Source organism: Nothoprocta perdicaria, unplaced genomic scaffold (genome assembly GCF_003342845.1).
Source record: "Nothoprocta perdicaria isolate Ctin4 unplaced genomic scaffold, notPer1 scaffold_270, whole genome shotgun sequence".
Lineage (NCBI taxonomy): Eukaryota > Metazoa > Chordata > Aves > Tinamiformes > Tinamidae > Nothoprocta > Nothoprocta perdicaria.
The window spans coordinates 94,085-155,682 of record NW_020455500.1 but is presented as its reverse complement, the minus strand read 5'-3'; the positions used below and the strand labels follow the sequence as shown (position 1 = coordinate 155,682).

At 47.9% G+C, this 61,598-nt stretch overlaps 3 protein-coding genes across 4 annotated transcripts; 2 read left to right on the top strand and 1 right to left on the bottom strand.

Moving 5' to 3' along the window:
* Positions 1-4,815: 4,815 nt before the first annotated feature.
* Positions 4,816-39,915, top strand: PLS3 (plastin 3). Of its 2 annotated transcripts, XM_026040896.1 has the most exons (17): positions 4,816-4,960; positions 21,931-22,017; positions 28,383-28,546; positions 30,423-30,552; positions 30,640-30,772; positions 31,946-32,027; positions 32,607-32,772; positions 33,879-34,021; positions 34,533-34,559; positions 34,715-34,810; positions 35,189-35,384; positions 35,691-35,769; positions 36,369-36,483; positions 36,605-36,738; positions 37,087-37,210; positions 37,793-37,917; positions 38,744-39,915. In XM_026040896.1, the coding sequence occupies exons 2-17, from the start codon at positions 21,951-21,953 to the stop codon at positions 38,874-38,876; spliced, it is 1,914 nt and encodes a 637-aa protein (XP_025896681.1). In that variant the 5' UTR covers positions 4,816-4,960; positions 21,931-21,950; the 3' UTR covers positions 38,877-39,915. The 2 variants fall into 2 exon arrangements, with proteins under 2 accessions (XP_025896681.1, XP_025896682.1); XM_026040897.1 differs by lacking the exon at positions 34,533-34,559.
* A 2,094-nt stretch (positions 39,916-42,009) lies between these two features.
* Positions 42,010-43,263, bottom strand: LOC112948655 (nyctalopin-like). The gene has a single exon (XM_026040915.1). The coding sequence runs from the start codon at positions 43,261-43,263 to the stop codon at positions 42,010-42,012; it is 1,254 nt and encodes a 417-aa protein (XP_025896700.1).
* Positions 43,264-49,152: 5,889 nt separating this feature from the next.
* Positions 49,153-50,271, top strand: AGTR2 (angiotensin II receptor type 2). Its single transcript, XM_026040914.1, has one exon. The coding sequence runs from the start codon at positions 49,153-49,155 to the stop codon at positions 50,269-50,271; it is 1,119 nt and encodes a 372-aa protein (XP_025896699.1).
* The last annotated feature ends 11,327 nt before the right edge of the window (positions 50,272-61,598 follow it).

Genomic DNA, 61,598 nt, shown 5'->3' with positions numbered 1-61,598 from the left:
TTAGAGAATAACTTTCTAAGAGAAGTCTCAGAACGCCGCTCTTATCGCAGCCTGGTGATCTTGCCAAATGCTTAACAATTTGAGGATGTTGCCTCGCCGTGGCTGAGCTCCTCGGGAGGAATGCGCTCCCCAGGAAAGATGAATTGCTCCTTCTTTGTCTCGGTGAAAAGATCCTAACACGATTAATTAAATTTGGATATTCGGTGCTAGATAGGAAGAGCTAAACTTACCCAGGCTCTTTGTTCCCTTATCGGCGCTAAGCTCCCAAAGTTTCCCCACCTATAAAACAGACAAATATCTACACAACTGCAGAAACCCAGTCACTAGTTTCGCCTAGATTAGCTGAGCAGGGGGGAGGGCTGGGGGACCTGAGTCGTCACTAGGGATCTGGCTCATGGATGCTGGGCTCGAGGCTAAACGTGCCTYCCCCTGGGGCGCCTGGCTGCCTCCGCTGCCACGGCTTCACTTGTGCTGGGATTAAGATGCTCTGTGGAGGAATTGCAGCCAGGGGAGGGGGTTGCTGCAGCCTCTGCTGCTGCAGGATCTTCTAAGGACCCTTTTCTGTGTTTGCTTTACGCCCCAAGCCCAAGTTGTATTTTTTTTTTTCTGATTTATATAACTCTGTTAGCAGAAGAGAAATACTGTTCTCTATATGTGATTGGCTGTGAGTTAGAGGGGAGCAAGTGCCTTTGATTTTTTTTAAACTATTTAATCCATTTCTTCATCAGAGGTGCTAGTCGTTATCTAATTAGTAGAAATGCACTTAGTTGCTCACTTAGGACATCCTCGTTTTGTACTTAAGGGTGTGTTGGGTTTCAGCTGCTAATGGTTTATATGGTGAAGCTGCCCAAGTATTCCCTCTCCATGATCTGGGCAATCTCCTTTCCTCAGGAGAAGGAAATGAGAAATATGAGAAATGGGAAGGAAATAAATAGGAAAAATATAGCAGAGGCCACGTAAAAGACAAAAAGACCCCTTCTTAGTTCTGTGTTTTACTTCAGAATGGGAACAATTTGCTACCTCGTGCATCTCTGCTTCCTTTCCAAGTGCTGAGTGCCTCTCTTGAGATGTAGGACTCTGTCCTTAGAGGGAAGAAAAGGGTCTTGCGAGCAAACCGCCTGCGGCGAGGGAAGCGCYGGGCGAGCGGCGCTGGCCTGTGTGTGGTTTTGCAGCGCGGGCYGCGTTGCACGCGGCGCCCTGCGGCACGTGGCTCTGCTTCCCGCGGCGCGCCCGGCTTCGGGCATCGAAGAGCTTTTGGTTAAGAAAAACGGTTAAGAGCTTTTGGCCGACAAGTGGTGGGGTTGGCAGGGACGYGGAGGCGGGAAGGCGGCATGGGAAGCGCAGCACGCTGCGATCGCTCGCGCAGCATCGCTGTCCTGCAGCGAGGCCGAGGCGCGCGGTGAACTTTGTTTTGTTTGGCTGRCGCTCGGTTTTATCTCGGTGCAGCCCAGAGCAGCAATAAACAGCAGAAGAAACATGCTTGAATTAACGATATTCAGGCTTTGCATGTGGCTTTTGTGCTTCGGTGGGTGCTGGGTGCCAGTTTGGAAAAGGCAGCGCCGGGCTCGGGGCCGTCTGCTGGGCGCGTGACAGGTTATCAACCGGGATGGTGCAACAACGGATATTAATTTTTAACTATTCTTAACTTCTCCGTTCCAACTAATATTAGCAACAACCTCAGACTGAGGCTTTAATATCTGAACAAATTTCTGACCTTTGTGTGCTAAGCACTGCGGTGTGTGAGGCCGTGCTCTGTGGACACTGAGCTCGTGCAGCAGTCAGAGGGAGCTACTAATTGCATGGGGAAAAAACAAGCATAAATCCAGAAACTGCTTCTGCTATATCTGTGTGCAAGGTAGAGTCAAATGCAGAACTGGAAGTAAGTCCATTCAATAATCTTAATACATAAGCAGAGCAGAATATCCTGAATATGTTTATTTTGAGTTGACTGCATAAATAAGACCAAATATTTTAAGAAGGGTGACACAAGGATGTATTAAATCAGGTTTTGTTAAGCTGCTTTAATGAGTGGCACAGTATCCCCTTGCTCTCTCTGCCTTCCCTGGCTCCCCAAGTACTCCGAGAGGCATCTGTTGTTGTCATCTTTGCACATATGTTGCTGTTGACACTTTGGGAATAGGATTATTGCAGAAGCAACTGTGTTTGCATTTGTTGTGACTTGCTCACGGGTGAACCCTGTGTGTGAGCATTGCGGGTGGTGCCCGGGGGGACTCTTCACCCCGTGATCATCCTAGCGACTTGCTCCAATGCAACGTGAGCTTTTTTGCTTTTGCAGCGCTAAATCCCCTTGCAGCCCCAAGGTACCTGGTGTTGCCCGGCACCTGGGTGCTTAGCTCTGACACCCGCTTGCTGCGGTTGGGTGATGCTGCCAGCCCGTCCTGGAGGTGGCTTGAGCAGGAGCAGCTCAGCTGACGGTTACTAATGGAGCTGTGGTCATCGTTCTCCGGCATGTGACCGTTCCCCATGAATGCGCCTCTGTTAGAGGCTCTGCTCCGCAGGCTTGGGTTGCGGGATGCATCGGCGCGTGCTGCCGTTGTTGACTGTATTGGATGGCAGGGGATTAGCAGAGAGTGCCTTGAATCAAGGAGAGATGCAGGTGCCCTTCAGGGGATCCCGTGTCCTACTGCAAGGTGGTGCATTGATGGTGCTTGTGTCATGTAGCTCGGGGTCTAGTTGAGTGGGTTCCCCAAGCCTAAGATGTTTGGGAGAGACCTTTGATGTCATGGAGCTGGCCWATGCACAGAAGACTTGAATTCCTAGGTGCAATTTAATCAGTGATGGCTCCTTTCATGGGCTGGACTAGGATTTGCCTCGACAAGGAATGCATTTGTGCCGTGCTTGTGTGTGCTGTGTTCCTGCCAGGTGTGTGTCCACACCAGGAGGACTAAGCTGCATGGTATGCATGGTGTGTACGCAGTGAATAGAGGGTGCTTTGTAAAGAAACACCAACATTTAGCACAGCTGCTGTCTTGGTTTCTTGCTCCTTGGTCTGTAAGAGTAAAGCACAACTGTACTCTGCTCTAGAAAGGCGAGAGATGGATCCTGCCAGCTTGTGCATAATGCTGAAGTTGTAGGTGATGGTCAGGCTTGTTCTGTCGGTGCTCACYGGTGTTTCTTGTCCTGGATGTTCTTCCTTTACATAAGGTTTTGCCTGTGGTGGAGACCTGGATAATTCCAAAGAGTCCTGCTTATACCAGCCCTCCTGCACCAGTGTGCGTGCTCCTGTTGTCCCATATGAACTCGCCCAGGAAGCTCTTTTTGGGCAGGTTTAATTTTCCTCCGTTTGAGCAGCAACTGGCTTTGTGGTACTGCCACGTTGTCCCATTTGTTAGGGGATCCCAGCTGCTAGCAAAGCCCCTCTTGGTTGTCCCCCCACCTGCCACCTCAGCTGCCTTGGTGCCATGTGGTGCTCTATTCTTAGCCTCCTCTAGCTTGTCACACCAACAGGCTCATCAGGAGGTGTGAATGATGTCCACCCTTGGGAGGGATGCTCAGAGGGGTGGTTTGACTCCAGCTGAAGGATGGGGCTCCTGAGCTGGCTGGAGATCCCAGGTGTGGCACTTTGTGCAGTCAGGAGCTCTCCTGGTGTTGAGYGAGTCTCCTTGTAACAGGGTGTAGTGTCCTCTGTGAGATCCTTCAGCTGTGTAAAGAGCAAACTGCCCTCTCGTACTGGCTAATCATGAAACCCAATGAACCAATGGAGCAGGGAAATGGAAGTCTCCACCCTAAAGGCTGGGAGATTGGGACAGGAGGAGAGGATCTGTCCTCTGTTAATACTCTGCTGCTCAATCCAGAGGAGTTATTGGTTGTGGGGTTGATGTCTCTGAGCCCTTTCTTGTAGCAGGCACGGACAATATCACAGCCATTAATAGTGGATATTATGAATGCAGAGCTACCTGCTTTGCCTCCATCTTCTCATGGGTCTGTTGCCATTAGAGGGGTGGGGACCTCTTTGGTCCCCTCCAGGCCAGGATGCTGGTGGTTAGTGCCCAGTATGGTGCATGACCTCTTTGCTTGGTCTCTGTGGAATYAGACACTATCTTGGGACTCTGTAATTGTGTGGCATTTTGGTAATATGTTTTAAATGAGATGAATGACAAGTCCATCCTGTCTGGCCTGCTTTGATGTCATAGCAGAGCTGTACTGCATRTGCTTGCCTGCCAATTAGTGCTTCAATTAGTGTTTTGCTGTTGAACTCTTGGCCTACTCAAAATAAGCTTTGTCGTTGGGTTTGTGGGTGACATAACGATGAAAAATTAAGCCTCCATGTCACCAGGAGAGTGCTTATCGGTGGGAAGTGCTCATGCAGAGCTTCTCTTTCTATTTTGCTTGTTTTGCTCGTTAGCTCCTGTTAGTCTATCTTGGTGTAATCAGACCTCCGCCTTTCAGCAGCTCTGAGTCATGAGGGTGGCTGCTGCCTTGGGTGTCTCTGGCTGGGGGGCTGTCCTGGGTCTCCTACCGTGTGTGTCGGTTGGGATCTGGGGTGTTGTGGGATGCTTTGGATGCTCCCTGCAGAGGAAGTCGGCTCCTCCTGTGAAGCTCGTGTTGTCCCAGTGTGGTACTGCGGTCCACGTGCCACAGGCGCTTGGGAATTGATAGGGAAGATGTGATTATCAGTTTGGCACACGGTGGAGGATGTGGGAAGCAGGACAACTGTCTGAAATGAGAACTTTTGGTTAGGTCTGCTGACGACTGCTCACGTCAATCCATATGGACCATATGCTTCTAAGCAGTCTCCTCGTCTCATTTCCTCCTCAAATACTCACAGCTGTTTTTCCTGCCTCTTCAGTAGGTTTTTGTTCCTGTAAAGAGACTGACAGCTCACAGATGCTCCTGAGAGCCCCTGCTGCATCCTCCTGAAGACAGACTCTTACTGTGATCTTCAAGAGAAGATAAGGTGTAGTGTCTCTGCAGGACGCCTAATTGCTGATGTTTTGAAGTAAGCCTTTTATTTTTTGCTTTATTCTTTTTAAAGCTGAGAACAGTTTGCTGTTCACTTGGGTTGGGAAGTGAGTGCGTGTATAGGAGGTGGGAAGGTATCGGTTATGGCTGGAGAGGAGGGGAAGGAGAGATGGAAGACATGAACGTGTGACTAGTGTACTAGTGCTGTTCAGCACCTCGTTTTGCTGTTATGCTCCTGAAATCTGCGTTGAAGTTTATTGTGCTGCTTAGTTTAGACTTAGACTTTTTTTTCCAGCCCAGGTGACCCTTGACTGAAATGATATGGTGCTTGTGGTACATCATTGCTGGCCCTCAGCTTTGTTCCTCYTCTTGGGAATCTGACTGCTCATAAGTAATCCCTTTTCCACTAAATATTCAGTTTTCCAGGGGAGCTGAATCACGAGTGTGGCTAAGCAAGTCAAGTAAGCTCAGGGTAGGGAAAAATTAGCAGCAGGGCACTTACCTCCATGTACTGTCCCTTCCATTCTGCTCTTTTTACTTCTGCCGGTGGAATAAATTATTGCAGCCGTCTGTAATGTAGTTAAAAATCTGGCTGGGGTCAAGCAGAGAAGGGCTGCTAGAGATGCTGATTCCTCTTGAATGCAGAGGACTATGCACGTGCTTTTCAGTTCATGAGCGGATGCTAAAGGAGCATCCAAAGATGCMGAGAGAAACGGTGTCCTCCTCTAGACAATCCCTCTGTGTCCTGCTAGGAAAGTGAGGATAACGGGGTGAAGTAAGACTGCGTTGGGTTAAATGTCCTTAGCCTAATGAGTTGTTGGGCTGTGTCTGTAACGAATAAAACCTGCAGGTCTGTTTGTGTAGGACGTCTGTGTGATCAAGGCCATTTAAATACTGAGAGCACACCACACATCTCTGCTCCTTAAGGGGAGCTCATTTGTCGTAAACCATAACAATGAATTTTCCTTATCACCTAGTCCTTRGGTCGCTCTGGCTTTGCTTTGAATACTACCCAGCTCATCTTTTGCAGCTGTGTCAAAGAGAAAGGTGTCCCAGCAGCAGCTGTATCGGTCAGACACATAGGAAACCTTCTCGTTGGGCATCCTGGTGCACATCTGTGGTTGGTTTCTATTTCTCTGCCTTGTCTTCGGGTGTCCGTGCCCTGCTGATGGAGAAGCTCTTCTCTGCAGCATGGGTGTGCTGGGGCTGTGCCGTTCCCTTCTGAGCCCAGGTGGTAAATGATACCTTAGAAACCACTCTAGGAAGTAGAAAATAAAGTATTCTGATCTTCATTCTTTTAGAGCACTTTTCTTTAGAAGAAAACCCACAGGATAAGTGTGGCCCTTCCCTCTATTCACTTTTCATAGCCTCCTTTGTTTTTTAATTTGTGTTTTTCCCCCTTTAAACCCCTCCCATCCCCTAAATAGAACAGACATCAGCCTGCAAGCAAAGGTTGCCAGACGTTGGTCTTGTGGATTATAGTGGCTTTTTAGCCTGGTTGGAGCCTGAACTCCACCCTATGTAGGCTTGGATTAAAAATAGCCTTTTTTCTCAGCAGGCTGTGTGCAACGTGTTCATGGCTTGGATGGCTTCTGGGGCACTGGCAGCCCTAGGAAGCCCTTCAGCTGTAAAATGCCTCAAAAAAATACATTTATTGCAGATTCAGCAGAAAGGTCTAAGTTGACCCGTGTCAGGATGGTGTCTAGCCAAGTGTCTGGCTGCCAGCCATGTACTTCTCATAGAGACTTGGTTCAAATTTTAGCTCTGCTTCTTGCAGGGCCTAGCGGAGTTTAAAACTGGAGGCTGGTGACCACAGACCCTGAGATGCTTGAGCAGAGCTGGTGGTCTGTCTTCTGCTAGCAGGGAGAGTTGGCTGGACAAGGATGGAGAGGTGAATGGATKTGGATTGCTGAGCCTCTGGGAGCAGGATGCAGTTGAGTCCCTTTTTCTTCTGTGAATTTTTGCTTCAACCGAAGCTGCTATTACGGAAACGTTGGCACAAGCTGTTAAACTTCATTAGCTCTGTACTTTTCAAGCAGAGGTTTTTATTTTGCTTCCTTTAGGGTAACGTCTTGGGGCAAAGGGAGGGTTTCCTGTGGGTTTCAGGAGGCCCCTGAGGCTCTGTTCTCCTAAGGGGCAGAGGAGGGAGTCTGGGGGACTTTGGGATCAGAACGGGCTCCTGGATGGGGAGCTGCTGCTGCCAGCTGAAGTATGTCCCAAATCAGGCAGAGTCACAAGGGTTGGGAGACTTGTCCTTCCCCAGAGCCCTCCCCTCGGCCTCATCTGTCCACATTTGAGGCACATACTTCTTCCCCTTTCTTTTAAAGGGAAAAAACAAATCAAGGAAGGGGTTGGCCACTGTCTGCTGTGGTGATCTCATCTCCCCACTGCCTGTTAGAAAAGGCAAGCCTCAAAGCCAAGACTCTGTGGGCGAGTCAGTGGTTGGCCCTGCGTAGGGTAGGGGAGAGATGAGCTGCTCCTTGCCTTGGGCATCTGTTCTGTCTTGCAAATCCCACTTGTGGATTTATTTTTCTCCTTTTATTTTGCTTTCTCTTGTCTTTGGCCATGTTTGTGTGAGGCAATGACTTGTTTTATAGAGGAATGRAGAATGCTGGCGGCTCACCAGCTCCTATCTTCTGCTCAAGGGGAAGGTGATGGCCTGCAAGCCATCTGCGATGGGCAAGTGYGGCCCCATTGCCTTGGAAAAAGGGCCTTGAAGTTTGCTGGAGTCCTCTAAGGCTGTTTGGGATTGGGGATCAGATCTAAATAAATGACTGTGAGGGCAGAGCAGACAGGCTTGGCCCGTATCATGACTAGTTCTGATCTGGGCTTCATGTGCTGGSAGTGGTTCTCTTGGCCTTGTTGGCCAAATGTCTTTCTGAAATGCCTTTTTTGTCCTCAAATTTTGTGGATGCTGTTGTGGACCTATTATGGGTCTTCTAGACTACAGGACAAAAAGTTTCAAAATAGGAAATTTGTTCTTTTTTTAACAGCTTTGGAAGACAATCCTAAAACTGGCTTTAGAAGGGAGCTAGAAAGGAATTCTTTTACTTCCCTCCCAAAATCTAGGTGCAGAGCCTTCGACGTTTCTCTAACTCTCAATTTTCCAGCTTTAGGTACCGATGGAGGCTGTGGTTCAAGGTGATGTTAGTGGGTGCTGGCACAGGAGCAGAGGGTGTTTTGCTCTACAATGCAGTAGGTAGTGCTGCCCGGGACCTGGTTCCCATCAGTGCAGCTCATGTCTGAGTTTGGTTTGATAAAACTGCTTCTGTTGCCTGGCTCCAGATGATGGGGGGACGGGACTGTCTTGCTTTGAGAAGAAAATAATTAATTACACGCTTCTAGGGACATTCCAACTGAATTATAGCCTCTTTTTTGAGGCAGGGGGAAATGAAGGTTAAAAGAAATTCCTTTTGTCTTCCATCTCTCTCTCTTTTTAATCCTCTGTGAAGACAAACATATGAAAAGTATTTTGATACTAGAAGGAAAATAGGAAAGCAGATGATGCTGTAGCAAACTTACATGTATGGTACTGTTTCTTTGCCAATATGTTAGGTATTAAATAAGAGCTCTTCAAAGCTGAGTGCCCTAGGTCTTTAAAATGCAGATTGGAAACAGTGGATAACAAACTTGCATCCTTTCTGGATAGACAAAAGGTGATATGCAGGGAGTTCTTAGCAATACAGGATTTTGCCGTCAGTGTGACCCATTTCCATGTTCTTCCCTGCATGTTGCATTGGAAAATTGCAGTTACAGCCCTGTGATGTGTGCCTTATTTTTTCTTTTTCTTTTTTTTCTTTTTTTCCACCTCCCTATGCCCATTTTTTTATACTATCTTGACTATATGTTATCTTGACTTTGCATGCTCAAAGTGCCACGGAACAATGCGAATTGTCAGTGGCAGAAATAATGGCTACAAGCAATGCAGGGTGTGTGGAAACTGAGCGGAGAACTGAGACTTCCTGCTTTGCAACAGCGTCCTACTGCTGGTATACCTGCTAGCTCCTAAAGGGAAATTAGGGGTTGGAGTTCCTGTATTTGTTGCAATATGTCTTGTTTTTCATAAATTTGATTGGGTGATAGTGTTTTTTGTGGGTTTTTTTTTCCCCTCCTATTTGTGTTGGTCTTTGCCCAGTGGTGCTGCAGGTTTAAATGCATTTTCCTGGTGCAAAGGGTTTGCAGCTTGACTCCTGCTTATGAAGAATTTATRACTGGGTCTCGATGTCAGCTGCTGAAAGCACTATAACAACATAAGTGAGGCTTCTGCTAGAAGAAAAGCAGGCTCCTTCTGCTGAAAACTTCCGTGGGGGGTATGGAGAAGGCCAGCGAAGCTGCCAGCTGGGTGGCATCAGTGGCTGGGTGGCATTCAGTGACTTGGTGTTAAGGACCCCATCTAAGGAACATCTGAAGGAATATAAATCCTGGGTCCTTGTTTAYGCTGCCGTCATAATCTCGTGCTAACTCCTGCTAATGTGCCGGGAAGGGAGTGGGGAKGTTGTTTGGGTTTGGAGCAGGGCTGCGGTTTCGAGATTCCAGGATGCCGAGTGTTGTTCCAGGGACAGGCTTGGATGCTCTCCCTGCCGGAGGCTCTGCTGCAGGATGCTGATGGGCAGGCTGATATTCAAACTGCGCTGCTGTTTTTTCTGGGGTTAAAGCTGTGTTTGTCTTCTGCTACAAATGTTGGGAAGCTGGAGCGCTGCAGCAGAGGGCAAGTGTGTGTGTATATATTTAAAGTGTGTAATAACAGAGTGTGTGTGTGTGTGTATATATACACACACATATGTGTTCCACCATAAATCCTGCAGTTAAATGTTTCCTTAACCCAGCACAGAATAAGGTGTTGGCCTTCAGCTGTTGGGAAGCAATATTGCAGTTTTCTTCCTGCATCCCGAACAAAACATTTTGCCTCCAAAAACAGATTGCAAGGATTTTGTAAGTTGCCTTATTAGGTTTGGTTCTGTGCAGACAGTTAGGGAGAAGGGGGTTAATCCTTGTTTTTAAGAACTTATTCCCTGGTAGCAATGCTTTGATGGAAGGGGATGAAGAAGAAAGAGCAGCACAGCTGCAAATGCATGTGCATTTCTCTGTGTTCCTGGGAGCAATAAGCAAATTTCTGAGTCTTGACTTCAGTTGAATTCAGTTTTCTGCACAGAGGAGATGGGGAACTGGCCCTTCTGAAAACTGAAAATATTTTGAGTTAAGCAGCCCAAATGTCTGACCTAAACTTTAGCCTGCTCCTTTCTGCACTGTCTGGCCAAAGCTGGGACTGAGCTTTCCTCGGGGACGCGGATGGGAGGTTCCAGTGCAATCCTGCCTCTGCCCTGTTCTTGCCCACCCCTTAGCATTCTTGTTGATCTAATTTCAAGCTGGGCTCTTGCCACTGTTTAATACAAACCAAATGCTGTAGCAAAGGCAGTGTGTTCAGACTTCTTGTTGAAAAACTTGCATTTTGCATGGCTCTGAATCTCTTGGAAATTCCTCCTGGGTGGATGGTTATTGTACTTCCCAGCCTATGGCAATGATGGGAGGGTCTCCCAGCCTTCCTTCCCCATTGCTGTCTTCTCAGAGAGGCATATAGCCCTTCTTTCTAGGTTGTATAAGGCTGTTTGGGGCTGTCKTCTTGCTCTCTTTCCTTTAAATGTCTCTATAAAAAGTCTTGTAAACCCATGAAATGGGGTAAGGCTCAACCCTGCAATGAGGTACAAACAGCCTTGAAACCAGGGGCTGTGCCAGAGCTTTTATGACTGGCATCAGTCAATAATTCACCTCAGGGCTTTGATCATTGGGTTGCAAACAGCTCGGCAGATAGCAGCGCGCTGCCCTTTCACATGCACTGCTCGTGCTGACCATCGGTGCTTGGAGCTTGTTGGTCTGGACAACGTTGYGCCTCGTACTGTTCCTCACAGCCAGATAGATCTTCCCTTCCCTTCTGGGGAGTAAAGATGTTCTTTGCCTTCTCGTAACTAGTATTTCCTGGGCTTTGCAGAGATGTCTATGTCTTGTTATTCAGTGAAACAAGCTTTTTATTTGCATAAATTTGTAAAGCATTGAACTTTACGGCAACACGCTTGGCACTCGCACATATCCTGCAAATACTCTCATCTTCCCAAGCATCTGTGAAGGACCCTGTGGCCACTGGAGCAGTGCAGAGTTAACCTCTCTGGCAGAAGTTTTCCTGCTGGGGTCTGGGATGAAAGGAGCAGTTCTGGGGGCAGCTAACAAATCCAGCTCCAAGCTGAATACTAGGAAAACTTCAAGGTCTCTTGAGATCTGTGGTTAGTCTAAAATAGCTGAACTAACAGACCCACTTGCACAATACCACTAGCCACGTGCCAAAGTCTTAATGTCTGCTGGCTCTTGGCTACCTCCGGCACCTGGCAGGACACTTGGCTGTGACACCATGGACTCCTTAATGACCTTCTCACTGGGCTGCACCTGGAGATGCTCCCCAGGGTGACCTTGGGACTCCACCTTTGGGGYTCACCTCAATTTCCCCAGCAGCAAACCTGCTTCCAGGAAGGGGGTACCACCCCATGGATGCCTTGCGTGCCACCCCTACCACCTCCCACATCCCTGCAGCCGGCTGGGTCATCCTGCAGGATCCTGGTCCACAGCAAGCCCGAGCCACCTGTAACTGCAGTGGCATCACCTCTASTTGCGTGGAGGTGAAGATGTTATTAAGCAGCCCTCAACCGCTGCTTTGGCGTAATTGCCAGTCCTGCTGCACTCGAGATTTATTTGGAGAGCCACATCCTTTCTGCTGCTGTAATCTTATTTTGAACAGTACAACAATTTACTTTCTGCTTAGTAATCTAATAGACTGCTCCYGTAGTCAAGTCACTGATGGAGTTTGGCATTAGAGATGACGCTTGTTTGCTGTTGACTTTCTAAATCCACGCTAGGTACGGTATTTGGCTTTGATAACTGTATCTGTCCTTTAGGGCATGAAAAGGTGGAAAAGGCTGTCTGTAAACCTTGCAAAGCCATTGCTGCTGCTGCTCAAACTGCAGCTTGTTTCTTCAGTGAAAAAGAAATTTATCTTCCAATGGAGACTTGTGTGAAAATGGTCCGTGTGCAAGTGCTTGCTCCTCTAATTTGTATGGTAGTATAGACTGCAGTAGGACTATTTCTCGGTATCTTTTAAAACCTTATTTCTTTAGCTTTGCTGAATGCCATAAGACCTTGATCTTACAGGATTTCTGAACCTTTTGTAAATAATTCTGAAGTTTATTCCCCAAAGATACGGCTGCCAGCATCTGTATCCTCAGGGAGCAACCATGTGGTTCCCGGGTCACCTTAGTCTTTCTATTTAAAAAAAAAAAGCCCTGGACATTGGATAATCTCAAGGGAAAAGCGTCTTCCTTCATTCCTCCCAAAGTCTCCCCTCCCCAGAGCCACCTTTGTGCCTCCAGAATTTAATAACGCGGGTGACTCAGTCCTAAATATAAAGGCTGCTTCCGGCCTCGTCTCCTGGTGCCTCATTTCCTGCGGCTGACATCAGCAGAGCCTCTGATTTCCTAACGAACCGAGCGGCGCGGCGGGAGATGCCCCCGCACGCAGACATGGGCATGGGTGAACTGGCAGAGCTCTGCCTGGCTCYACCACTGTTCTCCAGTTTGCAAGATTTGTCTTTAAAATGCAGACTAAATCTTGGCCCCTAATGCTTATTTCAGCTTGCTTATTAATTTATTTTTATTAAATAAGCATGAACCTGGCTAATGTCTTCCTTTCCTGCTGCTGCTGGGCTCTCTTTTAAGGTGGAAATCTAGCAAGGACAGATCACTCTCCTTGAAGACAAGGGATGAATTGAGGAGCTAAGGTCCAAACTGCTTGGTCCTGGGTTGTCCAGTCCTTCCATAGCCACTCACATTGAGGGAACACGTAATGTGGTCAGTCAGCGGCATGAGGTGAAGCCAAGAAATTCCCAAAACCTCAATTTGCTTTAAAAGGTGCAGAGGAGAGTGTGTCTGTCTACCCAGATGCAATTCCTGTTAAAACTCTTCTCTTTAAAACAAGAGATGCGAACAAAACTGGAGGCGGGGAGAGTCTGGCACGTGGTAGAATCTGTAACTGAGGGTCTCAAGGTCCTGTAGGGACAACTGACCACTCACCATTGTGCTCAAGCCGTGGCTGGCAAAGCGGTGGGGTTTCTTTTGGAAAGGATAGACCATTGAGCTTACATGATGCGACTGCAAGGGGGTTGAGAGAAGCTTGGAGACTCCAGGCTCGTAAGGGATGAAACAGGATGKGGCTCAGGCTGCAGGAGGGCCTTTAAGCTGAGCGGAACTGCTTCCTTATCTCAGCCGTGCCAGCCTTGGGTAGCRCGGCCTGGGAAGTTGCGGGCATCGTAGACACAACAGCCCTGGCTGSGTGTGCTGCTGTGGCTGGGGAGCTCTTGAAGGCCTCGCTGCCCTGAACTGCCATGAAATGGTTAAAAAAAAAAACCCCAAAAAGCAATGCTCACCAATGCCTGTGTGCAGTGCTGCAGGGCAGATGATGTACAGTGGAAAGTTTGCCTTAAAAAGCCTGGTGTTCCTGCTTCTTGATCCTCATCTTCCCCTTCTGCAGGCAGCAGTGGTGACCTGCAGCAAGGGGCCGGGGCTGGGACCTGGGTGTCACCCCTGGGGCTGCTCTCCTCTTCCTGCTCCTCCTCCTCTGGTGTCGCAGCGGGATGGCCAGGCCTGGGTTGACTTCTGGGTCCCTCGGGCTGGATGTAGCCCAGCCCTCGGCATGGGCTGGGGCACCATGCCAGGGGCTTGTTCATCGCCTTGAGTTTCATCACTTAATATTGCGCTGTGACCAGCATTGGCACAAGGTCTCTCGGCCCTGCTAGTGGGAGGAGGAAAGACTGTCCTGGAGCAGGCAGGTAAGCTGGAGTCTAGGAGGTGACAGTTGTCCTCTGCTGGGTGGTGGGACTTGGTGCTCAGCCGCAAGGCTCTCGCCCTGCGGAGGTGAAGGCTGTAGCTTTTGGGTGGCTTTTGGTGATCCTTCCTCCCTGCAAGCTGTGCTTGTTCTCCAGGGATCGCCCTCTCTGCTGCTGCAGCTGCCGTGCTCTGCATTGGGCAACGTCTGGAGGGCAGGCGATACCGCGGCCTCCCAGCGAAACCTGGCAGCGGGTGCCCAGGAGGAGCCGCCTCCTTGTGCCACGCTGGGCCGGAGGGATCCGTGCCCCAGGCTTGTCCCGYGGGGAGATTTTGCTCTTTCGGAGCTGGGTTCATTCTGGTGCATTGCAAACCGGAGTCTTGGACATGRTTAGTGCGTTGTGGTACTGCTGGCTGGGACTAGAGAATGTCTGGCTCCTTCTCTCTTGTATACATCCCATAGATCCTTATATTGCATCTTTGCCTKCTGTGCAGGCGGCTTTGGCTTTATGCAAGTGACCGGATGATTTTGCAGCCCGATGCTGGTGCAGTTCTCGCCTCACCAGAGGATCTTCCCAGCAGTGGAAATTGTTCCCTAGCAGTGGTGTGCTTCCCTAACGGGCTTCCTTCAGGAGGGAGGAAGAGGCAAATGAGCTGGCCTACCAAACCATCTCCAAAACTCCCGATTTTGGAAGCCGTATTTGCCCATGCACCTCTAGGAAGCAGGATGGGAGTGCCCACGGAGCCGCCGTGGCTTGGCCACGGCATGACGTGCTCACGAGCGCCACTGGCGCGGAGGCTGTTCTTGCTCTGGGTGTAATTGCAGGTTGCATCAACACGGCTGCATTTGGAGATGTTTGTAAAGTGAAGTGCTGCTAACGCTGCCCAAAAGCTGGCTGTGGACAGTCCTGTTTTTGCCAGGTGCTTTTCTGTGATATGCCACCCCTACGTGCTCTGCTTGGCCAGGCATCGCCTTGGGTCCGCAGTGGCTGGAGATGCCCTTTGCCTTTCCGTAATCACTGTTAGCTGTTGAAGTACAGCAATTAACCTGGGAAAAGGAAAGAGAAACAGTAGTTCTGCAGATCTGTGCGTTGATGGCTTTTAGTTGCCCAGCCCTGCTGTGGGGATCTTCTCCCCTTGGGGCTGCTGCTCTTTCCCAGCATCTGGAGGCAAGAGAAGAGAGTTATCCTTTCCCTTCCCAAAGCTGGGAAGCTTTTCTTCCCCAAAGCAGCTATCAACCCTGTAACAACTCTCCCCATGGCACTTTGGGTCTCGATAGAAGGTTTGTGAGATGTGTTTTGCCCTCTCCAGAGCCTTAGCACTTGCCCACGTGGGGCACGTGGGCTGGTGCCATGGGACGTGCTCCCGAGCACAGGGCTGAGGGCTTTCAGCAACGGGTTGCTTCCACCTCGCTGCGTCTGCTGGGAGGCTGCAGCTCCAGCGATGATGGGAGCAGCGGGGATGGGGCCCGTTACACCCAACGTGCTGCCGAAACCGGCCGCTGGTGACTCAGAGCCGTGCCCGGCCGCCTGCCCTCGCCACGGGCTTTTTGAGCCAACTTCGCTGCTTTAAAACTAGATTTGCAATTCTGGGCATAAAAAATCCAGCTTGGGGTTTTTGTTATATTTACCATCCTGAGGAAGTTGGCACACCGCACGTTTTAGTGTTTTTTTCCTCTTTTTTTCTTTAGTACCTCTTTTAAAACTTAAACAGCTGGAGCTGCATTTCCAGATGATGCCCAGGTGATGACTCACTTTCCTAGCTGAGGTAATTTAGAAAAAAAAAAAAGTGGGAGCAGTGACTCAGTTCAAGTATTTTTACTTTTTAGGATGGTCGTGGGTTTTCCAGGTTCTTCACTAATGCACATGTGTGTGCTAGTAGGTGATATCCTCTCCTGTGGGTTACAGGAGGGCTCAAATGTTGYGGACTTTGTTAAGGATAATTCCATATTTCACAGGTATTTATTGTCTGTATATTCTGCTTTGCCCTGTTTGCGATTTATCCTGAAATTATTGGAATTGTTGCTTGTTTGTGGTGTTTTGGTTGATATCAAATGCCTGTCCAGGTTTCCTCTGTTGCAGAACAGTTCAGCTTGAGCTGTGGTTTAAGTGGGAACTCAGCTGCGCACCTGGTTAAAGGAGCTGCACTCACAGAGAGCATGAGAGTGAGAGCCACCAGTGGCTCCCATCATGGGGTATTTTTGCTTTCCTGAGAAGTCTCTGGGTGGATCTTCCTGAAATCCCAGTCTGGCCCATCTTTCCCAACCTCAGTGTGCAGGGGCTTCATATAATAGCAGAACTGCTTAAGCTTGCAGGTTGCAAAGGGGAGCTGCCCAGATCTCTTGAGCACATGAGCTCCTGGAACAACATGCTGGGCTGAACAGCTTGGACTGCTGGGCTCGAAGCCCTTTTCCTGTAAAACAAACTTTGTGCAGCTTGTTCGCGTGGGGCTATTATAGAATCATAGATATTGTTTATACTGAATATATTGCATCGGGGTGATTCTGCTTGACCTCAAAATCTGCTGCTCGGGGGCGCTTTGCAGCGGTCAATGCCAGTCTAAGCACATGGAATGGCCAGGTGGAGCTTGCCTGATGCTGTCACCTCCACTCCTTTCTTCCCCATATAGGGAAAATTATAAGGGAAAAGTGCTGGCAGGGTGGACCTCATAGCAGCTTGTGACTCCTCTTCCAGGCTTCTCACCTTAATCAGGAAGATTAATGCTCTGCCTTTGGTCAGGAGAGAAAGGGGCCAAATTCACCACTTTCTCCTGAAAAAGTCAGTGTTGAAATGACAGAAGTTGTTCTACTTCCAACAACCGCTAGAACACCTATGCCACAGTTTTGATTTATTGCCATCCAGCATTGTGATCTTGCTCTGAATCAGACTATTTTGATTTCATTACTTTTAAATACCTCCTCAACAAGGAGTCTAGCAGTGAGGAAAGGGCAGAAAAATATTTTTCTCTGTGTATCAGTAGATCTCAGCAAGTGGTTTGTTAGGTGCGTTCCTGTTTTTTTAAGAAACTTTTTAAACATAATTTCCGTGTTTTAAGGTATGGTTTCTAGTTTTGAAGTGGTTTGTTTCCTATTTAAGAACATGCTCTTGCCACRATGTTCTCCGGGCCTTCAGAAGCAACAGGCTGCTGGCATTTCACTCCTGGCCGTGCAATTTCAGGAAGGCTCCATTTGCTCTCAAGCTGATGAAACAGTCTGCAAAGGTGTTCGATCATGTCTTTTTTCTTGCAAAAAGGCTGTACAAAACTTACCCAAACCCCAGGAGCAGAGGAAGCTCCCCATGGTCTGACGCTCGGCTGTCTAGCTTGTGGCAGCTTGTTTGCACTGAATAAGCTGTGACTGGAAGAATCTTTAATTTAGGAATTGGGTTGACTTCCCTGCCTGGACAAGTGGGGAACTAAGAAGAATGAGTAACACGTCTTGCTTTATCACTGAATGTTGAATATCAGTGACTTCACCTATGAAGCAATGAGAATGGAGGCTGTAGCTGCCGCTGTGGGGGCTGCAGCATCCCGTGTGGCTGAGACAGGTTTGAGCCTGGCCTTGACTTGAGCTTTTTCCAGCTGCGGGAGGCTGGGCTATAGGCCAAGGTCCTCTCACACCATCCTGAGGAGCTGGGCTTTTCTTGGGCAGAGTTTTAAGAGATGGAGGGATGTGTTTCAAGCATRCCTATGGAAAAGCCTATGGAAATGGGCATGGTGGCCCCTTTCAAGTTTCCCTTGGTAGAGAAATGGAGCAAGCAGAAGGTTAATCCTCTCCTTTGGGGGGAGCTGCAGGAGAATAAGAATTACTATGAGAATAAGAATTTCCTGAGACACGAGCATGACTTTCTTTCTGTTCCACAGCCAGGAATTTAAATAAAGCTTTATTTGGTGGACTACACAAGAATAATAAGAAGAATTACTATGAGAATAAGAATTTCCTGAGAGGCGAGCATGATTTCTTTTTTTTTTTTTCTCCCCCTTTTCTTTTCCTCTCTGTGCCAGAGCCAGGAATTTAAATCAAGCCTTTTAAGTCTTGGTCCACTAGCTTACATGAGGCCACCCCTTTTCCCCTACTTTCTTGCTCTTTGATTTGAATTCCCGTATGAATATTATTAGMTTATGCAGGTTTAGGGCAGATTGCGTTTTCAACTCTTCCTCTCCAAAAGGATATTTAAGGCATCACCTGCTTCATTATCCAGGTGTTACTTCATGGGGAATATTGCCATTCTGCAGGCACCGATGGGAGCGAACTGTTGAAATTCAGGAGCAAGTTAAACTGATCTAGCAGGTTATGGTCTTAAAYGTGTGCAAACCCTGGAGTGGTTCCTCTGCTAAAAGATGCATTTGCCCGAGTGCAGCGTTTAGGAGAAGGATTTGCCCAACATTTTGGGGATGACTTTGTTGGTGTCTCGAGTATTTTGTCTGGTCCATGCGGTGCCCTGCCACGTCCCCACACTTTGCAGGTGGTTGCAGCTTGGCTCTGGGTCCTCCAGTGAGGAGAACTGTGGTTTTCAATCCGAACCTGCTGCAGGAAGGTGGATATCCCATGGAAGCAGGTCTCCAAATCTGGAGAGAGCCTCTGGCCGGCCAAGTGCAATGACTAACACCAGGTCACATCCCTGCTGCTAATGAATTTGACAGGTTTTTTCCCCGGCYGTGGCTGGGAGCTGTGTAACTGCAGCAGCAAAAGCTCTCGGGCTGCTCCCAAGTGAGAACGTGGAGCAGGGAGCATGAGGCATTTGCATGGATACTGGGAATACTCAGTAGTGGTGCTTTTGACAGCTTAAAGAGATGCTTGATAGGTTTGCAAAAAAATTATGGCCATCAATCCCTGAACTTCCCCGTCTCCCAAAGCRGCATCTAGAGCCTATCCTGGAAAGACTCGCTCTTGGACCAAAATTGGGCTGGACCAGCACCCAGTGCTGGGTGCACACAGTAATGGGTGGTGTATCCCTCAGTCCCTGTCTCCTGTCTGCAAATGCTTCCAAGCACAGCGCTCCCTGAGCTGGGAGGAGGATGGGCTGAGCTCTTGGGTGCCTTAATTGGATCCGATTTGGGACAAATTGCAGGGATTCTCCCCCAAATTAGGTGTTGCTGAGGCACGTGCATTAGGCGAGGGGGTCCCCGCAGGCACAGGCTGAGCCCAGATTCTTGCTGCTCTGCAAGGGAGGCGGCTCTTTGCCGGATTAGCAAAGACATGCAAATTTTGAAGTGCTTTTAATTTCCTCATGTTGACTGACTTGCCCTCTCATGTCTGGAGCCCTTGTCATGAAAAGCCAACGAAACCACAAGTTCCTCCGAAAAGAGAAACACGTCCYGCGTGAGTCACAGTTTCTTGACTAGCCCTATCATCCTTTTTATTTATATTTATTTTTATATATATACGATGAGAAAAGGTATTTTAATACATTTTGTGCTAACATTTTGACATGTCTCTGTTTGCCTGTCTAATGYACGGCTGCTGTTAATCAGTCAGTTGTTGCGATATGAGACTGGGAGGAGCCCGAGAGCRATGGAGTGGCTGAACCAGCGGCACATTCCAGCCCTGTTTCTGTTGGAATTGCTCGACTCCCTGTCGGGAAATACGTGGTTGCCGTGTGTTTTCAAAATTGAATTAATCTGCCACCTTTCAGGATGACTTGCAAATGCCTCAACGCTGCACAGTTTACTTTGGGAGGGTTTTTTTGTGTGTGCGCGTGTGTTTTTTGCTCCTGTTTGAGCAGTGCTCATAGCCCCGTGGTGGCAGAGGAAAACTTGACCTGGTAGCAGAGAGCCCAGCTTTTCCAGCTAAAAAGAGCGCCGGGAAACAGGCTGGTTTTAATAAATAGCTGCAGTTCACTTGTTCCTAGACGCTCATAAAGCCYCCGAGGAGGCAGGCGCCGAGAGGGGTTTGCTGGTGCTTATTGCTCATCCCCGGCTGCTCCACAGCTGTTAAAACACAGCGACGGCGCCARCTTCGCCTGACCCGCTGCTACTGCAACAGGGAGCAAATAATCCCCCCAATCCAGCAACTGCAGCGTGTTTCGAGGATTTTTTTTACCCAAAAATGTGATGCAGACCCTATCTGGGAAGGCAGTTGATATTGGGAGACTCCTACCTGCATGGGGAAGTGAAGCTTTTGCAGCATGGACCCAAGATGTTGTCCCCAGCTGGTTCCAGAATCACCGAGGTTGCTTTTCTGGAGGATGCCCCGTCTGTTTTGTAGACTTTCTGCTCTCAGCTTGTAGTGGTCTTGGCTGTTCGTTATGGGGTTAAAGATGCTAGAGATGGGTACCAGCAAACCAAATCTCAATGAACTGGTTGGATAATTACATTCTTGGAAATTCCTCTTTAAGGAAAGTCCTAATGGTTTGAAAGTAAAATAGTAGTAGGAGTGGGGATTAGGAGTAGGAGTGGGGATTAGGAAAGAAGTATTTATGAAGCGGGGGTTGCCTGAATTTTCTTGCCTGAGAGTAGCCTGTAGAAGAAGCATTTTCTGCTCGTTAGAGCCAGATAATTTGTCCTTGTGCCAGGCAGGATCTTCCGAGCATCCCTCTTTGCTCCTTGCTGGCGGTCTCTTAGCTCTCCTGCCTGACAGGTCGTGCAGCTTTTCTGCCAGAATCGCCTCTGCCCTTGATACCTGAGTGTTTCTGCCAGTTGTGCCTGCAATGTCTTGTTGCACGAGACATCCCTACATCTTGCAGTGAGCTGCACGGTGACATTTCTTGCATTGCTCAGGAGTGAGGTCTGCTCCGCTTTCCTTCGGCGCTCTGCAGTGATGCAACCTCTTGTTGACTGTGCTCTGTCCCAGGGCACTGTGTCTGTCCATCTGTTCTCTGCTCAAAGAGCTTTGTGCTGTCCAAAAGAAATAATGTATTATAGAAAATCGGCATTTTTGGCCACAGGCAAGCTTGTTCTGATGCTAATAAGTGCTTGTGAAGACATCTCAGAGCTTTAGGTGAAGGAGGCTTGCTGAGGGGATGAGGACAGTGGGAAGGAGGAGCCCTGGTTTGTTGCTCAAGCAGCGAGTGGGCTGTTTGGGGTCGTGCCTTCTGATGGTCCCAAAACCTGAATTCAGCAGTCTGTAAAGCAGAATTCAGCCCTTTGCTTACAAAGGAGTAGATAAGCCTGTTCCCAAAAGCAGAGGGGGAAACCTTTAATTTCCCAGCTTTAGTAACTGTGACCAATTAACTGAAAGCTGGAAGATCTTGAGATGCAAATTCTCATTTGAAGTTGCCTTAAGCCTGCCCAGATCCCCGTTTGCAAAGACCTTGAGCCACAGGCTAGTGTGGGTGGAGGATGCCAGTTATACCAAGGCTGCAAGGGGTTGTACCTAGTCCTTTGAAAGCCATGATTCTGTCACTCCTGAGCTCACTTAGTGCTGTCTACAGCCTTCTCCATGGAAAGTCACTGCATAGGGAGCAGCATCCTGTCTGCATGTYGCATGGGTTGCTGATTTCTGCACTTATTGCTGCTCAAAGGGCTAATCCAGGGGGTTTCTGTGCGCTCCTGGTTCAAGCAGGAGTTTTGTGCTCGCTTGTGCCTGCTCGGGAGGGTGGGCAGGGTAAACAGCCCGTTGTTTGCGTGTCTTCCTGAGAGACCAATTCTGGGAAATAGGTGATTGTTTATTCAATGGTTTTCCAGTAGAAAAGCAAAGTGCTTTTCCACGTATTTATTTTTATTTTGCAAACAACACAGTGTTTACCACTTCATGTGGAAAGGCCTCCTTTGGGTGCTGGTGAGAATCCTTCCCTTGTGCTTGGGATACCCATGCTCTGGGGCAGTGGCACATAGGCAGAGCCTTTGGCACCTTTGGATTTCAGTTTTCTTCAAATCTGGGGGAAATCCCTAGAGACGTGAGTGTTTTTGACTTTTATTTTTGACTTTACAAAACATACTTGTCACAGGTACCTTAATGTGTGCAGAACAGTGCAGCCCGTAAAATAAACACATGGAGCTAAATATTAACGAGGCTGATGGGATTTCTGACTTCGGAAACGTGCTCCTTACGGTCTTCTGAATTTCACATCTGTTTTCTTAGTTGGAAGATAAATGTGGCTTCAAGCACTCCGGTGACGTTGGTGCTCCACGGTTGCTATATTGCTGTTGGAAATTGTGTGTGTCTGGAGTCAGCCGGGTTTCACACAATGTCCTCTTCTCTCTTTAGGTACTTTGTAAGTTCATGAGATGGCCATCACCACCCAGATCTCCAAGGACGAGCTGGAGGAGCTCAAGGAGGCCTTTGCCAAAGTTGGTAAGTTGCCTGTTGTCCCAGCCAGTGGCAGGGAACACTCCCTGTCCCTGTGTTGCTCTATGTGCTATGGGTTTCTCCTGCCCTTGTGAGCAGCAGGGTATGGACAGTCTCCTGCTGCTCTCATCTTCCTCTCCCTGTTCAGGAGCCTCTCAGAAGCCTTGGTGCTCCTGGCATGAGAAGGAGGACRTGCACAGTGGGGCTGGTGGCGTGCCTTGCTGCTCAGCAATGGGCTTTGCTCCCTCTTCATGGGAAGGATGGAAGAAATATCCCCCCAGGTGTGGCGTTGCTGGAGCCCAGGGAGCACCTCTCCGGGCTTGCACAAGGGTCTGGCGGCTTTGGAATAGAAAAGCTCGTTGCTCTCCAGGTCGCAGCAGCCCCAGGGCACTGGTGGACTGGCAGAGAGCCCTTTTCCRTGCACTCATGGAGCTTTCACACCACCTGTCAGGGGCTCTGCCATCCCAGCAGGGCCCGGGACACAGTGGCTCCTGCAGGATAAATATTCCTGCTTGGAAGCTTCCCCCGAGCGTGCATCCGCTTCGGCTCTGCTGGCATTGGCAGTTTGGCTGGGCCTGGCAGATGGTGGACGGTGCACAAACATTCCTGCTTTGTGCAGGTGCGTTTGAGGCGCCGAGCTGATGAGCTCGCAGGCGAAGCCTAATTAGCGGGCGCGGACCTGGCCGTTAAGGAGCGACTTGCAGTGACAACAGCAACGCTCCGTGGCTGTTTGTGTTCGTTTGCATTGCCCGCCGGTGGCTCCGTTGCTGTGCCGGCCGGTTCTCCCGTCCGTAACGGCCAGGCTGGCTCTACGGGCGAGAGCCCGGGTTGTGCCCTGCAGTGCTGCCGTCCCGCTCCTTCCCCATGCTGGCATTTGGTTCAGGAAGCTTAAACGGGCAGAAAACTGACATCATGGGGAAAATAATTTTCTGCTGGATTAGCTTCCTGATATGGTTTTGTTTGGAGGAACATTAAAATGCAAGGGAGGAGGTGGGATGGTGTCATTGCTGCGGCGCTGATTGAGCTCAGGGAAACCGCACCCAGGGGCTGGCGTGGACCGTAAATAAGTTGCATGAGCGATCAGATCGGCGTGGGTTGCTCTCCCTTATTGCACGTTGCGATTGCTTGAGGACTGGCATTTGGCCACTGTAGAAGGCTGACCCCAATTTCCTGCTGGTGGGGACCATCTTTATGCAGAGTCCACTAATATTTCCAAGTGGGACCTAAATCTTTAACCTCTGCTAGGATCTGCAGTCTCTACCCCATGGGCATGGTGTGGTGTCTGCTAAAGCAGGTCACAGTGCGAATCTGTAGTTGCCCCACATCTTTATTAACTGAACCACCCTCTAGGAAGGATAGGGGTCTAGCTTGCCATGAATTCATGATCTGCAGGTGGAAGAATGAATTTGACAGGCAGCCAATTTTCATCAAGAAGTGCTGCGCATCAGTACTTAAAGCAAACTGCTTTGTAGGCAGCTCCCTGTTGTGCCTCGCTTTCCCTGTGGCTTTCCCAGCAGGTGGAAGTCAGAGGAAATGGAGGGAGACTAGGGACAATCTTGGTTCTTGCTTCTTGGTGTGGTTCTGAACGTGAGCAATAATAAGGATAGAGGTATAGGTGGCCTCTTCTGCCTTTGAGTAGCTTTAAAATGATTAACTTTGATGGGCTGTAGTGGCTTTTTGTTATTTAGTGTGACCTGATTAGGCTGGCTTTGCACTGGCAACACGCTCAGTAATCCAAGGCAAATGGTGACTGTCTTGGAAGAGCAGCTTGCTCTGTTCAAGAGGCTGTCCCTGTGCAGCTATAAAAATACAAAGGAAACATCAGAGCCCTCCTCATCTTGAGACCTGTGATGAGCCCTGTGCGTCTCTATCAGGTGTGGAGGGTTTTGTGTGTTTTAGGTATGGTATGACCCACAAGCATTGCTGTGGGAGGACCTCTGTCAAGAGTGTCTTCAGCGCTCTCATTCATCTTCCTCTTCTCTAAGAAGAGGTGTCCTTGGGGGTGTATAACGGGTTGCTAATTAGGTGTCTGGCCTTCACTTGGAGCATCTGGAGGTGCATGTAGCAGATAGGAGCACCCTTGGTCCAGCATCTGAGCATTGCACGGAGGGGACTTTGTCAGTGTGTGTTTGACCAGCCTTTGTGCGTGTTGGTGACCCTGCATAGAGACATCCTCCAGCAACTGAGGTCTGTCAGGGTGTTAGCATGTGCTCTGTCACCTCTTGCTGCCTGTGCCACCTGCAGGTCCCCATGCAACTGGTGTATTGCTTTTCTGACAGCCAGCAAAAGGCACRAAGAGTCCTGTAGATGAGCTGCTGCATGTTAGAAGCTGCTTGTAGGTGGGAAACCACAGTTTAGTATTAAAGTCAGCTATAGCTCAGGTGTGCAACTCCCAGTATCCTTCAAGCAGGTTCTATTGCTGGAAGTGATCCATGGAGTAAGAACCATCCCAGCATCTCAAAAAAAGTGATTATTCAGGGAATAATAACTGCCTAGGCTTTAAATGACCTGCATAATGCTGGGGAAAGAGCATCYTGCTCCAAATCTCAGTGAGTCTCCGAATCTGGACTGTAGGACTGGRTGTATGTGCTGTATGTCCCTGCACGTACTTGGACAAGCAGTGGCACTTATACAGCAAGCAGGCAGAACAAAATCTGCAGACTTGCTCTGATTATTTGTTTTCCTTCTTCCCAGTCGTAATAGCCAAGATAAACATCTCCGAAAACACCAAGTACCTAAAATCCCAGCCTCTTCGAACACTTTGTTCGCTGCTGCGAGGTGGTAACACAATGCTCCAAAATGTTAGCTTAAGGCAAATAGGGATCTGTGCTCCTGCTAGAGTGTGTCCTGCTGAGAGCATATATCCTTAAAAGGAAACATGTGGGTTACTTTCCCCTCTTGCATCCTGTTATTTAAGCTATTTTAAGTACTTGTCTGGAGGAAGCTGAGCCAGAGCTGAGGCAGCTTTTGGGCTGTGTTTATGGTGGCTTTGCTGCGCCACCTGCATATGGGCAGGAGATGGTGCCATATATCACTGCAGTGACCTTTTTGCAGGTTTAGCGTCCTGGCGTGCATGCATCTTTCAGGAGAAATAGGAAACTTTAGATGTGCTGTAGTTTTCTTTCCATTGGGCAGCTTGTACTGTGTCCAGGCTGCCGCTTGCCTGTTAAAACAATTTTGCCGGCTTCCATGAGCAATTCTGGGCCTTGGATTTCTTTTGGGATAGCCTCTGTYTTGACAGCCTCCTCCACTGTTGAATACCACTTCAGGGTTAGCTAGTGATGGGGAAATTTAGACCATCTTCTGGCTAAAGCCTGGGCTTGATGCAGGACATCCATCAAGGTTGCCATGTGTGGACCTACAGGGATGCTGAAATCAATTATGAAATTTGCTGATATTGCAAAGGTGACCATTTTTTTCCCCCTTCCTCATGCTGCTACCTTGGATATTTCTCTGCTATTTTGGAGGAAACGGAGAGAGTTGCCAGGAAAGCAGCTGCCCTTTGGGATGGGGGTTAGGTCTGACTGTCGCTCCTCCAGGACTATCCCATGGAGGTCTCTGGACCACCATGTAGTCAATCATTGAGCTTGATGGACTTGCTGAGCTTGGTTCCCAAGCCAGTAACATGAGGCAGCCTCCTTATTAGGCTCAAATGCTTAAGTCTGCMTTTCTGTCCCCACGCTGTTTTAGTGAGGGTGTCTGTGAGACCCCATGTTATTGCAACACCAGTGACGTGGTGTGGGGTCTTGCAGCAGTGCCAGCAGATCTGTCTGGCTCGTAAATCCTGAAATCCTGCTCCCAAAGTGGCTATTCCATGGTTACCCTTTTAAGCTGAAGTAAATCAATGGTGGGGTCTTCTCAGGTGTTGCAAAAGAGCAAGTCTTCCAGCTGGGCTGCAGTTGAGATCTGGCAGTTGTGCAATAGAAGCAGAGCTAGGATAAGATGTTTAAGTGATTTGCTCCAGCAGTGCTTTCATTTCTTATCACATGCAGCCTCACAATGCTGCTTCCTATCTTGCTATCAGAGTAAAGCTTTGCTGAAGGTCATTGCAACTTTGATTCCTGAGATTGAATGAGTCAAGGTGCAATTCTCAATCATTTTCGTCCTTTAAAACTTGATTGTGGGCTGATTGTCTGAGCCCCGAGAGGTGCTGTGGGCAGCCAGGGTCAAGCCAAGGCTCTTCATGCTGCACGGCTGCTAAATCATTTTTCCTCCATGAGCAGCAGCAAAGCCTTTCTGAATTAGGCCCAACCTGAAAGCTGAGAAAATGCTATATTGTAGGGTGAGATGAACCCTCAGAATGGGCAGATATTCACCCAGAATGCAACAAAATCTGACTTTGCATGCAGGCAGATKAGCTCTGCCCAGCTGTGATGTGTATTTTTGAAGTCTTAGCATGTCCTTACGCCTCCTTTGCAAGAATCCCTACTAAGTGCATGGGTGGTGAACAGGCATGTCTGGATTTACCCGCTGTAGCTGGCAGCATGGCAAGAAGACTGTGGTTGGGTCAGCTGAGCAGAGGCCAAGGGGATGGGTGGTGGCTCTGGGCACGCTGAAGGGGGAAAACGAAGTTGTACTTCAAGTCCATAGGCCTTGTAGAGGAGCAAATGCCCTCCTTATCTTGATTTTTTTTTTTTAATTATTTTAAGTGCTCCCCTCCCCTCTCCTTTTCTTCTTCCCCCTTTGGCTTTGAGGCAGGGAAAAGATGCACATTATGGAGCTAGATTTTGTGCTAAGAAAACTGTAACGGAAGAAGTTATGATTTATCTACAGGGGAAATAGTTTGCTGATGACATCTCAGACTRGGCTGTTTAATAAAGCCTGCTTTGTAAGCTTATATTTTTTTGAACCAAAAGCCTAAAGCCGAGGGCCAGACAGCAGCCTGTTGCTATCATTACTTGTTGGGCCAAGCCATTTTTTTTCAGCAGCATCACTGTAAACACCGAYGTTTCGTAAAGGAGTTTATCGTAGTTAGTTAATCCCCAAGACTTGGTGCTCCTCCCTAGCACGAGCCCCAGGACAAGGGTGCAGGCAGGAGGGCTGGTTGATTCCGCYTTTCCTTGGATGTTGGCCACTACCTGTTTCCATCTCATGTTCTCACTAATGAAAGCAGCTTTAAAATCCCGTACGGAGCTGGAACGTAAAGGGGCTTGGAGCAGTGGCGAGAACAAGCTGTTTGCTGGAGCGTYGTTGTGAAATAAAACTTAAAACCCACTGCCGACACCTCATTAAAGGGAAGTTGGCTTCCAGACTCGCGAGYGAACTGGCTTCTGCATTGTCCTCATAGCTCCTCTATTCCAGCAGTCCTTCGTGGTCGTACCGAGCATGGGCAGCTCTGTTGGGCAATGATGCATGAGCAAAATTCATTTTTTTTACAACCTTGGAGAGAAATTGCTGATCTTTGGCCTGGGGAGACGTGTGCGTCGCCTTTGCCCAGCCTATGGTCAAGTGGCAAGCAAGGGAGGGGGAGACTTGGTGTTTGCCATCAAGTTTGTTTCCCATTAAGAGCTGTAATCCCAGCTGGGCATCTCTCCTTGCCTGGGGTGGCTGCTTGGACATCCAGCAATGTCCTCTGGGCTCTCYGTGCCCCTAGAGCAGATTGTGCCTGGAGGTGATAATGTCTTGCTAAGCAGGCAGTGCTGCTGGGCCTCAATGTCTAAGCAAATGCCATTGCAGAACGTTTTGTAGCAGTATTAAAAAAATCTGTCAGTGTTAAATGACTAACATCATGATGAACATGATTTAAGGAACGTAAATGCAGGGCTGAGTTGGCGTTTTTGATGTTTTTGTTCAGCACGCAAAAAGTGCTGTTTCATTRCGTCCTGTTTTTAACATGCACCACAGCTGTGGGGCAGTTAGATGTATAAAGTAATGCATGCATAAAAGTGTATAAATGCAGAAAGTTATAATTAAGAATACTTATGGAAATRCAGATGCTTTTTCCTGCACTAGGCTGGCTTGAATGCACTGAGAGCTATCCCCGACTCGAGGTCAAAGCCCCCATTGCAGCAAGCCAGGGAGGTTTTGCTGATCCCTCCCCAAGGAAGCGTACTGCATACTTAGTTTGTGCCCTGGTTTTTGATTCTTGGCTTATTCTGTATTATATCCTTTGGGTAGTATGCTCTAGTGGAGTTGTCTGCAGTGTGGATGTCCCACTGTAGACCTTTGAGCACGTTCTTCTTCTGACCAGATCTTGTTGCAGAGAGGACCAATGATCCATGTGATGTGGCTCCAAGTTGGGCAGCATGAGTTGCTCCATAGAGCCCATCTGAGCATAAGGGACCATGTTTTTACCTTGCTGTCCGGGGTTTGTTCTTCTKGATGATGGGACCATTGCTAAAGACYCTTCTCCTCTTCCTTTTSCTCCTCAGACCTCAACAGCAACGGGTTCATCTGTGACTATGAGTTGCATGAGCTCTTCAAGGAAGCCAACCTGCCTCTCCCCGGGTACAAAGTGAGAGAGATCATCCAGAAGCTCATGATCGATAGTGACAAGAATAAAGATGGGAAGATTAGCTTTGAAGAGTTTGTCTATGTAAGTGGTGTTTCTGAATTTCCAGCGGTCTGCTTGTGCTGTACCTCCTGGTTGGCAGATAGATGGCCCTGGGGAAAATGTTTTAAGAATATATTAGAAAAGGAACTGGTCCTTGGTCCTTGGCCACTCACCCTCATCCTGGTCATCTTTCTAGAAAACGATTGCTTTTGAAGATTTACCATCTAAAAATCAGCTCTTTGACAGACCCCTATATGTGATATATATATATGTGTGTGTGTGTGTGTGTGTGTATTTTTTTTTCCTCCCCCCACCCTTGCCCCGTGATTTTCTTCCACATATTTTTCCTATACGAAAAATCCATCGGAGGCTGAAAGTCCATTTCCATGTTAGGGAACAACTGGAAAGAGAGAAAAGAAAAAAAACTTTCAGTTCTTCTGACTTAAGCTGCTCAGTTTTTCCAGGCACTCGAATGAATGGTTGTTTTCCCGATGAGAGCAATATGAGTATAACTTCCTTTCTCAATTCTGTTGGACTACTGGAATTGGTTAGAGACCTGAGAGGTCATTTCAAGGTACACGTGGAAACTACTCCTAGCTGCTTGTTTAGGAAAACTCAAGTCCATTTGTTGCCTATAAAAGGAAGAACTGTAATAAGGAAATGGAAGAAGCTGAAAGCTGAATCTACGCTTTATTGTTTTCTTTTGGAAATAAGTCAGAAAGTCCTTTTTGGTTTGCTTGTTTCCTTTCTTTAATAAAAGCATAACATTTCTGAGGAACTCCCTCCTTTTTTACCCTCTGAATGAATGTTAGAAGAGTCGCAGCATAAACGAAAATGCAGTGCATGAAGGGAACTACTTTCATGTCAACTACTTTTCTTGATATTTCTTAATTTTTCTTCACTTTTTCCTGTTCCTTAATTGTTTTCAGACCCTCTGAACTTTTGAGTTCGGAGTCAACTAGTAAGTTGGAGTTTGTTTGCAGTTTGCGAGCACTTGCATGCTGGGTGCATGTTTCAGCTGGTGGTTGGAACTGGTCCCTGTGTCTCACTCGCACTGGAGAGGAAGGAAAAATCCCTTCCGTCATGTTTTATGGTAGGGATGGTCAATTAAACTTGAAATATCCTACAGACAACCAGATTACACAGTAGAAACCATGATTAGTTGGAAGGTTTTGCAAATAGAATTGCTTCTATTTTCTGCCTATTTTTGGTGGGCTTCGTGGTATAAAGGACGATATGAGGCTGGTCAAATGAGTTAGGAGTACCTTACCTTGAAAACTCCTATTTTCAAAGACACTGCACAGTGGTAGCCCAGCAAAGGTTAAAATAATTGAACCTTCTTCCTGCATTAAAGCATCTCCTCTGCCCTCAGACATGAGGACGGTTGGACAGTTGCCGTTGAGAACAGCCTTACCTGAAGCCTTTGCTACAGATTAGGAGATGAATTCATTACGTGCTTAAAGCGAATCATCTTTTTTTGTCTCCTGTGGTCATGGACATTCTTCTGTGTGAACTAAAGTCGCACTCACGTGAGCACCAGGCTTTCACAGAAACACTGGAGATGCACAACAGCTCTGGAAGCTGCTGCACGCTCCCTGCTCTCCTCCTGCAAAGTTCTCAYGGTTTTCTGGGTGGTACTTGAAGGATCACGGTGTGCAAATGACTTTGCACCCAATGCTTTTGTTTCAGGAGCAATATTTGCAATATTTAGCTTCTTAAAGAGAGTGGGACAGCTCTTTACACCTCACCCCTATTAAATTTAACACCACTATAATGTTGCCAGGCCACTCACCTTTGCTGCTCTTCATGCAAAGTTTGCTTTGAAGCTGAGAAGAGATAGCAAGCTTCATGGTTTTGCATTCCTTCTATTTTTTTGTGAGGAGAATCTTTATGTCTGACAAAGCACTTTGATTTCTAGATTTTCCAAGAGGTGAAAAGCAGTGATATTGCTAAAACTTTCAGAAAAGCCATTAATCGTAAGGAAGGCATCTGTGCRATCGGTGGCACGTCAGAGCTCTCCAGCGAAGGGACGCAGCACTCATATTCAGGTATTACTCTGGTGTTTGGGTGTGTTTTTTGGGGAATTTATGGTGTTATGAGGAAGCGTATATTAAATTTACGCTTGGTTATCCTAGAGGAAGAAAAATACGCCTTTGTAAACTGGATAAACAAAGCCCTGGAAAGTGATCCTGACTGCAGACACGTTATTCCGATGAACCCCAACACAGATGACCTGTTCAAAGCCGTGGGAGACGGGATTGTGCTGTGGTAAGTCCTGATGGCTCCTGAATTAAACAACAACAAAAAACCAACTCCCCTAAGACTCCTCAATTAAGGGTATTTTCTTTCTATGTGTGCAGAATGTTTTTGCATRCATAAAGCAGGGCTTAATTGCAGGGGCTTTTGGTGCCTTTTGTGATGCTTCTGCTTTGATGCCACCTTCACCGGCAGACGCTTTGTCCAAGGCTTTTGTTCACGTTTGAGACAGTTTGCTGAAGGGGCGAAGGAAACTGTTCAAAATCTCCCATCCGTTGGGCTTGCAAGCAGTTATCACAGTAATCTGCGTGGAAATGTTAGCACCTACACGAGTTAAGCCAGAAACGGGGKCTCTGGGAATCCTCGTGTTGCTCCGGCTGGTGGCTGTGCTCGGCTGGTGATCTCATCTGTTTTGCTGCATGCTGAAAATTGGGAGGAATCCAGGGCTGCTTCACAGCCAGTTTTCTGCTTAAGGGAGGTTTTGTTTTCTTTTGGTGCAACTGAATGACTATTGGGGCAAACTGGATCTGCTCGGAATTTCTGTATTGCTCTATGAGTAGGCAAGGGATTGCTAGGGGACTAAATATTAATTTTTGTTTAACCCATGGATTTTTGTCTTTTGTAATTCCCACAACTTCAAGCAATTTGATTGCTCAGCTGAAGACTAAACCAAATAGGAAGCAGCTCCTAGAATAAAGGAAAAACTTGCAATGATTTCCATTGGCTAAAAAATTATATCCTAATGGTGCTTCCCTCCAAGCTATTAGTGTTTGCACTTAATTYTAAAATGCTTCTAAGCATTTTACTAAATTTATTTTTCCTTTCTACTGAAGGAAAAATAACTTTCCCGCTGGCATAGGGACACCTTTTCCATAGGAGCGGCTGCGCTGGTTCATTGACTGTGTCGTGAATAATTCACGTGCTGCTCTTGCTCCGGCCGCCGAGATCACTGGTGGCCAGAGACATGCTTAAGGTTTCAGGCTTAGCTATTAATTACATATACGTTCTCGATAACATAAATATTAACTTCCGATTTATACAACCTTGATTTAAAAGCCCCCACACAAAATGAATGGACCAAAAAAAAAAAAAAAAAGCAATAGTGGATGTTGTGACAGTAGGATGGCTTTTGTTGGAATGAGATACTAAAGGCTGTTTAAATGTTGTTGGTTTTCCTCCTGCCAGCAAAATGATCAATCTTTCTGTTCCGGACACAATCGATGAAAGAGCAATTAACAAGAAGAAGCTCACACCGTTCATAATTCAGGTAGGATGCCCTTTTGTGCCTTTATTGCCATTCTTGTTGGCAATAGCAGCAGAATTAGCACGGTGGCTTCCAGAATTGCCACAGGGCCCTGGAAAGAAGCGAGCTTTGTATCTTGCAATTGGTCACCAAAGGCAGTTTTGCCCTGCACCTTTTTGGCAATCCTGGTGCTGTGGCTACAGCTCCAAGAGCTAGTGTTGGTGACGTGCATAAAATAGCCGAGGGACCGAGCACAGCTGATGTAGCTGCAATATCACCTGCAACACCGTGGTTTTTTCCAAGCACCGCAGTTATTGCATTGGGCTCCCTGGGAATAGCTTCCCGCTATGGTGGGTTGCTTTTGCACWGTTGCCCTCACGTGTGTGCATGCGTATAACTTAACACCCCTCCAGCCTTGTCGGTGCTGCTGGCCGTGACTTGGAGGCTGAAACCAGACACTGGAGGCTGAAATTAAACCTGCAGCCTCGCTCGGCTCTTATCGGCTCAGCCCGCCGCGCCGGCAGCACCATTAAAACGCCGGCGTGGGACGGCGCCGAYGGATGCGAGTCCCGGGGGCCCCTCACGCGTCCGTGTCTCCCACAGGAGAACCTGAACCTGGCGCTGAATTCGGCCTCGGCCATCGGCTGCCATGTTGTCAACATCGGCGCCGAGGACCTGCGGGAAGGGAAGCCCCACCTGGTGCTAGGGCTGCTCTGGCAGATCATTAAGATTGGCCTGTTTGCTGACATCGAGCTCAGCAGGAATGAAGGTAGGTGGATTTTATTTATTTATTAAATCCTAGTTGGGCATGCACATAACCCAGCTCCCTTGCTTCAGCTGTAAGCTGGTTTGGATGGCTGGGCTGTAGCAATATCTGCATTGTAGAACTGCAGAATGTAGAACGTAGCCCAAAACAAGGTGGTAAGTCAAGGTGCATCCAGGGTCAAGCTTTATGGCACAAATGAGTGTGTTTTTTGCAATACATCTGCTTGGGAAGAGGAAGGACACTCCTAGGTGTCCTTCAGCTCTGGATGTATAATGATGTTGACGGTAGTTGTGTTTGGCCGATGAATTTTTTTTTTTTTTTTTTTTTTTTTTTAAGCATCTGGTCAAAAGGCATGTTATTGCTTTTTACTCTTTGTTTTCATCAGAATTTCTTCAGTTAGTGTGGCTTGACGAGGGTGCTACGACTTGATTTCATCAGCCCCTTTCTTCTCCTTCCTGACCCTGTGCAGGCCTAGCCCTTGAGTAGGGACCATGACTGTGCTGTTGCCCCCAGGGCTTGGGCTCAGTTCACATGGTTTCGTTGAGATATGGGTGTCATTTCCAGAGCTGCTTGCATCATTTTCAGATCATAGGGAAGTGGACACCGCTCTCAACAGAGGAGGGCTCCATCTCTAGGAGTGCGGTTGCACTGATTTCTTTTTYCTTGCGACTGTTGGTGGAGCAGTGGAGTTCTAGCTTCACTGGGCAATGCAGCTCTTCCCCACCATGTATGCTTGGACCTGGGCAACGGCCTCCAAATTTGAAGCTTTTTGAACCGTTCAGAGTTCTGCTGTTCTTCACTGAGCTAACAAGAGCATGCAGTTGGATGGAGGATCTTCAGGGTCTTTTATTTTAACTTCCCTGTCATGACCATTTAATACTGGTCATGCTCAGACCTTCAAAGTCCATGGCAAGCGAAGTGCTCTGTAGCCCGAAAGGCACTTACCTTGGCTTAAACCCACCCAGATTATTTTGATTTAAAGTGGAGGCAAATGTGGTTGGTCCTGTCCCTTTTTCTCAATGAGATGTTAGTGCAGCTCTAGTCCTGTTGTGGAGGTTTGTGTCTTTTGAAAACTCCTTCCTTGTACTGATGGGTGACTTTTCTTCTAGCACTGGCTGCCTTACTTCGTGATGGTGAAAATCTGGAGGACCTTATGAAGCTGTCCCCAGAAGAGCTGCTCCTAAGATGGGCAAACTTCCACTTGGAAAACGCAGGCTGGCACAAAATCAATAACTTCAGTTCGGATATCAAGGTAGTGGGAGCTCTCCTGATCTTTTGTGGTCTATGGGGAAAGGCTGGCTTTTTCTGAGGAGGTCTTTGGGATTAATATCTGGAGGGGAGGGATGTACTGACCACAGCAGGTTACTCAGTCTCTCTGTGTGACCAGCGGTCAGAGGCGTGAGAAACAAGGGTTTTAGACTCCATTCAGGGTAAAGGACTGTTGGGGAAAAAAAAAATGATATTTGAGATGTGTGGGAAGCCCAGGGCTGTGTGCAACACACACCCAACCTGCTTCCAGCTTCACSAGCTACTTGCAGTGCTGCGGATAGCTGCTGGCTTGCCCGTGGGCTGCCAGTGTTCCCTGGGGTGCTGTGCAATGTTGGGAAGCAAAAGGATTTATAGCTGAAAATTTAATATATATCTATATGTATAGATTTATATATATCTTTGGCTTAACTATTTCTAACATCTTCTCTTTCTGTTTCCTTTGCTGCTGCCTGGATTTCTGCCATCGTGCTCTTTTCTTTCCATTGTCTCTCAAGCTTACTGATTTTGGTAATTCAGTGAAGGTACATAAGCCAATTGTGCACAGTGTCTTGCTTAAGAGGAGAGTGAATAGGATTGCTCTGGTGCTATTCAGTGCTGTTAGCAAGACCTGAGGGTTTTTTATATGTGTGTGTGTGTGTGTGTGTGTGTATATATATATATATTTTTCTTCTTTTAGGACTCTAGAGCTTATTTCCACCTTCTCAATCAAATTGCACCCAAGGGGCAGAAGGAAGGAGAGCCTCAGATTGACATTAACATGTCGGGTTTCAATGTGAGTATTTGGGCTGTCTTATCCCCATGCGATGCCGCTGCAAGCTGTGTGACCCTATAGGTGCCCCGTGGCCTCTAGATAACCTGGTATCCTGATTTCAAGGCCATACACAGTGTCAGTGGGTATGTGCACACCTTGGTATGCGCTGAACGAGTTTGTTGCAATTAACAACACGCAATTAACAACGTGGTTGGGAAATCTTTTGCATTTTGCTCTGTTTGGGAGCGTGTAGSACCTGTCCTTGGGGAACCATCCTATACACTTTGAAAGCACAATGTTAAGAAAACAAACAAACAAGCGCTTTTTTGGCAGAKGTAATGTTGCTGCAGGCCAGGAGCTTCCTTGCTCTCTGTCCTGATGGCTCTGTGTGCCCTGCAGGAGAAGGACGACTTGCGGAGGGCAGAGTACATGCTGCAGCAGGCCGACCGGCTGGGCTGCCGGCAGTTCGTCACGCCGGCCGACGTGGTCAGCGGCAACCCCAAGCTGAACCTGGCCTTCGTCGCCAACCTGTTCAACAAGTACCCAGCACTGACCAAGCCGGAAAACCAGGACATCGACTGGACTCTGCTGGAAGGTGATGGTTGGAGAACTAGCAAACGAGGGTATTGCAAGAGGTCCCGCTGGAGAGATGGCTGGTGTAGGAGGCTTTGGGGCTGATGTGGCTGTTCACCCACTGTCTGCAGTTGAGAAACGTGTCTGAGGGTCTGTTCAGCTTTCCCAACGCTTCTGTGGGCTGTGAGCTTGCAGGAGGTCCTTTTTCCTCTTGCAAACGTAAATGAGGGTCCCTGCGGCTCAGAGCAACCCGTCTCGCAAGGCGGAGAGCCCCGTGCAGCCCTCGGAGCTTTCGGGAAGTTCACGTTACCCGTTTTCTGCCCCTTAGGAGAGACGCGGGAAGAACGAACCTTCCGCAACTGGATGAACTCCCTTGGTGTGAATCCCCACGTAAATCACCTCTACGGGTAAGTGCTTCTCCCTGCRGAGACCAAGTGGCCTCTGACCGAGTGTCTCCTGCAGTGGCCGAGGGAAGAACTTGGGAAGTTTTTAGTAGGGAGAGAGCCAAAYTCATTGCACCTTCCCTGCAGCCCTTAGCTTAGGGGTTTGTGAGCCAGTGCAGGCACTGCAGCCTTGCAGCAATTGGCATTTAGCAATTGAAGGATGCGTTTGCATGACTTGGAGCAACTGAGCCTAGATTTCGTGTTGCCTAATTTTAGTGCCTAATGTTCAGCTGAGCCCTGCTATGTAGGAGGCAAAGCTCCCTGGATATGAAGTGACCCCCATGGTCAGTGGAGARGTGGCTACGTTTAGGATTTTGGGTGGCAGCCTTGTTCTTTGGCTCTGTTGTTGACTGCTGTGCTAAAATCTATGCTAGTTTAGCAGCCACCTATGTTAAACATGGAGCCCTTCTGCTCCAGAAGGTCCAAAGCCTTTTCAAAAAAGTTCTTTTTAAGGTCGTTGAAGTTGCAAAAGCAATAAAGAGTGGTAATTATCCATACAGCAGCAAAGTCAAAGTGCATGGACGTTTTGAAACGTTAAGGTTAATTGATGTTTTCCTTTTTAGTGATCTGCAAGATGCACTTGTAATACTGCAATTATATGAAAAGATTAAAGTTCCTGTTGATTGGAATAAGGTTAACAAGCCTCCRTACCCTAAGCTTGGTGCAAATATGAAAAAGGTAAGCACTTCAAGAGGCTTTAGAAGCCCTAAGTATGTGATATCTAGAAATTTCTAATTGAGACTTGCAGCTGAATATATCTGGGTGACTTTTTGTTTGTTCGAACTCTTTTCCTGTGCAGCTAGAAAACTGCAACTATGCTGTAGATTTGGGGAGACATCCAGCTAAATTCTCCCTGGTTGGCATTGGAGGACAGGATCTGAATGATGGAAACCCAACGCTGACGTTAGCCTTAGTCTGGCAATTGATGAGAAGGTGAGATCCATCTCCAACACGCAGCACTTGGGAAGGGAGTATGATGGTTGGGAAGATTTGCCCTGCTGCAATGGAACAGCGTTCTCAGGCTGCAAAACCTCCATCCTTGGGGTGGCTTTCTAATACCATTCCCATTGGAATGAGAGAGGAGAGAATGACTGAATGACAGATCATAATTGATACCCCTTTCTTTTATGTTGTTCTGAAAAATTATAATAGGCTGCATTTAAATATGTGCACACGTGTATGTTTATTATATACATACATACATATGGTGGTTCATTATTGCATGCTAGATAGGACTTTTTAAAGCTCTACCTAGTCTTGTTTCTCTCTTCTGCTTCTCAGGTACACGCTGAATGTGCTTGAGGACCTTGGTGATGGTCAAAAAGCAAACGATGACATTATAGTCAACTGGGTAAACAGGACCCTGAAAGAAGCTGGCAAGTCCACCTCCATCCAGAACTTCAAGGTGCAGGTTCCCCTCTTGCATTTGCAAGGAATGGGCCCCACACACGTCTGCTGCAGTTGCAGGACAGCAGGAGCACATGAGAAATGAGTGAAAACAGGACTGAATTCAGCCTGTGCTGGCAACAAAGTGGCTTCAAGCTACTACAGAAGAGATGTTTGGGACTCCCTGTGTTGGGGAATAGCAGTAGGGCTGGCCCAGCTGATGGGGAGAGCAGAGGGTGGATGACGAGGGTGGGTGACGGGGCTGTGCTGCCTGCAGGTGCAGGGGCTCGAGCTGGTGAGCCCTGGTGGGTGGGAAGTCCCTAGGGGTCTGGTCAGTGGGACAAACCTGCCAATTTGCTTTGCCTTTTCACAGTCCTTATTTCAAACTGCAGTAATGAGCTGGTAGTGCTGCTGAAGGAGAAGCAGCAGTTTAGTTTGCCTGTGGTCCAGCTGGGAATAATCCCTGGCAGCACTGCTTTGAAACAGGTCACTTAAGTCTTTATTGCACATTCCAGAGCAGGCAGATGAAGGTGAGAAGTGTGCTAAGGATTAGACATATCTTTACTTGTCTCCTCAAATATTTATGTATCTTTTCTTCTAGGACAAGACTATYAGCACGAGCTTGGCAGTTGTGGATTTAATTGATGCTATACAGCCTGGTTGTATCAACTATGACCTTGTAAAGACTGGTCATCTATCAGAAGATGACAAACAAAATAATGCTAAGTAAGTCTGCTAGCTTGAAAGCTGCGTTGCATCAAGAGCTTAACTTCTGTGCCCTGACTTTAAGCTGCAGGTGTTTTTATTGCATTACTGTGGCTTTCGATCTCTGTTAAGCCAATGCCTTTCAGACAGGCAGCACTTCTTGATATCCAATTCCTCTCCTTGTTGCGCTCTTCAGGCTGCAGAGAGCAATGCAGAAGAGCCCAAGAGGTTCTTAGGGATGATATTCTGCTTTTTGTCCTTCTGGCATATGAAGTGCTCAGCCATAGCTCAGGGTTTTGGAATCGAACCCTGGGCTGGGTTTGTCCATCTCTTGTCTCGCTGAATCATCACAGGCTTTTAAGTCTCAAGTCTGACTATTTAAACAGACCTTTGATATGTGTTTTCTGTGGTTGCACTCCAGTAGCAGAATAACAGCATTTTTTTGTTGCAGATAGCAGTATGTCTTGATTATTCCAAAAAAAGCAAACAGTGAAAAATGTAAATATTAGCTGACTAATCCCTGGTTACCCATGCTAACTATTAGCCCTAGCAAACATTAATTACAGTTATTAAGTGCTGATAAAATGAACTTGACATTCAAAGGTGAATTTGTGCTATTAAAGACACTTCCCTGTACTTGGGGAGAGAACATGGCAAAGGGTCAAAATACATTTTATAAAACAAATAGATTTGGTGTGATTGGACTATTGCACATACAGAATCCTTCTCTGAGCCTCAATAGAGAGTAGTGGGAATGGAAATTCTGTAGGAGAGAGGAGGAGCTGGTTTTTTATTTAGAAGTAGCATTCTACCAGTGCTGACACACTCATCTTTTCMTGGCAAACAGGTATGCTGTGTCCATGGCGAGGAGAATTGGTGCCAGAGTTTATGCCCTTCCAGAAGATCTCGTGGAAGTGAAACCCAAGATGGTCATGACYGTGTTTGCCTGCTTGATGGGCAGAGGAATGAAGCGAGTATAAAAGGGCTGATCCATGTACAAATAAAATAACAAAAAGCAACAAAAAAAACCCAACCTGCCACCCTGGGTGCATGAGTAGCAGATCAGCTGTGTCCACGTTGAAATGCTGTTGGCCTAGGAACTGCTGAAGTTCAAGGGACTTTGTTTTGCTTTGCGAAACAAACTCTTATCAAATTCTCAGGGAGAGGAGTTTTAACCAACTGACGTGCTCTTTTCCCAAAGGAACGTTTAACTTATCAAGAGCTCACAGAAATGCATTCATAACAGACCAGCATCTTGCAGTACTGCTCTGGAGCTGTTTTCACCTTGTTATTTCTCAGATGCTTGGTGCGTGATTTTTGTTTGTTTGTTTTCCCCTGAGGGGCCATAAGGTGGTTGGTATGAGTTGTAATGGAAACATCATCTTATTTCTGTCTGCAATCCAGTTTAATTTGTATCACATGGCTCAAGCATAGTCTAGGTTTGACCACTTCCTTACTTTTGCAAGCAAAGCTACAGTACACGTTGGGACCTGCAGGCCAGCTCATGATGTTAAATGAGAAGTGTGTATAATTTTGAAGATGGATCTTCTTATGGTATTCTCTGTACATGGTGCTTTTTTTTATAAACCTAACTATTTTGATTACAGATAAAGCATGGCATTTTTTTTCTCTTACTGCTTATATAAAGTATTTTTTTTAAGTTAGACTATATACAAGAATACCACCATCCTTGGACCTCTTGCAGTAACTCATGATATCATGTTGCTGATGGCACRGTTGCACCTGAGGGTGAAAGTGAATGCATTTTTGTATGCATCTTGGTTCAGTTGAGTGCACCTAGAAAATAATTTTTACAAAAAACTGCATGAAAACTATAACTTTTTTTATTTAAAATGCTGTTGGATATAAAACCATAATTCATTATGGGGAGGTTTTGTGTGGGGAAGAGACAAATGTTATAAGCAGCAGGGTTCAATAAACTGAACAGCAAATGTGGAGGAACATAAAAATATTTTTACAGATAAAAGGAAGCGTTGTCACCAAAGAAGGAAGATGCTGTATCCTTAGGAGTTAATATTATCTTGCTTTGGCAAGCTGTTTGCTATATTTTGAGATCATATTGCTATTCTGAGCTATTCAAAGTGATGTAATATGGTGGCAAAGCATTAGTTGAAATAAAAAGAACATTTAAATACAAGTTTTCCTCCTTATTTACATTGACTTAGCAATTACTGTCAGGTCGAAGCTCATTTGCTTTTGGCTGGACTTGGTTTGATCTTGATTTCTTTGCGCTAGGTGTGCTGAGCTGTGCAATCGCCTCGAGTTGTGGCGTGCTCGAGCAGTTGCACAAGCAGTCTGCAAAGGTGGCTATTAAAACGGGTGCTGCGGTGCAGTTATTCTCAGCTTATATTTCTGGCAGACTGGCTTTTATAAGCTCTTCCTGAAATCATTGCTGCTTATGCTGGTGTCTTCAAGTGTCTYGTGGGGTTGTGCACGGAGGGTGTCCCAGTTGCAGCAAAGGCTGGGAGCACAGGAGGGAAAAACTGCTGCTTGCACCGTGGGGCTGCAGTTCAGCCTCGTGCCTGGAAACCACAGGACCGTTGGGACAACTTACATGGGTTTGGTGTCATGCAAACAAACCTCAGCGAACTTCACTGCGTGGMTGGCCCTCTGTTCCTGCCCTGTCTGCAGCTACAGTCTACAGTGGTGATGATTTTGGCAGTGAAAACAAGTAGGTGTGTGTTGCCCAAGAGACAGGCTGCAGCTTGTCTGCTGCCAGGACTGGGATGAGCTTGCCGATGAACACATTGTGTGTTGCCCAACATGGTGCCAATAGTGAAGGAGGTGGAGCACTGCCTTCAGGTTCAATCACTTGAAACTTCTCACCCATTCTGAGTGAAATGCTTGGTGGAGATTGCAGGAACCAAGTGACCATATTCTCCATCCCATGCTCCAAATCATCCTACGGTGTTGCTGCTGTGAAGGAGCTCTGTTCTGATATTGAAGCTCTCGGTGTCCCTGAGCRTGTTGCATGGTTATATGGCTTAATAACCAAAGTAATTCATGTGGCMAGAAGTGGGAGGCACCTCTTTCCATGATCTTTTCCTCCAGGAGAAGCTGCAGTTGGGAACAGGAGCAGAAAACAGTTTCTGTTGAAGCAGGCCTTAGCTGGAAACGCTGGAGCTGCTGGCAAGTGTCACACATCTTCTCTTCCTTTCCTCTTGTTGGATATTTTGGGTAATTAAATGCAGTCACATTGGCACAGTCGTTGATGCTCTGGCTCAAGGGTGGTGTGGCAGGGAGGTATGCAGGCATCTTGTGACTGCTAGTGCAGTTATCTGTGGTGCAGGCATGAGGCTTGCTGCTGCTTGATGTGCTGCTACCGCGAGTGTGCTGTGGTGCAGCTCGTAAAGTGGAAACTGCTGTTGCATGAGAGCCATAGTTTGGCTATCTGAGGCCAGAGAGCCTCTTGACCCAGGATCTGGTGAGAAACATAGCTTGACCCCAATATGTGTAGAGTTTCTCCAAAGCCTCGAGGTACTGGTGGCCTGCCTGCTACAGGGGAATGAGAATTGCTCTTGCTGCTTGCAATTTTCCTCATGTTCCATGCATAGGGATGCTCTCCAGCCCATGGCGAATTTCAAAGCTCTGCTAGGGCTGGTCTTTTCCGYGCAATCCTAGCGGTTAGTCTGGAATTTGGTGCCATCCAGGGGCAAATGCTGGGTATTGCAAKGAGCAGTGCCCAGGACCGAGCATGGATCATAGGCCATGGGATTTGTGTGATCTGCTCAACATCTGGAAGGGCTGGGAGGAGATTGTGTTATGGAGATGTGGGAATTGCAAATACTGGAGGGCCTCAGTGCTCTGGGAACTACAACACTGGGACGAGGCAGTAAGGAGGTACAACTGCTTARAAAAACTTTACCTTTGCCCTCTAAATAGGTGGAAGTTGTTACCCTTGACAATTGCTGAATAAGAAAAGCAGTGTAATTCTTGTGAATTTAAGTGAGTGTATTTAAGAAATACACTCCACTGTTGTCCAGCCAGGTCCTGTGGGATTGTCCCAGTGCTTCCTGAGACCCCCACCTCAGCAGAAAATGTATTTTGGGACAGGGCAGATGTTCATTAACATCTTTTGATACCCTGGTGCTGTCATAGCGTGGCCATCCYGGTGCCACTCCTGCCCACCAAGCCCCATGCCAGAGCAGCCAGCGCTGCAGGTAGCAGCCCAACTGGGTGCCCGCATGGCCCTGGGGCCCCACCGACCACCCCACACTCGTCCTCGGTGGCCGCTTTCGGTGGCAGGGGGCAGTTGGCGAAGTCGTCTGCATGGAGGAGGSCGGCTGGTGGGAAGGTGCAGGGCAGGCCCTCCACGGAGCCCGCGGGGCGCCGCAAGGCCCAGAAGAGGCGGCAGTCGCAGCGCCAGGGGTTGTGGGACAAGAAGAGGTGCTTCAAGCGCGGCAGCTTGGCCAAGAGGCCGGCGGGGAGGGAGCTGAGSTGGTTCTTGCTGAGGTGGAGCAAGTGCAGCTTGGTGGAGCGGGTGAAGGCCGAGCGGGCCAGGGAGGAGAGCTGGTTGTTGTTGAGGTAGAGGCTCCTCAGGTTGGGCAGCTGTCCCAAGGTGCAGCCGATGCCCGTGAGCCTGTTGGCTTCCAGGTGCAGGGTTCTGAGCTGGATCAAGCTGTCAAAAAGCCGATTAGGCAAATGGGCGATGTGGTTGTGGCCTAAATTTAACACTCCTAGCCGGAGGAGCTTGGCAAAGGCGCCCGCCTGGATGGTCCAGATGCGATTCCTCCTCAGGTTGAGCTCCTGCAGGGCACCCAGGTCCCGCAGGGACTCTCGTCCCACCGCTTCGATGTGGTTTCCCTCCAGCGACAGCGTGGCGAGGTTGGAGAGGTTCCCGAAGGCCTGCGGGACATAGCGCATGTTGTTGGAGGCCAAGTTGAGCTTTTCCAGGGAGGGCAGGTGGGAGAAGAGCAGCGGGTGGATTTCAAAGATGTTGCAGCGGGACAGGTCGAGGCTGGTGAGGTTTCGCAGCCCGCGGAAGGCATTGGGGTGCAGGGAGGTGAGGCGCGTGTTGCCGCCGAGGTGCAGCTCCCGCAGCTGCCCCAGAGCCAGGAAGGTTCCCGGTGCCAGGAACGTCAGGCTGTTCCCGTCTAGCCAGAGGCGGTGGAGGGAGGTCAGGTTCCCGAAGGCGTTGGGGCTCAGCATCCGCAGGTAGTTGTGCGAGAGGTTCAGGGAGACGGTGGAGGCAGCTAGCTCTGCGGGCAGGGCGCTGAGCCCGGCTCTGCTGCAGCGCGTCACCGTCTCGGGCRCGCATTTGCACGCGCGTGGGCACGGAGTGGAGACGTTGGCGCTCGGTGCAGCCTTTGCTGCACAGAAAAACACCAACATGGCAAGGAGGAACATGACCAGCCACGAGCCAGAGCCCACATCTAATGCTTGGGAGGCACTAGAGGAGGAGGCAAAAAAACAAAACGAGCTCCTACCTTTTGGGTAGGTGAGCCGTGAGCGTAGCAAGGAGAGCTGGGCTGTTTTTGACACACGGAGGGTCGGTTTAGCTGGTTGCATCCGCCGCAGACYGAGGAGGATAAAGCCTTTAGGCGGATAAGAGCTGATTAAGCACCGCTGTGCTGTAAAGAGCATTGCTKGGAGACGGGCAGGATCTCAGCTCCATGTGCGGAGTTCCAGCCCAAAGCACAAACTTTGAGTTTGTGAGCTTTAAATGCAGGATCTGTCCGTGGGCAGCTCTCCCAGGCCAGGCTCTCTGTCTCCTTTGGAAATRTCTTAGGATGCAGGCAAAGCAGGTGCTCCCTTCCCTAGGGCAGTAATGGAGCACATGAGAGCACTGGGGCCATGCTGGCCTCAGGTTGATGGTGCCATCAAACCGCTGGACCCCTGTATGTTTTTCATCCCATATCCAGAGCATAAAGGAAATTATCCATTTTCATTTACAAGACCCTATGCATATTCACTCTTCTCATGTAGGTATTGCCTTCTGGAAAGAAGCAAGTGACTCAATCTATGAGAGAACATTGCTGAGTYCTCCTCAGATTCCCATGCTCTCCTTGCTCCTTCACTGTATTAATCCTGCAGGAGATATGATGAGCCTCTGGGCTCATTAACGTACCTGGCAACCAGGGACTGGTGGTCAGCACTCTGATTATTTGCTTATGGCTCCAAGAGAAGTAGACCTGGGCCTTGCAGACCATGTGCCATGAGAGTAACCGCTGACACAATTATGGCTCTTGCTTTCTCAATCTCTCCTTCAATGTTTTGTTTTTGCCCTTCTTTTTCATGTTGGAGATCTCTAATTTTTGATATGTCTAGAGTACCTTCTTTCAGCCCTCGCTTTCCTTCMAGGCATTTCCATGCTTTTGATTTCTTGTACCGCCTCAATATTTTTCTTTTGATGTTTTCCAAATTTGGATTTCCTCTCCCTGTTGCATCTTACCATGGTGCTACGCTGTCTGCCAGTTCTGCCAACATGCCCTGCACCCAAAGGGAAGTAAGAATTAGGTGAGTTTACTTGCAAATCCTTTTTTTTTTTCTCTGCAAAAGCAACTTAGGTTTTCCTGTGCCATTAGATCACTGCATTGGCCTCAACTAGTTCTGTTTTCCTCTTCATTTTTTTTCAAGCAATGACCCCCTGAAGAACAGCTTCTCCTTGGAAGCTTGGCTGGGACCACAGTGTTGTGTAACAAGGATCATCCTCCAGCTGTAAACAACATCATTTATTTAGCTAGACAGGCTTTGCCGCAAGCAAGCTAGGCCCCAAGCTCGGCTTTTCACCCCGAGAGCAGCAGTGTTGTGGCTTTGGCAGGAGGCAAACTGGTGACTGGTGGCTTGTGTCCTGGGGGAGGGTRCAGGTTGGGCCACTAAGAAGTCTGGTCTCTGCTCCCACCTTGAATGGGAAGGTTATCCCAGGATTGCCGTGTTGGAGCAGCCTTTTCCATGACTGGTATCTCCACAGCCTCCTGCTGTGGCTGAGCAGAGGACACCAGCTCTTCCCATCGTTGCTCCCGTGTCCCTGCGCAACAGCCTCGTCTCCAGTCCCTGCAGGGATGAGTGAGCTGCTCCGCATCCCCCATCAGCAACAGTCTGTCTCTCTTTGAGCTAAACCTCCATAGCTCAGGCTGAAGAAGATGRATTGCTTGTTCCCTTGTCATTTTTATACAAAGCACGCTTTATTTAGAGCCATAAATCCAGCAGCGTTGCCATGTTTCAGCCCAATTCTGTCACTAATTCTGCTCGGTTTGCAGCTGGTTTCACCCTAGAGACCTCCAGAGACCAAAAGCCTGCAGTTCTCAGATCTTCTTGTTGCCAGATATTGCTCAACAGCCCTAAAACGCAGCGGTGCAGCACGAACGCGCAGCTGCTCAGTGTCCCCTTGGTTCAGYATATCCAGTAGGCCCAAGAGCCTGGAAGCACCAAACTGGTTGGATTTTTACAGCTTCTTGTAGGCTTGGCAAGTCCAGCTGCTCCCTGGAGCATGGTCCCGTGGTGCGCAAGAAAGGAAACGCTTCATGAAAGCTGAATGTGATTCATGTTGTGCATCAAAAGCAGGCTTYGAGCACTGGAAATCCTGTTCATCCAGTGCAGGAAAAGCCCCGATGCCTGCTGGTTTTCCACTGGGATCAAGCCGAGTGCCACAGAGGTCAGAGGCGCTGGGTGCAGAACACTTCCCAAGTCACTTTATGCACTTGTTTCCCTTACCGCTTTTAGTAACTTGTAAAATGCTTAAGGCCAATTATTTGAACAAGCAATGTTGTGGCGGATAATCACGGTCTTGGCAGTGCTGTCAGCTTGGCAAAAACAACTCATAAAGTAAATGCCTCGGAAAAGCTCTGCTCTGCGCTCTGTGCCGATGGGACGTCCCTGTTTCCTCTGCGCTGCCTCTGCCGTGCTCTGCACCCGGGGGTGGAAAACCAGTGATCCCCCATAGCTGCTTCCAGCTGAAGTCATGGATCCAGGAAAGAAGATAAAATAGCAATCAATAGCAACAGTTCTGTTTCCTGGTTGAAGCATTTGGTTGGCAGAGAGACCCACTATCAAAACTGATGTTGCACAGAGGRCTGTGAAGACCCTAGTGCACCAAGGTAAGCATTGTAGATGCTTTGGGCACTAGCGCTCCATTGGGAGAATAAAAGACATGCATAAAATCCCTCTCCAAATTTGTGCATYCCAGAAAGCCCCACCTCCTCACAGTTTAACACCAATCAAGTCTTTTTGCAGAGAAAACTCCCCGCTTTGGTAACTCTCCAAGCAGAGCAACTGTGAGGAGCCTGAGGACTCTTCTTCTGTGTAACATCTGCCCTGTGCTGAACCCTGATGCAGCAAACGCAGGGGGGATTTATTTGGTTTAGGAGTTGGGCCCTGGAAATGGGATGAACCAGGGAAAGAGCATGGTGACAGCATCATGTGGCATGAGGAGGCTCATGCATGGACAGCTTGGGCATCCGTATTGGCTTCTCTTTCCCAGCCATTTCCCRTGCTGACAGCACACCGATGGAAGTAGGAGGGGGAAAATACCTGCACGTGGCTAACTGGAGCTTTGGAGTGTAAAGGTGGGATGATATAGGGAATTGGCTCTACAGCCTGTCAGGGAGAAGGAGAGCAGCCCAAGGTGCGACCCTGTTGTCCTACTGACCAGGGCACATCTCTTTCCTGCCAGGAGACACAGAGCCAGCACGAGGATCTGAGCAGCTCTTGAGGCGCTGCTAGAGCAGAGTAGCTACCGCAAGCATCTGTAAGGATCAGAAGTGCATCTGGAAGGGAAAACATCGAATCTAAACAACAATTTGGGTTTGTTATCATGGCAAAATAAACATTCTCATGCTCTTGACTCTTTTCCCTGCTTAGGGAGTGTCCTGGGCATTTGATGAAGGATGGAGCAGTATCCTTGCTGCAGGCATTTGTGCGCAAAGCCAGTAGCAAGAGCTCCTGTCTGAGCAGGSCTCGTTGCACCCTCTTAATACAAAGTTGGAGGTTGAGAACTACTGCCTTGGGCTGCATGGAGAGCCCAGGGGTGCTGGCTGCCACGGGATGTGTTTAAGGCTAGCTTAGGGTCACAGAGCCCAGCAGCAAGAACAGGCACAGGGTCTTATTTGCACCAGCACTTGTTCCGCAGCAGCCCCTTGGGCAGCACAGCTCAGCCCAAGGGGAGGAGGAGGAAGAGGAGGAGGAGGCAGGCTGCGGCCGGGGCAGCAGATGGGAAAGCTCAGCTGTGCAAGCGGGCTGTCAGCATGGGAGAGCATGGGCTCGCCGAGCTGCCGGCTTTAACCGTGCGCTCCCCTGGTGCAGCCCCAGAGCCCACAGATATTTGAGTGAATTTCCTCYTTCTTTCTGGTTGTCTCGTTCCTCTCTCCTGATTTACTGCATGTGCTCACGTGGCCTGGGAAAGGGGGGCTCTCAAACTGCTTGGCTTCCAACAGGAAAAGACGCTGGCAGGCGTTCACATTTCAGCCCTCGAGTTATGTAGGATAAAGTCTCTCAGCGGGAARATGGAGCGTGCGAGTGAGCTGGGGGTGATGCTCACTAGAAGGAAAGCAGAGAAAAGGCGCGTGTAATTCCAGAACTCTGGCCGGGGGCAGGTGAGGTTTTAAAGGTACGTTTCCTATCTGCTTTGCTTTGTGATAAAATGACTTGTGTGGCTGTCTGAGCATCTCTCGGAAACAGCTCCAAAGCTAACGCATTCGTTATTCCTGTGCAGAGGAAAGGAAAAGTTCTTGAGAATATAGCGATCATTAAATATGGYATGGTCCCTATATTTAAAAACAAATACCTAAGGCTTTGCAATTATTTCTAAAATTTCAGCATCTATGGTTAAAGTGAGGGGTTCAAGGCATAAGAGTTGARGCAGAAAGGAGAATTCAGACACCCCTGTGAGTCCCTTCCTATCTCCCCAAATAACCCTTCCTTTGGTTTGAGATCTGTCTAATCACAGGAGGGCTTAGGATCCAGTCTGTGGGACTTGAAACACAGGCAGGAACGTGCGTTCATATTCTCCCCTTGATTTTTCTTTGTGTTGAGACTAATTAATATTTAGTTGTTTCAGACTATTCACAGCTGTGTAGGGGGTACTTTGCATGGAGTGCATGGTAAACGATGGTACACTAAACTGTTAATACAGAAAAATACTTTCGAAATGATCAGTTGCCCTCTGTCAAATGAGGGAATGTTCCTCAACGTTTCTGTCTTTACTTGGTCAAAATTCCTGCTGTTTTACAGCTCCATGAGAATGCTTATAAGACAGACTGGTGCCATAAGGACTTGATTAAGAGGGAATTGCCTTTCTATTGTTCACAATGAAATATTTGGATATGCTGTCTCTTTTATTGGCTATAAAGTCTGCAAGTTTGAAAGAAGTCTGGAAGCTCAGCTTAGAGCGCAGACTTAAGAGAGATGGAACAAGGGCTGACCGAGGACCGTTTTATTTGTGCCATTAGGCTGCTGCATTTTCTCATATTAAAGCCCAGTCCTGATCTTTCCAAGTCGATGACAACTACTACTGGTAAAACCAGCCCTTGCAAGGCTGAGGCAGTTGGGCATTTGTTGCTTATATCTACATCGGAAAAAAAGTTTTGCTCTTATGATTAAAATACATAAAGGGGACAGGAGATGCAGGTGGCTTTGCGAAGAAATTGGTCCATGTGTTCTGCAAGGACTGTTCAGTGTCTCTGTGTCCAGCCCCGTGAATTAAAGAAGTCAAAGCTTGCCTTCCTAATAGCCGTATTAAAAGGTTATGTTGGTGCCTGTGAAGTGCCAGGAGATTCGTGGGTGTGAAGTGCTTGATCTCTGCTGGCAAGTGCTGCCTCTGCTTTATTTTGACCCCAAAGGGCGCTGGAAATAGGCTGAGAGAGCTGAGGAAAAGCATTGCACGGAGCCCAGGTGTTGCCTTTGGGTCTCAGCAGCCCCTTGAAGAATCTGCCCTTCTTGGATCGATAATCTTTCTGCTCTGCTGCCCGCAGAAATTACTGCCTAATCGCAGCTAAAACCCAGCTGCTCCCTTCCCTGCCAGGCTAATTAAAACCTGCCATGACCTCCCTCGGGCTAGAGGTGTCCTGCCAGTAGGACGGAGGGACGCGGTCCTGCGTGAGCGTCCGCTATTTGTAGCCCCCAGCTCACCGGCGTCATTTTAAGTGACTTGATTGCATTGTGCCTGTGCAAGGCCAGGCCTAAGACGCTGTCTGCGTGSATCTCTAACACGTGGGTTTGTGCTCCACAGGTGGGACACGATGGAAGAGCGCTGCTAGGACGGGAATTCCCAGYGGGACGTTTCTTGCCACCACTGCCACCATGCACAGCAACCTCTCCCTGGTCCTCAGCACTGGGGAGACCCTCCAGGTCCTCCACGCAGCGTTGACCAACACATCGGGCGCCCTACACGTGCCACCTCCCTGCCCGCTCACCTCCTCCACCTACCAATTCTCGTTAATCCCGGCGCTCTTCTCCGTCGTTTTTGTCCTGGGGTTGGTTGGCAACAGCGTGGTCGTGGTGGTCCTCTGCCGTCAGAGCGGCCCCAAAACGGTTGCAAATATCTACATTTTCAACCTGGCCCTGGCGGATTTGCTGTGCCTTGTTACCCTGCCCTTCTGGGCTACCTACTACGCACACGGATACAACTGGCTCTTCGGATCTCTCATGTGCAAGATCTCCAGCTCCATCCTGTGCCTCAACATGTTTGCGAGTATATTTTTCATCACCTGCATGAGTTTGGACCGGTACCATGCTATTGTCCACCCTATTCGCTCCCAACGGAGAACTGTGCAGCAGGCGCACGTCATAGCGCTGGCGGTGTGGAGCCTGGCCTGTTTCTCCTCCCTCCCCACTTTTTATTTCCGTGACACGCACTACATTAAAAGCTTGGGGGTAAATGCTTGCATCATGGCCTTTCCTCATGAGAGTTATGCCAAATGGTCTGTGGGAACAGCCTTCCTGAAGAACACACTGGGTTTCTTCATCCCCTTGACGGTGATCACCACGTGCTACCTCTGGATCAGGAGGCACTTGCTGAAAGCACAGGAGTTTGGGAAAAACAAGCAGAAAAGAGACAAAGTCTTGAAGCTGGTGGCTGCTGTTGTTGTGGCCTTCTTGTTTTGCTGGCTCCCCTTCCATGTTTTAACGTTTTTGGATGCGCTGGCTCATATGAGCGTCATTAGGGACTGTGCCGTGATGGGCGTCATTGACGCGGCGCTGCCCTTCGGCATCTGCCTGGCATTTGCCAACAGCTGCATCAACCCCTTGCTGTACTGCTTTATTGGGAACCAGTTCCAGGAGAAGCTCCATCACTTGTTCAAAAGCCGCGTTTATCAGTTCAACAGCCGTCAGGAGAGCTCCTCTGGGCGCAAAGGGAGCTGCTTCAGGGATGCTGAGGCCCCGGAGGGCAGCGCAGAGGGGCCGGGACCTGTGCTATAGGCACTGGACATGGCATGGGGCTTCTTCTCTTCATTTTGTACTCGCCAGATGTTTTTGTTATATGTGGGAATTTACTCTTTCCCCAACGGGCACCAAAGTTTTACATAAAGGGAGGTTTAAGGGTATCAATGGTTTTTAAATATCAGCTCCCGTGTGCCTGAGATTGTGTGACTGCTTAATGCAGCTCAAGAAGACAAAGTTTATGTACATCTATAGCTCAAGAAGACCAAGTTTATGTACATCTATACATACGTATATACATTTTTGGAATTATATGGCTATAAATAGCACACATTAATTACATCAGACCTATGTTCTGCTTGCCGGGCTCTGGGAAGATCCTGGGAAGGTCGAGACATGGGTCTGCAAGGTGTTGGAGATGAGAGAGTGCTGATGATGGAGAGTACTACTGGATACTTCCTGTGATTTTATACCTTTTCCTGAGTGTGTAGCAGGTTCCTGGCTAGTTTCCTTTGCTTTGAGCCAGTGTGGTCCCTTTTGGCAGAGATGCTCTGGGAAGGAAGCCTGCAAAGCCCCACGGCAGCCCATATACACATGGCCCAGAAGCCTTGAGTAGAAGAACTTGCTGGTTGTTAGGTTTTGGAGATCCATTACTATTGCAAAGTCCCTTGGCCTCATGGGCTAAAAGAGGGACCCTTTAACCCCTTGCTTGGCACCTCCTGGAGTGACCGAAAGGCTGTTGCCTTCAGGCTTCCTGGTGTGTTGCCCTTGAGCCTTGCCTGGAGATTCCTGGATCTGCAGGTTGGAAACGACACCCTGCTGAGGAGTATCCCATGAAAAATTGGTGCAGAACAGGGCAGAATGGGGACTTGTCCCAGAGTAAACCCTGGCTCCAACCCAGTCTGGGAGGCCTGGAAAGCCGGAGCCTAGCTGGAGCGATGCCTATCCCAGAAAGCTGCAGAGGCGCCAACACATCCCTCGTGGTATGTTTGTGTTGAAAATGCTCCGACGGGCACTAACGGTGTCTGCAGCRTCGGATTATTTCTGGAAAGGCGAATTCTTAATTGCTTAGCAATGAGCATAACAACGCAGGCAGGCTGCAGCAAAACAAATAATCTTATTAAGAAAATTGCCAGGTACTCAAAGTGGTGGGGTTAGGGGAGGGATGAGCCGAGCCCTGGTGCCTTCTGTTGCCATACAGATTAGGGCAGGAATGAGCACAATTGTGCCATTAATTKGCACATGCAAAGGCTGAAAGCAGCAGCTGAATTCCATGTGTAGCATTACCTGGCCCTTCTGCTGCCCGTGCTTCAGTGTATCTGTTCGGGGCATAAGCACAAACGGGATATTTTCCCTAGATTATGCTGGACTTGCTCAGAAAGAACCTTTTTCTTTTCTTTTTATCCCCACAAATATCATGCTTTCTTCCTGATGGACAACCTTGCATAGTAGGGAAGTATCATGGGAAAGGGAAATGCAGCTCCAATTGCATTTACATCTGTAAGCAACTAAAGGAAACAGAGGAGAAAATCTTTTGGATGGGAGGGCAGCGATGTGGGATGTCCTGCTGCGCCTGTGGGAGGGTAAAGATTCCCCAGCAGCTCTCCCTGTTATCTTCTTGGAAAGAAGGAGACAAAAAATATATACTAAAAGGGGGGCAAAACCAAGAGGGGAGGAGAATTCCTTCCTCAGAAATGCAATTTCACAAGGAATTCGTCCAGAAGATCCGTTCTGCAAGAGTGAAAAATCCATCTGCCAACAAGTGACGCACGTCATTTTTCCTCTTTTTGTCACTGTGGTTGGATGAGGTTCTCCAGCAGCAAMAGGGTTTTGGAGCCCCATACCATTTCTGGGCTTGGCAGCAAGAGGTCCTGAAAAATAAAAATATAATACTTGTATTATAATAGCAAAATTACTTTATTTAAAAATATTATATTATTTTAAAAATACTACCTGTATTTAAATAAATACCTGAGCTGCTAGCCCAGAGATTCCCACAAGAGTGTGGTGTGTCCCTGTCATCCTTTTGCTGCAAATCCTATTTGCAGCTTCCTGCCCCAGCTGTCTTTGATTCCTATCAGCTTTAATGAACTGCAGAAGCAGCCTGGATCTGAACTGAGCATCCTGTGTGTGACCCYGGGCTGGCTTTAGTATATGACCTCAGGATATGGAGCAGCGAGTTGCTGGKTTTTATTAGTACGAAGTAGTGCTGGGTGGTGAGCTCAACGCCTTGTTTATGTAAGATATACAATAAGAAATGTTTGGTACAGCGTGTTCTCCCGGAGAAGTCAACAGAGCCTGAGCCTGTCCTGGTGCCAGCTCAGGCAATGTCCCATTGCTCAGGACAGCTTCTGGGCAGAGATAGCCCCTTGCCACCCCACAGCCCATGGTCCTGGGGTTTGTGGATGTGGATAAGGAGTGGCTGGTTGCTTTGGGAGGCCTCCTGGGAAGGGTYTGTGAGGCTCCTATGGCTTTGTTTGGTGGGATGTCTTCTTTGCAAGGTCCCAAGGGTTGCTGTGTTCAGTGTCGTGTCTTTGCTCCTGGTGCAGTGGTCGCCTTGCTTTTTGGGGGTATGTCTGATGAGATACCTTTCTGACAGCCAACGCCCCATGCTAGAATATGAGAAGGAAAGAAAAAAGGAAGAGTTAAACCTGAGATTTGCTTATGGAGAAGCTGGGCTTTCTGAGGGAGGTTTAAGGTGAAAAACTGACTGACTGTTGGATGCTTGGCTTATAGGAGGAAGCTCCTGTCTTCAGTGAATTCCCTACACTGCTGTCCCTGTGTCCACGCTCTAAATATCAGTATTTACGTCTATGAAAGCATGCAGATGCTTGCAGGGCTCTTCCAGCTTCAAGAAACCTTCCTGGCTCTGCCACTGGGAGCCGAGTGGGAGCTGGGAGACCACAGGCAACATGTACCAGGGCTGCTGCAGCCCAGCCCTGCTGAAATCGAGCCACGAYGTGGCTAAAATGTTCCTGGCCTTGGAGCGGAGTGGCCTGGAATGGAGCAGGAGGCAGCCCCTCGGAGCTGCCCGTTCCCAGCGCTTGCTTTCCATTTCCCCTTCATCCGAGCACAGATYCGTGTTCAAAGCTCTGCGTAGGGCTCTGCTGATTTCCTAAACATTTCTCAGGGACAAACCAGGTTAAGATAGAAGTGGATGAAGGTCATGAGTGACTTCCGTGCTGTGGGATACATCTGAATTCACAAGGCTCACTCTCCCATGCTGACAACCAGCAGCTCTCCAGTTTATGCAAAGGAAAATTTGCAGAGCAACTCTAAGGCAAGCCAAGATCCAACGTGAGTTTGAGTTTCAAGAACTGTAAGTTCAACTACTTCATTATTTTTACAAGAATTTAGCCATTCAACAACAAGAACCAATCTGATGAGCTGCAAATGTGGCTTATCCAGCACAGATGCCAAGTCAGCTTGACAGAGAGCTGAAAGGGAGCACAGGATGTGGCTGCCTCTGGAAGTCACCTCGCTTGCCAAATGTTGAGAAGCTTTCTTGCAGCAAGGAGAAACGGGATAATCACTAAATGCATTAGACCCAGATTTATTGCGGATGTAAGCTGCAAATTGTTGAATAACGTGTGGAAGAGCTTGTGTAGACTTACAGCAATGAAATGGAAAGATGTCAAAACCGTATAATATATCCTCCAGGAAGGAAAAGCTGTCTAGTATTACTGGTGTTTGTGCTTTGACTGTTCTCTCTGCGTTCCCCAGAGATGCCTCCAAAGCTCTGCTCTGCAGCGATGTGCCCATGCAGTATGAGCTTCGTCACGTAGGAAGCTCGTGTGCGAGGTCCACAGCTGTGTCGTGATGGAGCAAAAAATATAGCGGCTACTGCCGTCTCTTGATATATTGAGGCACTTCTCTGCACTCGGAAAGCCGCTGGAATTCTGTTGCTTCCCAAAATCTTTCTTGGAGAGGATGATCGTATGGCGGGCAACTGTTCAAGGCTCTCTTTTCCACTTGCAAGGGAATGTGTGAGTTTTCTTTGCAGATACTGAGCCGCTGTCTTCTGTGCTGATGTGTTCTGATAAGTAATGTAGGAGATTTTATATGTAATGAACTAGACTTTGTGATCCTCCTGCTATTAGCATCTTACACTGCAAATAGCTTTACTGATTGCAGTGAGATTTCTTCCATAGTTAAGGACAGTGCAATTTGGCTTTCTGCAGTCAAAGCCAAATTCCTGCTGTTAAGGATTTTAGTGCCACGGATTCCCTTTTATCACGAAGTTTTGCATGTCCTGCCTTACTGTGTTAAGTCTCCTCTAAGAAGACAAAGGTGCAAAACTGATTCTTCAAAGCATGAGCTTCTTTGGAAGAGAATTCTTCCCYGTGCAATTCAGCATGCAGCAAACATGCTTGACAAGGGTCTATTTAAGAAAGTTTTTCCAAACTACTTGGAATTTGTAAGGTAGTCATCATACTTAACTTTAATAGTAAAAAGATTTATTTTTCTTTTAAATCTGTAGTAATCTGCTGTGCAGCTTGGAACCCTGTGGGCTTTTATTGCGCAAGTAAAYGACACAACCCCTGGGAGTTGTCTCAGGACAAGGCTAGGAAAAAGACTCCAGGGTGTGATATGAAATGTACTGTATTAGCTGGGGAGAGCTCCAAGGACTTCACTGGCTCTCGGCCGGGGGTTTGGCAGTCTTTCACATGATTTTATTTTGATCCTCATCCCCTGCAGGAATGCAAGGAGATCTTTCTTTYAGCCAGTGGAACACCCAAGAGAGGAATTCCCCAAAAGAGCCAGGATTTTTTTTCTTTTTCCTTCAGCTCTGAGTCCAGGATGGATCTGGACTCCAAGGCTACTTGTTTGTCAAAGATGCTGAGCTGCTGCAGCTGGRATTTGATGCAAGCAGCTCTTTCCAYGAAGATCAACRGGCATTTGATGATCATAGATGAGAGAGTATCCTGTGCTGAGCTCACTGCAGGATCYTGGAGCTAATTCAGCCGCAGGAACACTCAGAGCAGCCTTCACACTGAAGGCAGGGGCAGATTTTATCCATACCCAGGTTGGGTGGGAAATCACGTCGTTATTGATTGCTAAAGACAGTGCTTGGGTTAAGTAAGATACTTATAAGGCATTCCATTGGAAAAAAAAAATCTATCATGAGAAAAAATGTCAGAGGTTCCCRTGGAATGAACAGGGTGGATTCAGCATGAGGGCCTTTCGAAAGGCTCCAAATAATTACTCAGGAATGCTCAAGGGTCTCCTTGGGTCGCAGAGCAGGTGACAGCGCTGAGAACTTGCTCCGGTGCATCGGGACACTGGTGACACGTGGCCCAATGAGCTCAGCCAGACGCGCTTGGACACACATGGAGAATGAGAGGTTGTTGGCGGACTCCCTCCCACGGTGGCCCTTGTCATAAATCTTTGCTGTTTTCACGTTGCCACCTGCAGTTGTCTTATCATCCTGGCCGCAACATTACTGCAGGTGTACATGTCAGAGCAATTTAAAGTAYACTAAGGAAGCAATTTTAGTGATATTTAACACCTTATCTGAAGTAGTGCAGCAGTTAATATCTGCAGCCGTGGTGCACAGCATTTCCTTCATCCCCTTCGTGCCTACAAGTTCTTTTTAGACTCAGTAATTAAAGAAAGCACAGAAGGAATCAGAAGAAGTTTTCAACGTCACGGACCTCTCCCAACCTTCCTGTCACTGTTTCATGAAGAAAAATACTCAAACAAGGCAGTGGAGCTGAGCAAAAGGTCTTGCAGCAGGRCAGGGTGGAAGGAGAGCTCTATATTCCTTTCCTGTTGTGGCTTAGGGAAGCTGGGATCTCTTTTTCTCCATGCAGGTGTCCATGCAGCTCCCCAGAGAGGTAGTTTTTTGTAGCTCACCTCACTGTTCACTTAGCGTCTTTGCAAGCTCTAATCTTTGCTCCCGGCTCCGCCACCCCRGCATGGAAAATGTGCCTTTTCTATAAAAACATGCTTTATTTCCTCGTGTGAGCTCACGTAACAGCACATACTGCTCCCAAGGYAGAATGTGCTCGCAGACATTTATTTAGCACAAAGCTTATCCTGCAAAGGCTCAGTGATTTTGCAAGAGAGTAATTGTGCTCTCTCTGGTTGGGAAATACTGGAAGGCAAATTAAGAAGCCCTATCCCGAGTGGTTTTGCCAGATTGCACCCTTGCTGTTGGCAAAGCCTCGTTTCCTCGTTAGCCTCCTTGGGGAAACCTGAGTGCTTCCATTAAGCTGTTTCACTCTGCTCCCTGTGATATTCCCACCAGATTTTTGCCATTCACAAAAAATTTCCTAAGTGCTTCCAGATTCATCACCAGTCTCCCCTTTTGCAGCTCCCTTGACCCTCAAGAGGACATCGTCCTGCAGGGTGTGAGCCTGGGTCACAGGGAGAGGTGAGGCTCTCATGGCTTTTCTTTTTGTTATCAATTTTGTTATCAATTGGAATACCTCATTGAGGTAGAAGAGGGTAACTTTCCCCCTATCTTCTTTCTTTCTGTATGCTCTTATATCTATGATTTGGAACATGAGGGKTTTTTTTTCCCATATGGAAAAAAAAATCCATATTTTGAATTTTTTTTCCATGGAAAGATGCTATATCGACGAAACACCATTCAAGTGCCAGGCTGCCAGCCAAGACATGGAGCTTAAGCCCTGCATTCTGTTTTGCCATGAATGTACACCAGTGAGGACACAGTGGACTGTTTTGTAGTGTTGATGTTAAAACCCTGCTGAAACAATCTCTGTAGCTTTGCTAATGGTCACATTTTTGTTAAGTCCTCAGGCAGTATAATGAGATAGCAGAGCTTGTCTTTGGTATGTTATAATTAAGGAAGAGGAGAACACCTAGTGCATGATGCAGTAGAAAAACCTCCTTGGAAGGTATGGAAATATAACTTGAAGGCAATAGTAATGTTGTTTACAAGAAAAGCGAGTGAGTGGTGAGAGTTGGACATCAAATGTTGAACTGTAAGGGCTGTATTTCAAAAACGCAGTGTGTCTGTTTTAGGGATGGATTTACCCATCACACAGCGACAAAAAAAGTGAGATTTGGCAGAGTTTACAAGGAAAGAGGCCAGTCTATTCAGTAACTTTATTGATGCATTTGTGAGAACTCCACTATCCCCTAAAATAATACTAAATTTGAGTTAGAGGTCAAGGCTACTTGAACAAAYGTTCACTAAAGGTATAACTCTTACTGGAGCACCTGTAAGGGAGGTATGGAAGATCCCTGTGGATTTCTCCACCTGTGAGCAGAGAGACCACCAGCATTGCAGGACCAGGGCTCTTCTCATGTAGCACAAGCCCTGACCTGAGATGCTCCCTATTTCGACTCCCATCCCCTTACACTCAGTGGGGAAAAAGGTGACCAGCTAGAGGTTGTATCAAGTCTTAGATGACCAAATTGCTCTCTGGTATTGCTCTTCTCTACCTTGACTTTTAAGGGAGCATAGAGCTACTGATGTGGTTGGAAAAGACCCTGAGTTTATGGGTTTTGAGCTATTACCTCTTCATTGTCCTTTGGAGACATGGAGCTTCTCATGGATTGTCACAATTGCTCCCAGCTGGCTGCTCATAATCTCAGCTAGATGTGAATAGCTCCTCAAGGAATGTGCCAGGTATCTCTGTTAAACATTGGTCTTCATTGCTTTAGGTGTTCAACCAGGCTTCCAGAGACACTCTTGCTTTCAAAAGGAACCTGTTGTCCAGCAGGCTCGGTGCAATCTGGATACACACAACCTCCATGGGGAAATGTCTGTATTTATACAAAGCAATCCTATCAGGAAAAGAAAAAAGTTCTTTGCCCTATCCCCTTCTGAACCATGACAAACCACGACATGAAGGAGCCTATCTACAAAAAGGTGCACCAATATTTAACAGTTCATTAAGACTACTGATTTTTTTTCCTACCAAACTGTGATAAGTGTTCAAAAAAACCCCAATTATCTCTACTAATTTTAACAACTGAGATTCTGTTTCAGAGCCTAGTGCTTTCCTCAGTTATTTTAGTCTGATGAGATACTCCTGTTAAGGAGCTACTGACGATCTGATGGTTGCTTTGTTGGTTTTTCATCAACTTTGTTTGAAGGCAGCAGCAGACTCTGTTTTCACGGCCCTTTCTAGAAGCTGTCCAGGAATAGCACGCTATAATTAGAGGCTAAAAACAATGTGTCTGACTGTGCTCGTCCTAATGAGCAAGATCCCCTCTGGGGAACTTCTRGGCTGCGAGGCTGAAGAAAATAGTGGAGTCCTCTTTGTGATAAGCACGGTCACATGCAGTGAGCTTGTTGTGTCTTTCTCCTCCGGTCTGAAGCAAAGTGATTCTTTCAGCAAAGGGCTACTTGGCAGCTTTATCAGCAGCAACCTTCCCTTTCAGAGAGTGCTAACTCCTGCCTGCAGAGTCCTGCAGCATCTTCTGTCCYGTGCAGTTAAGGAAATGCTCATAAACACTTAAAAAGCGAGAACTGAAGAAATATGCTAGAGCTCTTCTAATAAGCCTTGACGTGCTCTGGTAGCGTTGATGTTGCAATTGCTTGAGCCAGAAGAAATAATGCTGATAAAAAATGTGAACAAAACGAATACACACAGGAAAAAATGCCATGCTCCAGCCAAGAAGAAACACTCTTTTGTAAGATTCTCCTTAACAAGACAGAGATTGCCATTTTCAAGAAAAACAAAGGCTAGCACTGAGATATCTGTAACTGTCCATCAACATTGTTTGCCGCAATAACTCATGTCGCAAGACAAAAGAATCCAAAAGCACCCAAACGRTCGCTCTCACTGCTGGGAGCTCGTGGTCATAGCAGTAATGACAGYGAGGCTTCTTCTAGGAGAGAGGTTGTGAACGGACTGCCAAGGGCACCTTCCAACTCCAGCTTCAAACCCTTTTTACCTTCCTCATGACCTTCTCGCCTGAACCGAAATGTCTTACAACAGAAATTCTTCAGGAAAGAGGATCTATTCCAAAATACTTGCAATGGTTATTCTTTCGCCTTATAGTAAATGTATTTCTTTAAACTATTGCCCTGAAGGCAGAAGAGAAATCCGAGGGAAACCTTCAGTGACTGGCCTCTAATTTATGGCTGCATTTAATTCTATGTCTCAGTCTGTGTACTGGAAACTTTCCCATAGGGTCATTCTTTCATTCCTCTCAATTGTCTTTCTATGCTATTTATTTTATTACTTGCTGTTCTATTGAAAACTGGTAGTGTGCATTCAAAATGTTTTGTGTGAATAACTTCCTTGGGCTCAGCTCTTTCTCGGTGCCCTTGTGAACTTCCTGTGTGAGCAACAGCAATTATCTGTGCAGCAGTGACTTCGTAAATGTTCTCCTGGGTTCCCATATGGACAGCACAGAAAAATTATACAGCAAAATACGTAATGAAAAATCTGGGATGCACTTCCCAAAAGGCTGCTCAAGCCTTGCCGCTGTATAATCCTTGAACTTTTGTTGCTGCAGGGCTTAATCCTCTGAGCGGGTGCTTCTGCAGCTCCCTGCAACGCGCTTTGGGACACCATCCAGCACAAGTAATGACAGCGCTTCCTTTTCCTTCTCCCACCAGGAGGCAGGCTGGAGGTTTTACTGCCACATTATTATTATTATTATTATTATTATTAGGAAGGAAAACATTGTTGGGAGCACCTGGAAAAAAAAACAAAAACAAACAAACCCCACTGCTGTTATATTTACCTTTGGATGAAGGCAGGGATTGATCACCATTTGCTCTTGATTGGCAGCAAACAGGTCCCTGGCTTTGTTCTGACTCCTTGGAAGCTTTGCCCTGTGCCATCCTGAGGCTCTCCCTATGGAGCAACAGTTTTGTTGCTCCTCAGGAGCACAACTGTCTTGCAAAGGCCCTGCAGAAACGAAGAGCAATAGGGCAAAGCTCTGCAAATCTGGGCATCTGCTTTGGTTTGCTCAGTGATGAGACAGGCTTGGAGCACTTGGAAGGGGAGGACAGGCAGTGGGGCAGGCCTGGCTGCTGGGCTATGGGCCTCCGATGCCAACAAGAATTGTGCTCTTCAGCCCCGGCGTTGTGAAAGCCAAGTCCGTTCTGATCAGATTGGGGCTTTCCCTCGAGGCGACATCCTGCCTGGTCCCAGATGAGTGGAAATGTTTCGTCCCAGTCGCAGTTATGTGGGAGTCACAAAGATCTCAAGGGTGCTCATTAGTTGAGCAATCTGATACAGACACCTTTAAGGGCAGGATATTCATACGTAGGAGGAAGGTTGTCCGTGTTTTTCTCGCGCTTGCCCTATAGTGGGCAGGCTGACTTGCTGTGGCAGTTCTCAACACGCACYGTGCCAGATGCTACAGATGTGGTAGGGTAGGTGGCTGGAGAACAGAACGAAATCTTAGCCCCTCTACCAATTAAATTCTGCTTCRGCCTTTATCTCGTGATGAAGTCCTCCTCCTCCTCTTCCTCCGCCCTGTTCATGAGGTCAGGAATGTGTGTCTGAGTTTTGGGAGAGAGCAAAACATCCCCTTCCACACCCAGAAATAGCCCTCGCTGCCTCCACTGTCCAGCAGCTTAATAGCACGTTGCCTGTTGCTGTCATGATAATGCAAGGAAAGATTAAATAGTACCATCCATTCCTCGTAGTCCTTCCCTGTCTTGTATGGGTCTGCTACCAGCTTCTGAAAGGCTGCGGCTGAAATTCTGAATTTCAGGACAGATTTACTGGTGGGAGAGGGAGATGAAGAAGCCACAGCTTTTGGTCATCTGATGGAAATGCATCTGTATTTTTTTTCCTCCATATGGAAGTAACCACCCCTCATGTTCTGTACCCATCACACGGATGCATCAAACRGCTGTGAGGTCCTGCGCGGGAGCAGGGACAATCTCAGGACAGTGCACACCAAAGCACCATCACCCCYGCTCGCTATAGGAGGAAGCGGAGCCGGAGAGCCGGAGTTGCCCTTTCGGGCGGCGCCGCTGCATTCCAGGCATTTCGCAGCCTCCTCCGGGCTCGCTGGCAGCCGGCAGATGGGATGAGCTAGCTCCGCAAAGTCAAGCTGGGTGCTCTCGGTTTCGAGCGCCCTGCTCTGCCTGGCAAGCTGTGCGGCCCATATATAAAAAATTGCGGAAATGCACCATCAACCTGGAGGAAAGTGCAACTGTGCCAGCTCGGAAGGGAACATTAAAAATGAGCTAGATTCAAGTAAAACATTTCTATAAGGAATAGAAAACACACTGATGCTGCCGAGCACGTTGTAGGAGCCYGTGAAGTTCCTGCTCTTCCAGAGGATTGTTGTGTTGAACAATCTGAGCTCTACCGGAGTTCTGCTGTTCTGAACCCTACCAGAGAGTTCAAGCCAGTACTAAGAGCCATTGGAAGTGAGACAGATGATTCCTAACTTTTCAAGGCAAATAATTTTTCATA

Bases quoted from the DNA above. Each gene is read 5' to 3' on its own strand.
- AGTR2 (XM_026040914.1), top strand. From the start codon at position 49,153: ATGCACAGCAACCTCTCCCTGGTCCTCAGCACTGGGGAGACCCTCCAG.